This window comes from Esox lucius, chromosome 21 (assembly GCF_011004845.1).
Source record: "Esox lucius isolate fEsoLuc1 chromosome 21, fEsoLuc1.pri, whole genome shotgun sequence".
Lineage (NCBI taxonomy): Eukaryota > Metazoa > Chordata > Actinopteri > Esociformes > Esocidae > Esox > Esox lucius.
This window is the reverse complement of record NC_047589.1, coordinates 20,182,626-20,249,083: the sequence shown is the minus strand read 5'-3', so window position 1 is coordinate 20,249,083 and position 66,458 is coordinate 20,182,626. Positions and strand designations below refer to the sequence as shown.

General features: G+C 39.5%; 1 protein-coding gene across 1 annotated transcript; it reads right to left on the bottom strand.

Moving 5' to 3' along the window:
- Positions 1-5,794: 5,794 nt before the first annotated feature.
- vstm2a (V-set and transmembrane domain containing 2A) lies at positions 5,795-38,263 on the bottom strand. The gene is made up of 5 exons (XM_010885693.4): positions 37,864-38,263; positions 36,450-36,619; positions 12,437-12,487; positions 11,820-12,150; positions 5,795-9,173 (listed from the first exon to the last, which is right to left on the bottom strand). The coding sequence occupies exons 1-5, from the start codon at positions 37,940-37,942 to the stop codon at positions 9,097-9,099; spliced, it is 708 nt and encodes a 235-aa protein (XP_010883995.1). The 5' UTR covers positions 37,943-38,263; the 3' UTR covers positions 5,795-9,096.
- Positions 38,264-66,458: the final 28,195 nt, after the last annotated feature.

The following is a 66,458-nucleotide window of genomic DNA, read 5'->3' as shown; positions in this document are numbered from 1 at the left end:
ATTGTGTGGTTAATCCAGTAAGTTTGTTTTATGTTGGTAGGGTTCACACACACTAGCTGAATTTGAAGAGCTACAGTAGCGAGCAAACTAAAACAGTATTACAGCACAACTTTTGGTGTCCCCCTCAAGAATTGCTCTTGATAAAATTGTGTGTAATTGTCCCCTCCAAAGTTGATTTTGGAGAAATTATAATTTACTACATATTTAATTACTGTTTATCAGGTATTATGAAGTAGACTAGTTGTAATGTGTAGTTACATTATGAGCTAATGGATCTTTTTACTGTAACGACATTTGGGTTGGAGTTTTATGTTCAGGAACTATCCAAATAGGAGCCAGGCGCCCCTGCAATGCAATACCTTTGGATATGCACGTTTTAAAGCATGCCTACTAATGTTAACATTTAATTATCCACAACAACAGTCAAATCTGACAACTCAGAGATATTTTGCGATAAAATAACAGTTATCAGTGTGATAAAATAACAGTTCTTTGGGTAATTGGAAAAATAAAACATGCATTTGGGCAACTGTTTTTGAGGAGAAGAGGTTGGGGATGTAGGACCCCAATAGAAAAATGCTTTTTGTGTCTTGATTAATTGCACACTACTAAATTCCTACATTTATGATGAATGCCAACTGTGGTTTTGATTTGGCAAGAACCGATTGCCCAAATGCCTATTTTGGCAAGGAAATGTTGCACAAAGCGGAGAAATGCAAATATTGTCTCCTCTCTGATGTCTCTGACCAAATCCTTGATTCTGTGAACTGACTTGTAATACATAAATTATTGAAGTCACTTTTAAATGGTAAACATATAGGCACGAATATAAATGAAAAGGATATGCATTCAAATGGAGACACCACATTTCTTTTAATCACAGGTCTATTTACTAAGAAGGTATGTAGTAGTAATGTTCTTCGTTCATAGTAAGTACACATAAAACCTAAATTGTTCCTGCGTTCCTACCATTAACTTATATATATGTTACTTCGTAGTTATGTGGGTAATACCGCATAAGTAACTGGCTGTAATTTGAAGCGGTACCATGTCTTTTTACTCTTTCACTAGTTAAGGGCTGGATACCTATTAGTGCGACTTAACAGCCCTTATCGGTTTTGCCTTAAGTCCTTCACAAGATTCAAAGGTAGAACTGTTTTTATGCTGCTGGAAACACAGATTCCTTGATGATTCTACATGTTCACAACAATCTTGACCTTCAAAATCCATGCATACAGTGGGGATAACAAGTATTTGATTCACTGCCGATTTTGCAGGTTTTTCTACTTACAAAGCATGTAGAGATCTGTAATTTTTATCATAGGTACACTTCAACTGTGAGAGACGGAATCTAAAACAAAAATACAGAAAATCACATTGTATGATTTTTTATATAATGAATTAGAGTTTAAGTATCTAGGAGTCTTGTTCACGAGTGAGGGAAGGATGGAACGGGAGATTGACAGACGGATCGGTGCAGCTTCTGCAGTAATTACCAGTCAATCTACGTTCCTACTCTCACCTATGGTCATGAGCTTTGGGTCATGACCGAAAGGACAAGATCCCGGATACAGGCGGCCGAAATGAGCTTTCTCCGCAGGGTGGCTGGGCGATCCCTTAGAGATAGGGTGAGAAGCTCGGTCACCCGGGAGGAGCTCAGAGTAGAGCCGCTGCTCCTCCACATCGAGAGGGGTCAGCTGAGGTGGCTTGTGCATCTGTTTCGGATGCCTCCGGAACGCCTTCCTGGGAAAGTGTTCCGGTCCCTTCCCACCGGGAGGAGACCCCGGGGGAAAGACCTAGGACACGCTGGAGGGACTATGTCTCCTGGCTGGCCTGGGAACACCTCGGTGTCCCCGCGGAAGAGCTAGAGGAAGTGTCTGGGGAGAGGGAAGTCTGGGCATCCCTGCTTAGACTCCTGCCCCTGCGACCCGGCCCCGTATAAGCTGAAGAAGATGGATGGATGGATGAATTAGCATTTTATTGCATGACATAAGTATTTGATCACCTACCAACCAGTAAGAATTCCGTCTCTCACAGACCTGTTAGTTTTTCTTTAAGAAGCACTCCTGTTCTCCACTCATTACCTGTATTAACTGCACCTGTTGGAACTCGTTACCTGTATAAAAGACACCTTTCCACACAGTCAATCAAACAGACTCCAACCTCTCCACAATGGCCAAGACCAGAGAGCTGTGTAAGGACATCAGGGATAAAATTGTAGACCTGCACAAGGCTGGGATGGGCTACAGGACAATAGGCAAGCAGCTTGTTGAGAAGGCAACAACTGTTGGCGCAATTATTAGCAATTATTAGGCAAGCAGCTTGCAAGAAGTTCAGGATGACAGTCAATCTCCCTCGGTCTGGGGCTCCATTCAAGATCTCACCTCGTGGGGCATCAATGATCATGAGGAAGGTGAGGGATCAGCCCAGAACTACATGGCAGGACCTGGTCAATGACCTGAAGAGAGCTGGGACCACAGTCTCAAAGAAAACCATTAGTAACATTAGATTCCGTCACTCACAGTTGAGGAGTACCTATGATAAAAATTACAGACTTCTACATGTTTTGTAAGTTCGAAAACCTGCAAAATCGGAAGTGTATCAAATACTTGTTCTCCCCACTGTATACAGCAGTACTTAATTACACACATGTTCCCTGAACCTTTGATTTGTACCTGCACAACCCATAGCAGGCTTAGGGCTTATGTGCCTAAAAGTGAAAATATTTTATATGCCCTTTTTCATATACAGTATGACTCAAACAAGATAGATGGACAGACATACCTCTTGTAGATCGAGCCCTTGGCTGTTATATAGTATATCTTTCATCAGATTAATACACTTAAGAATCCAGTGGTTGAATTTATATGTGGTCCCATCTCCAGATTTATTCATATAATGATTTCCCCTGCCATTTATCCCTGTGGAGCTTCTGTATGGCGAGACTGAACCAAGATTAAAATGCTGGAGGCTGGGTTGCAATCATTTCTACATAAATAACTGACTTGGTACTGACCAAATTAACAAACACTAGTCAGACATTATTTTCCATTGTTGTTCATCTAGCACTTCCACCTGTGTGTCCAATGGTTGCCCATGTTCTTCCTAAATGTGTGTCTTTTCCCATTGCAAATCATCTGATTAAACAAACCTGATTATATCCAGTGGTAAATTTCAAATTTGAATTTCAAATTGTTTTTTACATCTCAAGCCTCAAAAGGATGATTGGATTAAATATGACAAGCTCATTTTTCCAGCAGTTAAGTTACAATTAGATCATTTCTTTCCTATGCGGCTACAGTGTACTGAGGAAGAGACTGACTTCAGATCAACACCCACGTTATAGTCCTTCCGTTATATCAAGATCTGCATCTCTGTTTTCCCAGTCCTGCAATTAACAACGCACACACATATTGTCTTCTCTGACTGGATGCTATTCAGGCACCACTGTAAACATTTTGAAAGTAAAACTTTTACACCAAGTGAGTCTTTATTTCCTAAATACTCTAAAAGATGATTTCTTTGTCATTTTAACCTACAGTTTGCCCCGCAGCTTTAGATTTTCTCGATCACAAACATGAATAGATATTACTATTGGATAACAACCTGAAATGAGTTTTAAACGTGTTAACCCGGCTTAGTTATTCAGAGCACAGATAGCTGCTTGCTATACTTACATGTCAAAATGTCAAGCAGTGTCTTTAGTAGAAGATGGAAATCTGTTTGATCACCCCGTCATATCTCAGATAACTATTTACTGAATTACTTTCCTCTGATACAAAGGAGACATAGAGATATAAAATGTATATTTTACCCAAAACACTGACTGAAAACAAGTTCCTCTTTATCATGTTGTTGTTTAGTGTGTTTTGTCTACTATCTCATCTATGTTATTAACTAGCGCTGCAGAAACCACCATGAATTCTCAAGATAATCTCAGTTCAGATATATACTGAATATATGTGTACAGTATATCAATATATTTTATGAGTAACATCGATATAGTTCCCAGAATAATTGGTTCAGTGGCATCGTTAGGCCTGGGCCTATTCTTTTATGAATAGTCCCGGATCGCAAAAAAAAAGAAAAAAAAAGAAAAACTCTGATCTATTCATCTATAATTCCTGGTCACGCATTATGACAATATAGATGTGTAGGCTGCTGGCATGTACGTTACGTTTTTCGTAATGTACATTCAAAACCCTGTTCTTTCTGTCCCGGGGGGGACTAAGTCTCGAATGTATTGTGATCCTAGCAAAGCCTCTGATTGGAACCCTTGGTAAAATGAGAAAGGGCTATGAAAAAAGTCCTCAGCTTGATCTTACACTCAAATATGAGAAAACTCTTCTTTAATTGAAGTTAATTGTTCAAGGAAAAATGTGTCATGACAATTGGCACCCCTAACAATTCTTATGAACCAAATCTAACAGAAATATCTTCCCATGTATATATATATTTCAAATTAATCTGCGTAATTAGATTTCCTTTTTCACAGGGGTATGAATATGAGGTGACACATGTATGACAGTACCTTTTTAGTCATCAATAGATGGAATTCCAGAGAACACAGAAGAAATCAGACAAAATGTTATTGACCTTTTAAGCAATAGCTACAAAAAAACTGTTCAACACTTGAAAAATCTCCACTATTAGTGAAATAATTAGAAACTTTGAAAAAGATTTAATTGAAGTGTATTTTCCTTCCACAGAGAGGATTCTTATAGAGGTTAAACAATCAGAGGATCACAGTTGAAGAATTGTAGATTTCAATTGAATTCTGGGGTCGCCAAGTTTCCAAAACTATAATTACCTCCATAACAACAAGCTATTTGGATGTCTTGCAAATAGAAAGCATCACTCTTATTAAGATATACACGTAAAAACCTGGAGTTTGGCAAACATCCGTGGAACTTTGATTGGAACTGGTTGCTATGGTCATGAAGACCAAGCGTTAAACGATGGATGATCATTCAAAAAAAGAAGAAATCCTCATTGGTTGGAAATGTGATGTTGTGGGGCTTACCAATGTAACTTTAATCATGGTAATTTAATCTTTATGCATAAACTAACCTAGCCCTAACCTGTAATGCCTAAACCTGAAAGTAACCCCAGTTCTAACAATAACCCCCATTGCAGATTTTACCATAAACCTATCTCCTAAGCCAGAAATAGCCTTTTTCCTAGTGGCATAAAAAAACACTTGTGGGTGCCAATTCGTCAGGATTTATTATCTTTGTGGGGATTTCTGGTCTCCAGTGTATTGTTTGACCTAGATCTTTCTCTCTCACACACACACGCACACACACACACACACACACACAAACACACATCACTTTTGCCTATGCAGCCTCCCTTCGAGGAATCTCTCTTTGAAATACTTATCCCATTTCGATGCTTCCTAGTCGTACTTGCAGTGTAAGACGACTACCTAGCTAGTATGTCTGACGTTAGAATAGCTGCAGGCAACTTGTTTAAAACAGCCAACGCCCAGCTAAAGGTTCATTTCAACTATATGGATGACGCACAAACTGCATTGACAATCTGCAACAAAACAGAAAAACCTTGCTCCAGATATATTCAGCATGATTTTGAATGATGTTGGCTATGCAGGCATGGTTTTACATTGATGTTCAGGGTTGTGCTCCATGAGAATAAATGCACAAGGTTATGTGCGCTGAATTGGCAATATTATAAACAACTAAAAATATAATGTTTACGCAATAATTGTCATGCGCCAGCACAATACTAATGCTTTAATTATGAAAGCCCTATCAGAAAACCTTTCCTCCAACAGTAAAAACAAGTGATAACAATGCCACAGATGGTGTTGTGTGGCAACAGACAGAACTAATTGAACAGAAGAACATCCAGTTGGCAGCTCTTCTATCTTATTAGACGCGTTGTAAAACACATGTTGGTTGTGATAATTGTAACCAGTTGACTATTAAGGCCTCAGGGAAAAGTGAAGTCTGTTTTTGGACATTGGTGTTTACTAAAACTAGCCCTGGAGCTAAGACCAAACCAGAGTAAGCCTTGTCCTGCTTCTGAAAATGGTTGATAGAATGGCCATTATGTGCATCCCCATGTCACCACAACGATCTATATCCAATTCACCAGAGCTCACTACATAACTGTCAAAAAGGTCAAGTCACAGTATGTTACTGGCTAAACAGATGGAATCCATCAGAGGAAAGTGTTTGAATTCCATCTGTGAAAATGATTTATTTAAATATTATTCTGATACCATTATAATACAAACTGCAGTAACGTTCCAGTACAGAAGCTTCACACAGTTCCAAATAAAAAGAAAATTACAGTTCATAAAATATTTGACGACTCAATAAACAGACAGGACTGCATCAAGATGAAGCGAAATCAAAGAATACATCTATGTGGAGCTGAAACAATGGATATAGGCATCATAAAAAATACCACATAAAATTGCAGTGTTGGCGTTTTTGAAACAATATCCCTGGAGTGCTGCTCAAAAGTCATAATAGTGTGTCTTGTTTGGCTGAAACTTCATTGCTTGTTAGCCACCACAATTATGAAACATTTACAAACAATTCTGCTGTCGATCTTTTAAATGATATATCCACTTTTGTTTGACCTAAAGCACTCTGAAGTGATTCCATTTCTTCTTGATAAAATCCAGTAAGCTGAGGTACTGCAACCTGAATAGTGTTGCCATTTAGAAGAAATCTTCCTTATTGGACAGTTAATCCAACTGTCAGTAACGCTTGAAGATTTGTGTAATCCCATTTCCTGTTGTTAACACTTAAAAATGAATAAATGACAACATTGTTACAAATACAGAACATCACTTCTCTGCCTTTTATACATTTTGTTTTAAAAAAGGATACATGCTCATAATTTACTTTACAAGTTTTGCATTTTTTTATTTAGTTTTATATATATATATAGGGATTTGACAAACTGATGGCATTCATTTTACTGTGCACACAAATATGCTATTCATATCATCAGGCCCTGACTAGAGAATATATTCTGGCTAAAGCCAAATTTTCCACAAAAAAAAAATGTTTTCCTCAAAATGAACATTTAGGATTCATATCAGTAAAAAAAGTCTCATTGGATTTTTGCTTGATATAAATTTTTCAATGTATGCAGCATTATACGTCGTTGCCAGATTAACTGTTCTCAAACAGCCACTGGCGGAACAGTAAAGATTACTGCAAATACATCACCCACACGTCTTGTACTCTGACGAGACTTGCTGATCGGGATATGTCTGTAGGTGGATGATATCCTGCAGTGTTCTAGACTCTGTCAGCTATCTCCAGCTGCTGTATCAACAGGTTTAAATCCCCTCATTGAACACAGGAGCTCAGTGTACTGCGGACTGGAGACTATGTTCACTGTAGAAAAGCCTATTAAGACCTAGAGCAATATCATGCTTATTTGTGGCCCGTGGAATTTGTCTGTAACGCCAATAGCTTTGTATTTATATAGTTTTTTCCCATCTCAGTAAGTCCAAAGTGCCATTATTTTAAATACAATTTGAAGAAATGGATAGATGTTTTTTTTTGTGAATCCAGGAAAATTTCTTCTGAGACCATGATAATATTTGGAATATATTGGTACAATATGTGAGAGCACTATGCTACAATTTAAGCAATGTGCAAAGAGATCAGTGTTGATGAATGTCAATAATGTATGGCCATAGCCACTGTCCTTTGGTTTCATGATACATTTTACAATGACCCTCTCTAAGGAGACCCTCTTCAGCCAACAGAATGGCAAATGTGAAGCACCAACTGTCACTAATCCATTTAACAACTCCACCCATTCACACAGTAGCTATGGGGGGAAATGTCCAGTGATCACTGTACTTAACAATATCTATACATACAAATGCAGCATCCATAGAGTGAATGGAAATTATTCCAAGTGGTGAACGTCTATAGAACAATGCAGAGACTGCTAGAATGCTTCTATATCGAATCAACAGATTTGTATTACAGTAGACTCCATATATTCTGCTAATGGGTTCTGAATTAAGAGGTCAGATTGTCAAAGCGTTGTGTTAATGAAGAATGAGAAGGGATAAGAGCAAGAGTAATTTAAAACCATTTCCTTAATCACGAGAACTGTAGAATCATCCTTCTCGTTATGTTACAGGAAAGAAACCTATACCGCGGGGGAATCAAAAGGCATGAGAACTCTTCTTGGCTAATATGAGATTCTTTACAAATAGATGCCTCCAAGCATTAGACTTCGTAGCTGTACTTGGATACTCAGTCCTCAGTGATGGAGCACATTTTAATGTTGCTAATTGTAAGTGAAGCATGCCATTTCTTAATTAGTGCAGCCCAATTGAAATGTAATTGTTCGCTGGCAGGGTCTCATAAGAACATTGACATGTTTACGCATCATAACATGTGAAGCTGTTAAATATCAGGAAATGTCAGTGAAAATTTTATATTTAAATACCAAAGAAAATATTATAAAAAAAGTGAGAATTAATGAGAACAGGTTTGTAAAAACAAGAAAACATATGGAATTTAGAAAATAATACATTGCCGAATTGAGTAATCGTACTAGGCCTATACATAAACACCCTTCCACAATGTGAATGGTAAACATAGTAAATGTAATCTATACACAGTTCTGGGTGTTTGAAATTAAACAATTAAATAGCCTCATATTTATATATTACACAAATATAGATTTTTTTTTTTTACTTTATGCAATGACAATAAATGTACTGCAGGAAACCAAAATAAAAGTATTTGTGAAAGATATTCCACGGAGATACTGTCAGTTTCCGTTGTTGTTTTGATTGTTGAAGAAGCGTTGAAGAAACGTCGGCTAGACATTTAATCCCGCCGCTGGCCGTTGGCAAGGTGGAGGGGTCTCTGGAGGGGGGCAATAAGGTGGAGGGGTCTCTGGAGGTGGGTAGTAAGGTGGAGGGGTCTCTGGAAGGGAGGGGGGGTAATAAGAATGCATTGGGGGCAGAGTAGTGGTTGGAAAATAAGGGCCAACTGTGCTGTCCGATTTGTGTTAATAACAGGTACTTTTCTTCTTGCCTTGAGAAGAGGGATTGATACTGGGAGTAAAAGTCAGTTCTTGAAACTATAGCCAGGTATCTCTCAAAAAGCCACAGGCAAGAATCAGGATGGCAAGTCCGTAGCTTGTAGATATCCTTGTACCTGTGAAGGCATACAGTCAAGATATTAACATTGCTTATCTCTCATTCACTTTAATAATGCTGTTGTTGCTGTATGTTTTTTCTCTTATAAATTGAGTGTTAGATTGATATCAGTTGGTGTATAGATCATGTATTTAAAACAAAATATGGGCATAATTGCTATATGTGGAGAAATATATACTAAAGCTATGATGGCACTAGTCGGGAATATTGTAAACACTATGCATGCATGCAATGAACTGATTCTGAAATGAAATGCATATGAAATAGGAAATATGTCAGCCAGGCTAGATGAAGCCTCCAGCTTTCAAATGTGAGTAAATCCATTTAAATATATTCAAACAAACACTCACTACACCAAACACCCACAAACATGTGGATAAAATCTTTACCCTAAAGTAAAGGTATTTGAGCTGAAATGAAAAGGATTTCCATGGACAGCTACCATTGCCTGAACTTGTCAAGCTGCTGTCTGTTCTGGAGGCAGTTTCCAGTTGCATGTTGAGCAGCCCACACAGTCTGACAACGGTGTGATATTGAAAAGCCTGGCAGTCTTATGCACAATTTTATTCATTTGGGACTTTGGGACATTGTCCTTGAATTGAAAAGAAAGAGCATGGTAAAAAGGCATCGAGGCATTTCTGTCCAGAGGATAATGATATAAAATGTATAGTATAGGGAGTGATAGAGACATTCTGAATGGAATGGTAAATGCTTGACTGAATTAATTCTAGCGTTTTCCTGTTAAATCCCCCTGGAACAAACATAAGCGGGATCCACGTTGCAGAAACACAAGAAGAAACCGGATTCTCTAATGAACTTGTTCTTGTACCTGCCAACCTTGAAAAAATAGCTGAGGGTAAAAAATAGTAAGAAAGTAATCCTACACAACAAGGCAGTATTCAGGAAATGGAAAATGAAATATTCCCTAAATCATGGTGACATTTACTGGATTTTTCCGTCAGACCAAGCACAGCAATGTTCTAAGAGGAGAATTGTCTGGGGACACTTTGGTTCAGCCAAGCTCAATATCGAGAGGAGGGAAAAGACGGAGCCCTGCGACCCGCTGTTCTTCCCTGCCAGATTTCATTATGCCTAGGGTGATCAAGTGAACAGGAGCGCCACAGAGGAGCAGCAATCATGCTAGGCCAAAATATCCTCCTCATGGAGAATAATTAATCAGCTCTCAGTCTGGGCGGGTGGGCCAGGCAGACTGCTCGGATGATTCGGAATCTTTCATACCATCCGTGATAGCTCCGCCTTGAAACGTAGTCATGCAATTATGAGATTAAATTTAATAACACATTTTTTTTGTATTTATCAAATCAACCGTCACAACCGAATTCTTGACTAAATTAATAACTTAGTTATTGTGACTGTAAAAGTTTGCAATCGTTTAGCATTGCACATGTAACAGGAAAGGCACACATCATCCACAACCAATTATACTGTGAGTGAGTTGAAAAACATCTACATACAGTGTTGTGAAAATAGGGCAGAGCAAACTCCCCACTGAGGGAGGCCGCATAATCCAGGCCTTATGCCACTACCGTAGGGAGAGAGCTGGCCTCATGCCATTCCTCTGCTCACCTGATGGTGCTAGATGTGGGTTACTGAAAAAAAAATCGGATAACTCAGTCTGACTTGTCTTGAAAATCCCTGTAGCGATAATGTATTATTTAGATGGTAGCATATTGTAGTCCGGTTGGATGTCATTCACCCCTGTTTCACGAAATGTTCATAGTTTTCAGTAAGGTTCACAACTCTGTCATGCTTGATAAGACACAGGTAGTGTTTGTTCTTCAGTGTCGTTGAAATAGTATATAAGCACTTTGGAAAGCCGATATGAAAGTAGTTATTTTCCCAGAACTTGCCACATTTTAAATACGGTTGTAAACGCTTTTTGGTGCATATCACTTCTAGGACATTTGTTGTATTAAAATTCAGTGATCTGACAGCTTTGCAATGCCAACAGTGCTAAAACCAGTGTATGCACACTTTGAGGTAACCTGACCTGACGCCACAGTCTATCCTCCCGCTGGTACGTTACGCAGAAAAACCAGCACTGAATTCCGACCTGGCTGACAACTGGTGTGATACAACTGGAGATGGAAAAATGTATTTGGAACCCACAGGTGCCATTCCATCCACATATTTGATCATTGTGGTTGATCTCCACAAAACCTGCATTTGTAGCAATGCAACCGTAACTGTGCAGTAGGACCACAATGGAGGCCAACAGAAGAGTATTTATCAGGGGCCCACAGCACACAGATCATTCAGCAGCACGCAGTTGTCAGCATCATTTGGGTGTCATTGCCTCACATTAATCACAGAGTGCAGTCTGGGTGTATTATTTCTTCTGCATTTTCTCAATTCATCATAACATTCAGTCTCTACAGTGTCTCCTTGATTAGCCATGCTGGGAGGCTTTAAAGCTGAGTCAAACAGTAAAGCTGACCGACTGATAGCAGATAGACGAGAAACAGATGAATAGGTGGAAAACAGACATACTGACTAGTTGACTACAGACAGGAATAGGATAGAATTAGATGGATGGATTGGCCAATGGTCTACCCCCACTGAAGATCTGTGAAATGGCGAACAGCGAGTTATAGTACCCTTTTCTCCGCAGGCGTTATCTCACCTGAGCTGTGTTTGACTGTCTTGGCTGATGACGTCTGAGAGCTGGAGGTAGAGCGGACCCTCTGGTCGGCACTCATGCTGTCTTGTGCTGCTGTGGAGCCTGTCTTGCGGGGCTTCTTATCTGCTGTCAGGTGGGACAGCGGGGATGTGTTCTTTGCCGGCCTGGTCCGGGGCCGGGTGCTGTTCACCTTCAGGTAGGCCTGGACCTTGTACTCCAGCAGCTCTCCATAGTTGGCGTTGGTGACTCTGCACTCATACAGGCCCTCGTCACTCTTTCCCACCCGGGAGATCTGCAGTTTGTGGGAGATGTCATTTCCCTGCACCTTCACCGTCTGCAAGGAAATAAAGACATGTTCAATGCGGTAGCACCTTGCACTCCACAAACTGCAACCTGGTGCAGTACAGACAGTGAAACACACAAAAGCAACCTTCAAATTAACCTTCAAGTTTTTTTTTTTATTATTCTTATTTAAGGTGTGAAATACTGTGCTTGTACAGTACATCATGTCCAGTATGAAAACGTTTGAAAATGTATGCATTCTGGATGAGACTGGAAGCGCAAAATGTAAAAGTCCATATTAGTTTATTTATGGACACTGTACACATTCAGTAACTTACACTTATCTTAGTTCCTTCATCATCTGGATCAGGCTCTGGTATCATTTCCATCTAAAAAAAAACAGGGGAAAATTCATTTAAAAAGATAACTAAATTTTTTCTGAAACGTGAACAGGACCTCTAAGACTTTTTTCTAAATATAAATATGTTTTTACACCAGTCTAGTCTATGAATTCACTGAAACACCAAAAAAATCAGAAAGCCTCTGGCATTCCTTCAGTATGTTGCACTCAAAAGTCCTCTTTGGAGATAAATGTGCCATCATCCATTGATGGTTATGAATGTTCGATAGGTAAATCAATAAACAGTTTATCCCAGATGGATGGAGCAAACAACAAAGAACAAGATAACCTTGAATGATTTAATGAAATTTAATAAATTTAGATCCCATTATTTTCACCATGCTATTCATTTGGATTCTATTAAACCTTTGGGATAATAATAAATGAACATAAAGCGTTTTGTAAAAGAACTTTGTGACAACAGCTGATGTAAAAAAGGCTTTATAAATCAATAATTTGAAAGATTGATTGATTGTGGAAGTTCAGCTAAATGAAAATATATTCAAATAAAACATTGATTAAAAGGTGTTTTGATTGTCACTTGCACATAAGGTCCAACCAAAATGGAACTTCTGCTTTTACCCTGACCCTTTACAACTGGATATCTGTAGGGGTCTGCTACATTGGGCGCAATGAGTTGTACATACCTTGTTCAAAGGCAGAACAAAATCTGCATATTAAATTTCAATGTGTTTGCTTTGGGATTTAATCTAGCAACTTTTCTATTACAGATTCAAAGCTCCTACTGTAAATTCTAGGCCACCTAAAGACCATCCAGAATTGTGGCCTATTTAGCTAACATTCCATTTACTGTATTGCATGAAAATTATTTGGACAGTAAAACATTTCTAGCTTTTGTTGTTTTGTGTTCCAGTTTTGGATATGAGCAGATAATAATAAATCAATCAAAGATATATTTTTACCGACCACAGAAGATACGTTGCATCACCAGGGAAACATACCAAGTGTCTGGTATTATTTCTGGGTAGCAGAATTTAGGCAATCTAGTCATGCAAATAAACAATTTGGGATCAAATAAGCATAACTACTTTTCTGTAAATAATGTCCATTTTTGTCAAATAACTTTGGTACCCTAAATTGGAAAGACTTTACAAAATGTGCTGTAATTATGAAATGGTTCATTGCATTTGGATGAAAATGCCCTCATATTAATGCTAATACTTTTCATGTTAACTCTATAGGCATTACCTAATTTCAAATATATATAAATATAAAGAGCAAAAAAAGAGCAAAAAAGATCACAAAAAAGCATCACTGTCTAAATACTTTTGGAGTTTACTGCATGCTTGTTTTTTTAACACACATGAACTTGACCTGATGGCAATGGAATATTAGCTGAATGACCTGTTGGTCAGAACAGTCTGATTATTCTCTCTAACAAATTGCTGAAACACATTATTCCTCATATAGGACACAGGACAATACCTGTGAATCCTACTAAAGCTAGTTTTCGCTCTAAAGTTTGATGGAACATAATTACCTCTCTGGTGACTTTACCCACAACAAACCTTGAAGTAAGAGATTTCTTAAAACGTGACAGGGCTTCAGGTTGAACATGCCCACAATCTTTCTCTGGAGGCAGTATTCTGGCCCTGCAGCAAACACTCTGGCTGAAGCCTACATTATGGACTGGGCATTATTTTACAGGGTATAATTTATTAATCCTACATCAAATGCCAAATGGACTTATGCCCAGCAAAGTGAGCTGATGAAAGACCTAAGCATAGATGCTCTCAGTGCAACCACTCAGAGCAACAACTTTCATGAAATGTGAGACAAACTCAATGGAGAATTTTTGTTCGGGAGGCCTTTCAGTCCAGGGTCATGGGTGTGACCTGAGGCTGCCCCAGTGGTGGGAAGTATTTCATAGAGTACAATTCCAGTAGCCTATGCTAATTCTTAGAAGTTGTATACTTACAAAAATATAATATTACATTGAAAGACTAAATTGTAGGTTTGGATAAAAATGAAAATGACAAAAAATAAACCATACAAAAAAAATGTAAGATACTTATGTGACCTGGGGTGAATGATATCCAATTCACATGTGCTTACCTTGTTTCCTTCTTTAAACAGACAGGCTCAATTCAATCACACCCATGCTGCAGTATTTACACAGTAGTTCTTTTTCCACTGATCAAATTAACTCACAGACCTGGACTTGTGTACTGAACCCCCCACCCCCACCCCAAGCAGAAAGATGTCTAGCAGAAAAAGACTGGAAAACACCTTGCCTAGCCTGTCACTTCAGTTCAGTTCTGGATTTGAGGTTTATGGGGTGTTTTATTCCAATTGGCTCTAGTGAATTTACAGTTGCTTTGCGAACCATAAAAAAGGCCAGGCATTTACCTGTGGAATTCCATTAGTCATTTAGCCCTTTACAAATGCAATTAACATAACAGTGACATTTCTCCGATAATTCTCGAAATCCAGACATTTATCATGGACCATAACAGACATTCATAGGCTACTTGCAGATTGTCGTTGTGTGGTTCATCTGTGGACATTTAACTGTCGCAGAAATTTGTTGATTTCATGATGAGAGAGATCTTTACAAATGTACACAAGCATAGGCCTTTCCGCAGCTTGAGCGTAACAGAACAGCTTGTTTCTTCAAATGGGAAATAGACTTGAAGCCTTCAAAATGCCTGTTTTCATCAATAATGATACCCTTTTGTCTACCAATGTGTTCTGTTTAATTTGCAAATGTTCTTTGGAGTGACTGAACATCTTTTGACAGTGAAGCAAAAGTTGGCAGTGACACTAAGAAACAAAAGCTTCATTATTTTCCCATTTGTATTTCATTTTCGACGCCTGGTTGCTTTTTGAGCTCCACACACTCTCAGCAGTTTGGAGTATCTCAATTTCCATATCTTGTCTCCTTTATTACAAAAACCCTCCACCATGACACACTGCCATTCCTCACGAAAACTGAAATTGGCTTCTTGTAAAATATGTCCCGTAATTACTGTGGATAAAGCAAAGGGGCCACCTAGGTCCCTGCAACCAAATGAATGTCTGAAAAGAGGAAATCTATCATTTATTTTAACCCAATTGACAGACACTTGGGCAGCAAACGTTTTGGCAGTTTTAAAAATGTATCTGCCATTTGATCTGGCAAAGAGGCAAACAGATGCATTTGTGTGGAAGGCTGCTCCTTCCACTATGTTCTACGTAAGTTGTTCAAAAGGGTGATAGAATGTGTGGACTTAAGGCTCCAGGTAGATCCCCTCTGGTTCCATGTAAAACCCTTTCCACAGAGCTTTGTACCCCAAAACAAAAATATTTCACCTTTGGGGACAACCAAAGAACACTTTTGCAACCATTTAGTTCAGTGCCTAATTTATAGCACTTCCACAACTCTAAATTAATTTTATACCTTCTCTTTATGTATTGTACTAAAGTCAACTGGGGTGTGTCATAAGAAGCAACATCAAGACTTGCTCTCTCATCCTCCCAAAGCTGGACTAGACATCTCCTGAGGACAAAAGGGTAATTTACCATCAGTGTATGGAGAAATAATCACATACCAAGTGTATGGAGAAATAATCACATACCAAGTGTATGGCTTTCCAATTGCACTGATTCACATTTATTCAGGAGACGTTTCACCGTTTCACAAGGAAGCGCTAATGTTCTACAATGAGACAAACAAAAGAGCAGGAAATACACAGACCAGGAGATAGGAAGGAAAAACATTTCAAAAGTCTTGAAAATCTCTTGCAGTACAGTAAAAATGATTTGGAAGAGGTGTGAAGTGTATGGCACCAGCAAGACCCCGTCTAGATCAGCCTGTCCCTCCACACTGGATGATGACCGAGCTCGTTTAGGAAACTAGTCAGAGAGGGCAACTGCAACATTAACACAGCGACAGGCTTCTAAGGTCATGTTTACATTACGAAAGAGAGAATAAAATGCTCGATAGACGTATCTTACTTTGCTTAATCATTTGCATTGCGTTCGAATTTACACTGACATGTGTGAGACATACCGCGCAGGATTGTGGCTGTCATTCTTGGAAAAATAAGGCTAAGTGCTTGCGCACATTAATGTAACTTCATACAGTTCCAACAGAATTGTCTTCACACTTACTAACACTTATTTACACAGACTGTGATGTGACGTGTCTGGAACTGTCCTGGGCCCAGTTTCCCAAAGCACTAACCCAGTGAGCAATCGCTGGTGCGCCGCTTGCGTTTTGCTGCTGGCGCGCCGCTGGCGGCTATAATGTCGTACAGCCAGCGGGCCACCAGCTTTGGCCGCTTTTCTCCTGATCTCAATTTGCATAAGCTAATTTGCATCTCAGGCGGCTTTCCACCAGCGGCCCGACTGCGTTTCGCTGGCGGCTAGCCGCCGAAAGAGGGCGTGCGCTTTAGTCTACTGTATCTGCTTGTGTTGCAATTTTTTCCAGCAGAGATGCTATTGTACCCCTTTTTATTCTTGTACTGATTATTTGATTTATTTTAACATTGTAAAATCTTAGTGTACAGAATTTTGGTCAACATTGGTAGTTTATAAATAAAACAGACTTTGACTACTGTACTATTGCTTGTGTAAAGGACCTTTGTGTAGACATGTACAGCAAACACATCTCGCCATTGCTTACCATAATATTTTCACAAACTAATGGCTATTTTTCACTACATGGTACCAGCTCAACTCGTCCATAGCCTCGACTTTAATGCATCATGGGGGAAAGTTCTTTAAACACTGCCGTGTCCGTAGATGGCGCTGTAGTAGCGAATTGCACATGTCTAAGGCAAGACCATGAGAGTATAGGTAAGACAGTCGCCATTTGGATTCCACGCTGTTGTACCGTGCAAACTAAAACATTAATTTTAGCGACTTGGTTCTTTCATCAACTCTTGTTCAAAGTGTATAAGCTCTATGCTCTGAATTGGACAATACAACATGTGGATTATCACATTGTTTTACTACAATTTGATGAACTCCCGAAACAAATGAAGATCAAGGATTTTTTGGACATCAGACTGAAAATTGTTGAACGGCGAGTCACCTACATAGCTGTGGTGAGCTCTGTTCTGAGATATTATAAATAACTAGCGTTAAGTGTTGTTAGGTGACTGAGTAAGAACGTAATGACTGTTTTGTGTTAAACAGTTTTTGTTTGCAATATTCTATTAACATTCAAATTCATTAGTCAAGTTACTGGTAGCTGAACGCAAGTTCTAAACCATTGGCAGGAAAACAAGTTATAGAAACTGAGATTGAAAAAAAATCTTTGGCCTGAGATGAAATACCTACAGTAACCATTGTTTCTTCATGTGTCCCCAAGATTGGTTGCTTACTATTTTTCGTTTCTTCGTTTATCCTCAAGTTCGGATTTTTTGTGCTTCTTCATCAACAGTTGAACAGGTATGGTAACATTGTTAGCTAACTTGTCTAAATCGTGTTTCTTATAAAATTCAACAAGTAAGAATTTTATAATATGTGCTTACTCCTTGTAACTTTTATGAACTGTTACGTAACGTTGGCTGAATCGTGTTTCTTGGCAGTAAATTTAGATACACTAGCTCATCCCGTTACTGAGGTGTCTGTGTATCCACATTGTTTGTTCTTAGATAGCCTGTGTGTGTCTTATGCTGCCGGTTTTTTAAACTTATTTTCTAAACATTGCTTTCAGGTGATGATGTTTTCTGTAGTTTTGTTCTCGGAGGAGGATGACTGTGTGGCAGCAGTTCCACACCAGGTATGTGAATTACATGTTGATCTCGTAATGGCTGCAATGTTTACTTGGTTTCACCATATTTACCTGTTCACCAACTTTTATGTTTATATTTAGGATGGAGCAAGCACAGTACTCCAAGGCACCAGAGAGGTACTCCACGCCACCATGTAGAGGATGGCTACATAGGTAAGTGTGGGTTCATTCACTTAACCCAGATGCTTAACTTGTTATTAAAGCATGTTGCTTCCAATTTTTGAAAGTTTTAAGGGCAAGAAGGCAGAGGTAGGGGGAACTTTTAGCTCTGCACATGAAGGTAAGAATAAACATTTTGGTGGACACTGTGATTTGAGTTCTGATTGTAAAATAACCAGATATTTAGGACTGAATAATTAACTCTGTCTTTACTTTCAGAACATTTGGAGAAGATCAAGTGGCTGATTGAAGAGAAGGTCGAGCTGAGGGCACAGCTGGCTCTACAATCAGGTAAAAACAAGACTATAGTTACGCTAGCATCTTGTCTTAATGAAACTGCATTTGTCTGAATGTGAGCCCTTTACTGAAATGCAATACTGTACAGCCTTTCTGAAAGTACATGTATATGGCAGTTTTGTTTATTTCGCTATTAAGCTATTGACATTTCATTGTGCTTTTTAGCTTCTGATAAACGTCTGACTGAAAAGCATGTCAAGCCGAGGGCACAGCTGGCTCTACAACCAGGTAAAAACAAGACTATAGTTGCGCTAGCATGTTGTCTTCATGAAACATTTAATTTGTCTTGAATGTCATGCAATTCTCTAAATCATGTCAGACCATTTAAGTACAATATCTGATTACTGTATTACAGGAGCCATAAGGAAGAATCTTTCCAAACGGGTTGCCTCTGATGAGGCTGTCCAGAACCAGATCCCCAGGTACCAGAAAGGGGCAGCTGACCGTGCAGGTGGGAGATGTCGCGGCGGTACAACGGACCTGCCGTGAATATGAATGACATCTCCAGCACAACCAATATTGCTGCTAGGCTACAGTACTGCAGCTTATTTCTTTTTTTTTCTTCTTTTTTTTTTTACTGCTGCTATGTACAGTGTTATATATATGATTGCATTATCCTCTTAATATATTTATAGCTCTGTGTGAATGTTCTTAATTCTGACTAGTTGTAGTGTTATCCCACCATTCATAAGCTTATTGCACTGATGTATTTGATATTCAATAACTATTGATTGCTGTTAGGTCATACTTATGTATATTACTGCCATTCTAGCCCTTGTTTATTTTGTATTGTATTATGTTTATTTTGTACTTTCACATTCAAATACTGTAATTTTACTATCTGTTACTGGACACGTTTTCTTGCACTATTTGGTTTTGTAACATTTTTATTTCAATTCATTTGCACCTGTTTATTTTGTATGCTTGCTGTATAATGCATGTTTTTTTTGTATGCATCTTGCACAATTTGAAATAAATTGTTTAGAATTTATTCAGTTCGTTGCCATTTGTGATATGACCAAAATTATTATAAAGGATTATTATAAATAAATCCTAATAATGGGGCGTGAGGCATCCCGCTGGGTTTATTGCATAAAAGCGACTAGCTGCCGTCGGGCCACTGGTGAGCAACTGTTCAGGGTATTGTTAGAAGGCATTTTAGCCGTTTACTTCTATATGTTTACTGTACATGTCTACACAGAGGTCTTTACACAAGCAATAGTGCAATAGTCAGTCTATTTTATTTATAAACTACCAATGTTGACCAAAATTCTGTACACTAAGATTTAACAATATGAATATGAATCAAATAAACAGTACAAGAATAAAAGGGGTACAAGAGCATCTCTGCTGGAAGAAAATGGTAACACAAGCAGATACAGCAGATCACTGCGCATGCCCTCTCTTCGGCAGCTAGCCACCAGCGTAACGCAGTCGGGCCGTTGGTGGAAAGCCGCCTGAGATGCAAATTAGCGTATGCAAATTGGGATCAGGAGAAAAGCGGCAAAACCTGGTGGCCCGCTGGCTGTACGACTTCATAGCTGCTGGTTATTTGATGTCACTTGATCGATTTCCGGAGATATGATTTTGATTGGCTGCAGTCCACCCCATTGGTTGGATATAATGTTTCGTCCACCCTAAATGTATCTTTGAGTTTTACATTTTCCTATTGATGCCTAAGTAGTAGTAGAATATATTGCCAGCGATATTATGTAATTAAGCTCTATCGAAATGCAATAGTCTATATTTTTAAAACATATTGATGACCTAATTCCATTCCAAACTCCAAACATGGCAAATTCCATTTCAAACGACCGTAACTTGGCACTTGAACCACACTTGATAAAGAGCGATGATTTTGGAAACAGCCTTAAGTCCGTCGTAACAAAGTCCACCTTAAGGCTACGGGCACCGTGAAACCTTCATAAGTGCCACGTCATCGGGAAAACGGGCCCAGGTCGGTTAATGCATCTGTGCCTTGTTCATCTTGTGTTTCCTGTGGAGCCCAGGAAGAATCCCTGAAGCTGTTGCAGGAACTAATGGAAATGCAAATATGCAAATACATTGTCAGTGTGCATCATGCTAAATGTCACTGAAATAGACAGTAGCTAAAGTTTACTGGCTATAACTCAACGTTTTCATTAAAAAAGAAAAGCACTACACAGCTTTTAGAAAAGTGCATTTTAAACCCGGGATTTAATGGCTATTGATGTAGATTATTATAATTATTATATGATCTACACAACCATCCCAAAGTGGATGTTTAAAAACAGTCACCATAGTTCTGGGGAGCCTCTTTAAATACCAGAAGATGCATTTTAATGGTGAACTGACGACTGAATTAACTTCCAGCGAATATATAGTTATAAATTGATTAAAATTGAAAGTTAAAATATGAAAATAAAATGTAAAACACCTTGAAAGACAACAGTTGATCTTGATTAATTGTTTGAGTTTTTCCTAATATGGGCATTATTAAATTATTAGTTATTCCCATTTGTTCTGTGAACTACAAGTAAACTTTCTCTACAGAATCATTACTCCTTTCAACAAGTCCTTACTGTAGATTCTATCATCAAGTGCCTGATAATAAAGTTAGAGTGTGTCACGTTAGAGAACATAAAACACCATGCAGCCTTGTAAGTGCTCACTAATTACAAACCTCACTGACTCTTGAGTGGGCGCTCAATGCAGTATGGCCCAAATTCTGTTGTTAATGTTAATTATAGGCACTGCAATAATGTTCTTGAGTTCTTCTCCTGTGGAAAGAGCTGAAAAGGTTGGTCGAGTGTCATGTACTGCGCTCTACAGACGGTACCACACTCCATAATTAAAAGGGCAATATCTCTGTTGCCTGCAGTAATGGGAAATGTCTAAATTTTCTTTAGACGGCAGTATCTCCCATTACAATAGAGACACAGACTCAGATTCAGTCAGCTAAACAATAAACAAAGTGTACAGACTAAAATAGCATATTTAGACAAGTGATCAACATGTACCGGCCTGGGTATCAGGTTGCTTGGCAGTCGGAGCATTAGACCAGTAACAAAAATGTCACTGGTTTTGTCCCAAAACCAGCAAGGTGAAATATTTGTTGTTGTGCCTTTGAGCAAAGCACCTCACCCTAATTGCTCCTCTGAATTAGAATGTTTGCTAAATAACAGAATGTGACATCCACAAATGAGTTTGGAACTCTGCAGGTCCTGATTGCATCCAATATGTTTGTGTGCTTTTTGCATGTAAAATATGAAAGTGACTCACAAAACGTAATAACCAGACACTTAAATCACACTACAAATTAAGTGTGAAGTAATAACTGTTCACTCTCAATGAAAGGAAAATGTCTAAAAAGGGGAGAAAAACTAAAGTTTTTGGATAAAGCAACCATTCCACTCAGCCTAGTGCAGGAATTGGAAATTGAGAAATTTGAGACGAAAGTGTTTAAAATGGCTTCAAAGACACTCTTGGCACCCCAGTCTTGTCTGGCTTCACAACACCCACACCAACTTAGCAAGCATATAAGTGTCACAATTTAAGAATCAAGTCGGAGACCATGGTGTTTTCTCAAGTATTTAATCAAAACCTTCCTCTCCAATCAGCAATTCATCACATAGAGGTCCAATCAGTTCCCACACAAGCAGTATGGAGGAAGTTCTCCAATCTTTAAAAATCTCCAACCGATTTTTGATTTTCAGTTATCCTCTCCCTTTTCAGTTATGGGAAAGGGAGTACTGTCCAACCAAAAATGTAAGAGCTAACTGAGACCGACAGGATGTTCAGCAACTCCTGAGAATATGTTCAGGACAAACACTAACATAAAAAATAAAAAACTTTATAGTTAATATAGCATCAACTAATTCTGATGTTTTGACATTTCGAGTTAATGCATGAGGTATGAGCAGTGAAAGTGATGCAATATTGAAAATAAAAATGCAGCTTGACTTGAATAAATGTTTTTCAGTAATATTACAAAAACATAAGTAATTCAGAAGTTTTTTGGGGAGGCTAGCAGTCCAATCCATCTCTGAACAAGAAGGGAGAACGCTGGCATGTTAAAATGAGGAGGCTTAGACTGGTGCAGACTATACGGATAGTAGGGTGTTATAAAAATGGCAAAGTACTGCAGAAATAATCAAAGCATGTTTAATACATAAGAATTATTATGAGTCTTGAGAGACAAAGTGCCAGGCAAATATGATCATAAATCAAGATCCATGCACTGTGCTGGGAATTTGACAAGCGTATTGGATGAGCAAGCACTTCCTAAACTCAATGGGAAATCGGTTTATGGTAAATTAAATATTTCAAAGCCCTTGGGCCACTCTCATATGCACTTTTACTGAATCAATACATTTCTGGTGACTCCCTGTCTCTCTCCTCTCCTTTATTAGTGCTATTCTGAAAAAACTGTGATGGTGATCAAAAGGGACGATAGCACAGTTCCAAGGACACTTCGTGACCATCGTCTACCATCAGTACCGTCTCTATTGAAATGTGTAGGAATAAAACAAGTTTTAGAAAAGGACTGGCCTTTCAGAATTGGCAGACACTGTCTTCTGAATCACAGTCAACAACATTTATGGAATTGAAATAAGCCTTTGGGGAACTCAATACAGTTCAACAAAGAAATACAGCATGACCAACATCTTTTAAAAGAATGTAAACAAGACCTCCAGATTTAAGAAAGAATCATGTTGAATGAAGTCTGCGTCTACCTTTTCATTGTAAATCTCGTCCTTTCATTGGTGTTGATAGAATGTATACGCAAGCAGAGGTGAATTATCCCTTCTACAGTATTTATGCCATTTAAAAATATATATTGTTGTTAATCACTATAATTATGAATCTCTCCTCTAATATGCAAATTTTAATAACATTAAAAGTTATAACATTTGATAAAAATTCAATCAATAAACCATTCCAATACTGTACATCTTGGGTTATATAAAGAGGCTCTTCAGAACTTTGGAGGCTATTATGAACAGTTTTTCAACCTTCTCTTTGAGCTGTATATGTCAATGCATAGGTTGTAAAAGGATAATCTATGAGAATAATTGCTGTTCTACATCAATTCACTGTGAAATCCCTGGTTTGAAAAGTAGTGTTCTAAAAGCTTGAGTCAACATCCATTGAGCCTCAGCTACTAACAATGTCAAGATTCACATGGACAATGTATGTGTTTATTTGCATCCCCATTGGCTCCTGCCATAGCTGCTGCACAGGAAACAGAAGACACACGGAGCACAGATACATTATTAACAGACCCAGACATGTCACTTAATAGTCCTCGTTGAGCCATTAAAGTTGTGTTTGTCATTTAAAGGTAATTTTGCCTTTTGCTTTTGTAATTGAGGATCATGTCTCAGTACAATACAATGTGTGGACGTTTGTTTTAGATTTTGAGGTATTTTTTGAGATTCCACGTTGCATTTCTTGTTGAAAATGTTTGGCCAACTGAATTGCAAATGTATTGTTGCCTACACAAATCTTCAAGTCTGTTGGGATAGGTCTCTACTAGTTTTGCAGACTGAAATTTGCTAATATTTGACCTTTGCATTTTATAAAACTGTTACTTGTGGCAAGTTCATTAGGCAGCATAGATGGAACATTCTTCAAGTCATGGCACATATTTTGGATTGATGTCAGGTCTCTGACTGGACCGAAATATCCCCATATCACGTTGCCACTGCCATGTTCATAGTAGTTGTGGTGTATTTTGGGTGATGTGCCATGTTGTGTTTGTGCTAAATGTTAACGCTTTGAATTCAGCCCACAATTTTCATTTTAGTTTTTTCAGAACACAAAAAACGGATTTAGCCATATGACTTTAAAATATCCTGAAGGTTTTTGGGCATACTTTTCAAGGTGGGTTTTACTGTTGCTCTATCAAAGTTGCAGTTGGCCTCTCTGATTAGTCTCTTACTGTACTTGCTTGGGTCATCCAGTGTGGAGGGATGGCCTGATCTAGGCGAGGTCTTTGTGGTGCCATACATTTCTTCCTAATTGTCTTAACTGTGCTGAAATGTTCAATCCTTCTATGATCTTTTTATTCCCGTCTGTGTCTTTCCACAACTTCCCCATCTTTTGAAAGTTCCTTGGTGCTCATGGTTGTATGTATGCTTGTCAATAGATTACAGAGGGAGCGTACAGAAACTATTGAATTTATCCTGAAATCATGTGAATCAGTACAATACTAAAGAGGTGACGACCAGTTAACCTGGAGGGTGATTTTGAACATAATTCTTTACTAATTTAGGATTACAATAACAAAGAGAAGCAGAATGATCCAAATATAATATTATCTTCTTGTTTTTTTGTCGGACTGTGTAAGCAGAGCCGGCCAAGGAGAGGGAATGTCTCTTACTGACTGCCTGACTGACTGCCTGACTGACTTGTAGCCAAAACTTTGCTGGCTACCAGCTTCAGTAGTTATGTAATAGTAAGCCTAAAATAAACTATTTCTGGTGGATTTTTGAAGTTTCCATCTGTGCATGCTTTTTGGGGTAATATAAAACCCAACCTCGTGCGCAGTAAAAGAGGAGGGATTTCCACTATTCTCTCATCTTTTCACTAGACAAAATAGTCAGTTGTCGTCGCCTATATTGATAGTTATTGTTTCAATGTCATTCACGAATGTTAATGTATGACAAAATGATGCAATGTTCGAGACGCAATTTTATGAGGAGGTAGTGTGTCCCAATTGGTCCCTACAGTAATCTCTTTCTAATTTTAACGTGTTGAATTAATGCATCAGCCCTGTTCTACCTGTTGTTGGTTTGGATGTTAGCTAAGGGAGCTAGATTATAGAACCGTGGAGTTTCAACTAATTGGTTTAACAATGCAAAACACTCTGTGCAAGTATAGCTTAGTGACGTATTGGTTAAAAACAGAGCCTGTCACATAGGAGACTTGTACATTATTTTATTAATTATTATGCACAGAGACTATTATGAGAGACGCGTCAACCGCTTACACAAACATAATCGTCTGAGGAGCCTCTAACTAATGTAGCTCATTCAACCATATATATCACATAGAAAAAGGGGTGTGGTAAGATGCTGCCATCTGTCTCATGTCAATCAAACACCTTTCCCTTTGTTCTATCACACAAGTCAAATCCTATCTTCCACCTTATCCTTCCTGCCATAATGTTTACAGTAGTGTTTACCCAAAGGGGCCAACTGACCTTACTGCCCCCTGTTGTATCTTCTCCTATCTTGTCCTAAAACCAATTGATCTGCATCTGGACAGACAATAGATGCCCCCTATGCAAATACCAGATCCCACACATTCCTATACCTATCTTAAATCAGTGAGAATACATTGTATAAAGAATTTTCCACAACAGAGACCCGGGTTCAAATCCAGCGAGGGCAACACCATTCATTCCTTCTAATTGCGGGCCGGCTGATTAAGCTTGCCTGGTTCCTTTGCTTGTTAATATAGAACTTAATTTCACCATAATAATAAATTCTGGATTATTGTGTGAAAAGTGGGGGAAAAGGCATGAAACAAGGGGGTGTCGACATTCTATAGGCACTGTACTTTTTATATAAACTAGTTGAAGCAGTATATCTCTTGACATAAGAAGAAAGCACCAAAAGCACATGGCTTTGAAAGCTGTTCAGGCTCCCAAGTTAACCTTTAAGTTTAAATCACTGACGGGTGACAAATCCTGTGATAGAATAATAAAAAGCTTTGAAAAACCCCACCTTGAAAGGTATGTATTTATTACTGGCCAATTCTTGAATTGTATAGAGCTCAAACATTAGCTTCCATTGTACAATAATGGTTTGATTAGTAACACGGTAGCATAAGAACCCCCTTAACAGACCGACTGCCTATTTGTTCACCAGGAAATGTACTGACCTGCACAACTGATTCAGTCCAGTAGTGATGCAACATGATATTAACATGGCACTGACATATATGAAACTCCTCAAATGAAATAAGATAAGAAGCTTTTCAAAGCAATATTATCTTACAGTTGCTTTAGGGTTTAAAAGTAATGCCTTTTTTCTCTTCATACCGAGGGATAGTATGTACTACATTATTGAAAAGCTGTGCTCCACTACACTTAATATCATTTCCAGACAATTCCATGGCTGTCCAAATGCAAAATGTTTTCAAGACCAATGCATAAAGACTGGCAGAAACTCCAGGTGCATTGCACTGGGCTGATTTACCAACCAATCATCTCACTATACACCTTTTTGCTAACCCTCCCCGCTCCTTGCAGTCAGTGTGATTTGCAAAAATTTAATTATGACAAATATATTTCTAAGTAGGTCATTCCCATAGAGTTCTATGGTCACTCCAACTTAAGGTGAACTTTAAATGGTTGATATCCAGGCATATATTCACCCTGGGAAATACCCTCAAGGCAAGGTTAAACTAGTATGAATGCAACATACCTCTTTTAAGCAATGGAAACAGAGAGTGAAAAAGAGAGAGAATGTCTCCATACATGCATTGCAATTCAAACAACCTCAAAATACTTTATAAATAGTTCTCCCAAGCCGGTAAAACAAAAAAAACAACAATAATAGTAGGACTACAATGCGATTTTGGTGAAATACATATCGTCTCATGAAATAATTCCAGAGCATTAACACAGGAAAAAACAGACAAACCAATATAAGTGTGCTAATTACTGAAGCATAGTGCCTGGACTGATAACAATAATTTTGTTGAAGCATTACCAAACACCCCCTTAAGGGGATTTAAACAATCATAATATGAATCGATTCAAATTGAAGATATTCCAGCTGGAAAGAAATGCACACATTTCTCTCACAGATGGCTGAAAACAAATTGAACAACAAATTGTATCTGATCCCTATTTCATTTAATCAACTTAACATATAGAATGTGCTTACTGCATTGCAGTAGGGTATATTGACATATAGAATGTGCTTTTTGTATTAAACTAGAACATTACATAACCCTTTGCAATATCGTAGTCAACATGATGGTGTTGGTGCACCATGCTGTCAGTAAGAGCAGTAGCACTGAACACTCCTCGTAGTCAGCAGGGGAACATAGCTGATTGATATCTCTACCCCTGAAATACATACTGTACATGGTCTGTTCCATGACTGACAGCCTGAAATGAATTATTTTGCTCACTGAAAGTGGTTTTCTCCCTTCCTCTACCCAAGAGCAAGGAATCCCACGATTCTGTCTTCAAAGTAGATATTTCGTGCTGACATTAACCCTGAATATAAGATGGCGAACTGTCCACCCAACCTGTGTAAAGGTGCACTATTGTTTTTTTTGTGTATGTACAGCACGTTGAGCCAATAAAAATGCCTCAAACTTGCTGAGAAAAATTCAATGGGTGAATAAAAAGTGCTTTCATTTCTTGGGGGACTTTTTTTTACTGTTGAATATGTCCTCACGCGGTTGGACTAGCAGTGTGTGTCACGAAACAAGGCAGCATAGCCTTGAAATGTTTGATATTAAAAGTGCCAGTGTCCTACAATTGGAAAGGCAAATAATCCGTCAGAAAGTACACCTTAGCTGAGAGTCCTAATTAGGGGCTTAATTCCCCATCTCTTGTTGTTCCTCATCTCTAATGCCACCTTGAAAGGCTGTACTCAATGTGAGTCCCACTGCCGTTTTGAGCAGCCAGTTTCTGACTCACACAGTGCCACTTTATTGTGGTAACCTGTTTGGCAATATGGACGGTTTCAGATGCATAGTAGCACCATGCAATCCCATGTTCCTTACTCAAGGAACTTCAGTGCGCCAACTGGGGCTTGTAACCCACCAGTACAAGCTTATCCAAGGCTGTGTCTGTCTGCACTTGACATTAACATGAGACTACTTCCACTTTCAGAATACACAAATCACATTTTGAAGATGAGCTTCTCTGACTGGACTATATCAGGCTACTGAAATAACATACCTTTGGTCATTTCATCAAGTCTCCAAAAAACTGCTTTTTTCTATTACTCTGTATGAAACATGTTTCTATTGTGTTAAGAACATGCCACCATAGGACTTCATAAACGCTAACAGCTAGCTTATTTGATTTTGGTTAGAGTTATGCTAACCTGACCAATCAGATTCTTCAAACGAATCTTGTTGTCCCTCAGCTTTTTTACACTAGCCAGCTTCAGGTGAATTAGCACTCTAGCTTAAGCTTCATCCATGCTATGACGACGATGAATACTATTCGTACAGCTGCTCATAATTCCAGCAGGCACGTAACTGCATGTCAACCCATGGGTAAATCACTGCCACATTTGCATTTTTACTAAACTCAACATGAAAGAAAAGTTATATGTGAAATAGGCTATTTGAAATGTTGTCTTTCTTTCAGCATTCATAGTTAATGCAGTCTTCGATGTGCTTTGGTGTGCATTTCAATCCACAAGCACACCTCGATGTCACATCTTTGATTGACACATTAATAAGTTATTAAAGTGTTTTACTGTCTATAAACTTTAAACTCCATCCTATTGACTGCGGGCAGCATTACCATTGTGTTAAACTGACTACTGTTTCTTTTTTAGCGGGCGGCATGACCACAATATACGTGTTTTTCAAAAAAAAAAAACATTAAATGAATTAATTGTATAGTCAGTTGTCTTCTTCAAATGAAAAGGATGCTGACGCAATGTTTGCGTTGGGAAGGATGTCTGATTTAATTGGTCCTACACTGACTTGATTCAGGGTAAATGGTGTAAACCTCTCCCAAACGTTTGCTCAGAAGGATTAACTGCCATTTAACGTACCTGGCTAAAAAGTGACCAAGTTTCACAATACTTGTAATCCACAATTTAATTCAAGAGTTTAACAAACTTAACTCAAACTTAGCTTCAGTTGTGGACCTGGGGACTTTCATGAGAGCTCTGCTTGCATTTCTTGTTTGGTACCGATGGGTGCGAACTAGGGGTCATCTATTTAAACAGACATTTCCAGATTAGGAGCCCCCCTAGTATTGTGCTGCCTTTGTAAACACAGCATCAGTCACTATAATCTTGTTTGTAAAGACAAAATAATAACGACAATACCAACGGAATGAATGTTAAATCTATTTGCAAAGCACTTCTCTCACACCCAAGATGTGAATAACACCAAAATATTAAATATAGAACTGAAAACAAACCAAGCTATATGTATATTATTTAGGTGTCCGATCCGAAAGACAAGTGAACAGAACACTAAAGCTTTTTTGAAACGCACTAGCTTGAGCTGCGTCTTAACTGAGTACAGATATCCTGTAGTCCTAAAATCGAAAAATGTGTTCCACAACACACAGTAAAGAGGAGATAGAAGACTTAGAAGAGGGACGATTCCGGTGGGTCAGGAGGGCGGGATGAGTTCAAATAGATTCTTGGGTCCAGAGTTGTGAATCTCCTGAAAGGTGCAAACCAGCATTTTGTAGTAAATGTGTAAATGATGGAAGCCAGTTGAGTTTTAACAACGCTGGAGAGATGTGTTTTGGGCGTAGATCCCATGCAGTACAATTCTGGAAATCTTGTAGTGTGTTTAGGCACTTGGCTGATACACCATCCATCAGGACGTCATAATAACCCAGTAGCCTATTATAAGAGGCGTGGATAACTTGCTCAGATAACTGTTGTGAAGGCATAGTCTGTGACTTGCCAATGTTGCATAGATGATAAAACGAGATCTTCACTGACTGAGTTCACACTTTTTGTTCACAGTGAACACGATGATGATGGCGGTTGTATGCAGCTCGGGCCTTGTTCCATGCCTTAGTTAGAGGGACGGGAGTGACTCATACGTGAAGTTGGGGCCCCTTTGTATCAGGGGTGTCAGGGGTGATTTGTATTACATTTGTGGTTTAAAAAAACTAAAACTCCCGGTCCTACATATAGAGACAGTAAGAGAATCATCTTTTTTTTACCTGAATATTATGCCAGTGATGTCATGAAAACCCCCGATGACTGAGATCTGACCTACACAAACTACGGAACAGCTGATATAAGGATTATTGGCAGCGTATCAATAATAATCAACGTGAGTACATATCACAGTGTGTTCAGTGCCATGACTGTTCTTCCGAACAATGCATTACTCCCTCCACCCCCAACCAACCACTATCCACTATCCTGGGGAAGCCATAAGCAATTAAAGGCAGAATCAATGCCCTGAATCAAAACAATGTGACAGCTCTCCATTATCTCAGAATATAGGAGCACTTTCTGTCCCTCCCATTCTCCCTCCTCTCTCTTTATATTCCTCCCTGTCTCTCTCTCTCTCTCTCTCTTCTGTGCACTATTTTCTTTGAAGCTGATGAGGGTTGCGACAGAAGGGTAAAACAGACAGATACAGAGAGAGAGAGAGAGAGAGAGAGAGAGAGAGAGAAAGAGAGAGAGATGGTACTGTTACAGAGGAAAGGTAAGAGTAGAACGGTCAGTGTTATTCCACACATCAAGGAGATTGACCACATTTAGTCTAATCAGCCACTTTTATGTGCAGACACTCATCTATTTGACACTTGCGCCAGACATCCACGAGATTCATCTGGAAAGCTCCACAACGGGCTCTTAATTTATCCTATTACAGTAGCAGCCCGGGGAGCAGTCAGGCTGATGAAACTAGACCACAGCGGGTCACACCTTGAAGTGGAGATGCCACCACAGTCTCTCAGCAGTGGAGACCTGCTGGGGGCCGTCTTTCATGAATTCCCAATTTTCCTCGTAATCAGACTTATTATGATCTAACAGGCACAACTGATTCTGGATCATCACTCAGAGACACTTCATGAATATGGGCCCGTACCCCTACTTAACTTTTCACCCCAGTTTCTAAGTAAACCTTATTGTCATTCTCATGGATTTCCTAGACAGGCCCATGATGAGCACCTATCGTTAGAATAATGTACTTTGCAAAATTGGGCTAATCCATTATGTTTTTCCACTTGGCATTATGGTTAAAAATAAATGTAGTTTTCGTGCCTGCAACAGTTTCTTCAAGTGGTTCTGAGGAGACAGTGGTATCACAGAGCATGATGTGTCACCTAAATATTTACTGAATGATAATCCTACATACTCCACAAGACATTAACAATTTTATATATGCAAACGGTTGGTGAACATCTATTGCATAAGTGATTAGGTATAATATATGATTGGAAATGTTAAGTTGCAGTATCTGCATACATGTCATGCAATATACTATTTATAAGTTACAAGTCCAGAAGTTGCAAACTGGGTAAGCATTTTTCCCGTGCGGATGAAAGATATCATTATGTCTCTATCAAATTGAAGCAGACTTATGATTGGAATAGCAAAGCATTTTAAGTAACAGAACTAGTCATTTTGAAAAGTTAACATAAAGTTCATATCATATCAGAAGAATCTTCAAATAGAATATTGATCTTCAACCTAATATTGATCTATGCCGTGGACAAAACCACACATCCTTGTTTCAAAACGACTGACACCACCTTTGAAAATATATGAGCTAAATCTTATTGTGTTCTTGTCGCACTGCAGTTCTGGAGCCTATATAACTTTCACACCTCCATCTCTGCCTATTCCCTGTGCTGTAAGCCTTCTCTAGAATCTAAATCCATGTTTAATTTCCTGTCCCTCTGCGATACATATAAGCTCTTTCCTCTGCTATCGCCGCAGACAATCTGGATCTGAGGAAAAATATTGCATGAATGTTGCTCTAGTTTTTTTTTTTTTTTTTTTACAGCCACATAGGAGTCAGAAGCAGATGACCACATAACGCAGGGGTCCTGTGTTTGCCAGACAGAACAAACCTGGAGGTTTAAAGAAAGGGTGTTCATTGTACTCAGTGTATTGTACTGACTCTGGCAGTGTTGTGACACAGTTGTCATATCAGATTCAACTACTCCAACCTTTGCTCAGCATCCACCAGACACGTATGAGTGAACACATAAAAACACAGATCAGTACACCTGAAGCAGTTCTGTTTATACCTTTAGTCCCTAACTGATTTAGAAAAAGATCAGATCTGCCATTCAAGCATCACTATAAAAAGATCTTCCAGTCCAGCCTCACTGCCCAATGTCTTAAAAGAATACTGATTCTGTTTGGATCCTGCAATTGGAATTAGATGATGCTACTGAGACGAAATGACAGGGCTTTTCTTCAGATCATGTTTAGTCAGGTTCCCCATGCTCAGGTCTCCATTCTAACCAAATATGGTCAAAAAGCTAAGAGCCATTGTACCCTGTGCTGTCCTGGAAGCCTGTGTTCATTTGTTTGCTTCTTACCACTTGTCTATGTTAAGCTTCCTTCGCTTGTAACCTTGATGACGTTCTGATAGCACCACAGAGTTCCCGCAGTAGACTTTCTGATGGATACTGAAAGAAGACTGCTGTTCCTTCCACAGTTGTGCCCAGACAGTGCCCTTGATCCATTTATTGCGTGGATGTCCCCTGCAGGAGGTCTAACTCCTATGGGCTAACACATGACAGGTTTAGACAGGAGACATCCTCACACTCTTAGACTGTCACGCTGGTTAGTTACTATGGTCACCCATAGTGACACTGCAGGGCTCTTCCCCAGGGGTCTCTACTGACAACTACATGTGTTATGTTGACAAAAAGCGTGAGAGACAATTATTACAGTACAAGATTGTGGAGCAATGCATTTCAGAGGGGTGGCCTTTTTATTAATGCTGGTCCTTGTTATAATGAATTAAACAAGGTATTGTTCTTGAAGCTTGAAGGAAAATTCAATTTCTGTACTTCTGAGATTCCCCAAGCATCATTTGTGCTCCAGGCAGTATATCTAAGATTGAAAGTGAAAGCTTAAAATGCAAATAAAGAGAGAACCTGTGAAGCAAAACCACCCCGGTGTTATTCAACATCCACATTATTCATCTACAATCATCAATTAGCTGGCACAGGAGAACCTCTTGTTGTTTCAGCTGCTGTCACTGACAATGGGCACAATGCATTGTACATTGTGGCTTTGTTCAAATTTGCACACACCACTTAGAACCCCCTCAGTTCAAATTACACACACCACTTCAGACCACCTCAGATCAAATTAAAACACACACCACTTCAGACCACCTCAGATCAAATTAGAACACACACCACTTCAGAACGTCTTAGTTCAAATAACCAAACACACTATTTTAGAACACCTCAGTTCAAATTACCAAACACACCACATCAGATGCCCTCAGTTCAAATGAAGGAACACACCTCTTCAGACTACGTCAATTGAAATGAAGAAACACACCACTTTTGACCACTGCTGAAATCACCAGACACGCCACTTTAGACCACCTCAACTCTGGTCCATGACATCTACAGTATTGGTGTCCCAACATCCACTGGGACCACATAGCCACTATGGATACCTACCTGTCTAATAGAAATGTATGTTTAAATCAATTTAGTAAAGTATGCCTAGGTTTTGATGCATCATCTAGATGCCATTTTGAAATGATCACCTGCAACAACCTCTTGTGATTGACTTCTTGTTCCAGTGCCAATACACAGCAGAACCTGTAACATGGCATGTGATTCTGTTATTTCCCAGGAGCCTTTGCCTCTTATCGCTTCATATGTATCCCAGATCTCATCCATCTCTTAATCACCTGTCCCTTCAAATTAAGAGTCCCCAATTATAAATTCACTCAAGGCTCAATAATCAAGTACTTCCAAAGGAGATCTAATGCAGTTGGCACATCCTTCTAAAATGCATACCATTACTGTGAAGTAGCAACAACAAAAATAGACAAATTAAGAGAAAACAGGACCTGATCTACTGTACAGTCCTACCTATTCCTACCACCCACATCTAGATCATTCGACCCTGGCAACATTCCATCGACTCCAGCTGTGTGTCTATCTCTTAATTAGACTGGGGTCGATGGGAGGCAGTTATCAGGCCTGTGCATTGTATTGACTCTGAAAGTTATTATCCTGGCCAGACAGGGTACGAGACTCATGGGGCAGTGCTACCGACAGCCAGTGAGGGAGATAGTAACCTGAGGTCAAGAGGCTGTAGTACAGCTATGGATTTTATGCTTCCTGGTGAAACAGGAAATAAGTGCTCTTATTAAAAGAGGCGATGGTCTCAACTCTTTCTCCCAGCACCAGGCTATTCCGAAATGATTCATATGACAATTATTGAAATACAAAGACCTGCTCTACCTTCATCCAAGCCTGACAAGTAGACATCTCCCACTGAGGACACGCACTGTGTGACTTTCACACTTTATCTTTAACAGAGAGAGAGAGAGATGTATCTTATCTCACTAAGAGGCCAACACACACAGCAGCAATCAGTGGGTTTAGGCTTTTTCAATGACTGTTACCATAAGGGAAAAATCCCATTTTCCTTTTCTTATATCTACCCTTAATCCCACACCAAATAGAATTACCGGCGAACAGGATTGTAAAGATTTACTTCATAAATGGATTTAATGGCAAACAGCGGACGTGTGGATTAGCTGGATAGCGATGGATCCAGACTTGAAGAGAGATAAATTCCCTCTTCAACGTGAGGGTAGAAGGGATGGACCACCATCTTAGCGGAGTAAAACCAAGCAGAGAGTAATGACTACCACCAACAGCTGCATATTATAGCTTCATATTTCACAGACAGCCAGAGACATTGTGATGCCATTTTGGGGTAGTCGATGTGCCCGCCCTTAGAATGATTGAATTGTTGTATTTTTGTTCTAAACTCGACACTATTGTCAGAAGACTCCAGATTCGATTCTAAATTCTCCTATACGCTCAGCTCTTTTATTTTCAGCGGCATAATTTTTTTAGGCTTCATCATGACTCCACACCCTGTTTTTTTCATGAAACCTATTTCTCCCTGGACAAAACCACTGCTTTTCATTTCAAACAAATTCCATGAAAAGAACAAGATCATGAAAGTAACAACTCTGTGACGTGTAAGCAGCTCCTTCAACTGACATCTAAGTGTGATAGATTGAATGGATCAAAGTCCTGGTGATGTGAGCAAGATGGTTGACAACAATGTAGCAGGAATAAATGATTTAAGCCATGTGGATATCCATGAACAGGCCTTTCTCTCTGCGTCGTGGTGTCAATGCCAAGAAGACACTGGCACTTATCAAAGGAAACATTCCCTTGTTTAATGTCCACGATGACAACCTGACAAACTCCTTTAAAATGTGCCCACTATCTCAATAGAGCAAAAATATATTTAAAAAACATGGACACAGAAACCAAGTAACTGTTCAGTTTTTGCATGTTGAAGATGCCATAAATAGTGATATATTACAAATGCAAGTCACTTGAGGTCTCTCAAAATGTATCTGTTCAGCAATGAGGTAGTTTGCAAGAATGCATTGGTGGAGCTTATGTTTTAGCATGTAGTCTGAGGGTCAAAAAAATCATTTATTAAGATCAAGTCAAATTAAACTTTGTAAAGATGATTCTCACAATTCTGTATACAATTTTACCCCTGTCTTTTATGGTAATGTTTTTAGGATATTGAAGAATAACATAAGACGTTGATAAAAGATATTATATTGAAATTCCAGTAAGTCCGATGCAGTTATTCGGTCCCAGAAAAAAAAAAAATATCTTCTCTGTAGGCCATCTGGGAAATGTCAAACATTTAGGATAAGCAAATAATTTAGAAATTCGCTGAAGTGTGGGTGCGTAATGGGCTTCTGCTAAACTGCGTCACCACACAGCCACGATTGCAATGTGCAAGGGCAACGCATGGAATATAGTAAGTCCTAAAATTAAACAAATATCCAGCTTTCCCACTCTTTAATTTGAAGCAAATTTACTCCGTACCTCTTCGTCGTCATCTTCTTCCTCACTATTGCTTGGTTCTTCTGGTGCTCTAATGAACCACCATTGAATCTCCAAGTATACAGATGCGGTTCCACTCTGGAAGGCGCACGCCATTTCAATGTTTTGACCTTCTTTTACCGTTAGATTGGAGGGGATATCCGTAAACTTTCCTAAAAGAGAAAAAAACAATTAGTATCATCATTGGGCGGGAATGAACATAGGGCCATTTTATTTGTAATAATTTACCTCAAGAACTATTACGTAGTCGTTAACAAATATAACCAATAAAAGGAAAAACGCAACCATTTGTGTAAGGCATAGCTTATGTGTCTAATTATTTTAACATATGGTAGTAATGTGCATGATATATCCTTGGAAATACCGGGGCTCCCCTATGCGTCTAGAAATGTCACTGCGATGGTTATCACATCTTGATCATAAAGGGGTGCCTTATAAAAGCCTTTCTCAAAGCAATGACATAATAGAAAATAAGTTATTAAACATCTACAGATATATGCCAGCTACATTCTCAAGAAACTATAACCACAGTTAGAGGGCTAATATATCATGTTTACTGCACTACAGTTTCACTGAATTGAATTTAGTCAACAGTTAATCTGACAAATATCGGTTGAGGTTTAATCCCATTTCCCTCTCAAATCTCGACCACAAATGTCGGTATGGTGTATATCTGAGTGCACGTTATCCGGGTTTATGTCATGGATGCACTACTGAGTATTCCAATGATGCTCGTTTTCTGTAGCCTACTTTCCTCCCACCCCCCACCCTTGCAACACTCACTGCGCTTAAAAAAAGGGCTAATTATTTTACAGGGTTACAGGCTTATCTTTAGGGAGACAATGACCATGCCAAGGCGGACCTGAAATGGGTCACATTTCCCGTGATAAGAATCAAAGTTGAAAAGATAACACTTGCACGGATCAAGACTTCCACTGGTATGTCAACACGGTGACTGTCCGTGGTTCTGAAATATAACTACAGCCCGTGCCCGCGCTCCCCTTTCCCAACCCTGTGTCTGTATATCGGTTACTTTAAATGCACATCGAGCTCGGTCTCTAGTCAAAATGATTCTTACCAAATGGATGAACTTGAACCAGACATGCCAAAATTTTGAAACGAATTAATATCGAGGCGGTTTTAACAACAACCAACAGTTGCGTTTTGGTCATTTGTTTAACAATAGGTGTAATCCTATCGTTAGCGTACTTCTTTCAATTAATTTTATGTAGGATACACTGTTACTGTTACATACACAATTAATTTGTATGTAGCATACACTGTTACTTGTCATTTGTAATATCTATTATGCCATGTCGGCAGCATGAAATTATATAAGAATCCCAGAGAGGATTGAGTTAATAGCTTTTTTAAAGGACGATATGTCTCTGCTTACCTTCAAAGGAGCACCCAAATTGGATACATAAACTGGACAAGAAAACAAATCCAATAGAATCATGAGAGGTCCACATCATTCCAAATGGATAGTGTCACATCAGCCGAAAAAAAACGATCTTCCAAAACTGCTCTGCAAATTAAACAGTTGCCAGGCTGATATGCTTGGACACAGAATACCGAAAATGTAACATGCTGCAACTATACCACCGCTCCTGAAGTTCTCTCTGTGCCGTACGACGGGCTTTGCGGAGACAGACTGAAGACTGCGCGCTCTTCACAAGGTGTTGTGAAGTATGTAAAATAATAGTCTCTGTTCCCCGCTCTCCGTAGCCTACGTGGCTGGTGATGAGACGTCAGTGTGTTGCTCCCCTATGGCGTGCCTGGTGTTCTAACGATGAGTAGAGCCAATGTCATCCGTTGGGTTTGTAAGTCTACACACCTCTATGCTATCGCAAATCCCGTTTTCAACATTATTTCATATTCCACGTATTTATCAAATAGTATACTGTAGATTGATAATCATTTATTGAGCATTTCAAAGTAAAAGCCTCCTTACGACTCAGAAAGCTAGCACTAATTTTAGCATTCTTTACCACAGTTTTGCGCAGTTTTGAGCAAAATAGCCCTCTTTATTCCTGCAACCTAAAAAACATCCCAAATCATTGACTTAATGGTCTGTCACTCAAAGCCACAGAATAATGGTATCTGATTTTGAAGTGGTATGGCATAAAACATTTACTTATGGAATGTGGGTGTGCCCACTTGCTTCAGTTGGACGACACAAATCAGACCCACTGTCAGTCAGATGTTATAGCCCAGTTGATGCCACTATTGTAGCCATTAAAAGAGAGCAGGCCGGACTCGAACCAGCAACCCTGCAATACAGGACATCTTAGCAAACAGACTGTTGTATGCGTGTTGTACATTCAAAGAGGCTTCACTATTCCCTATATCCTTGAGTTTCTGGCTTGCCTGTGAACCATTTGCGGACTTACAGTGGGTCTGATGTAAAAAGATCTTCATAAATAAATGTGATTGATCGATTGATTACATACTTGCAAAGAAGGCCTTAGAGATTATCTCGTTGCCACTATCAATGACACAATAGAATTGGACTGGTTTGAGTGGAACTACCTGGCTGTTGGTTAAATTACTGCCTGTTCACCCTGTTGTGTCTTTATTGCTTCAATAAACTCTGCAGTAAATTACATAAAATCCAGTTATATAGGCAACTTCACAGTTGCTGTTGTTGATGATCAGCACTCTTTAGACTAAGCAATAGTCAGCTTTGGGCAGCAAACTGTACTCAAAGGGGCTAGTCCAGCGCTGGTTCCTTGCCAGTATCCTTTTTCTCAACCTGAGCGTTCTGCATAAGCCTGTGAGTGAAGCAGAGTGCATCCGAAAATAATTAAACACTTTTCCAGGGTGATGATGTTAGCAATAATTAATTACATTCTCATCCAGCCACATTCATTAGTGCACGCTCAACAATAATACTTTCTCCCACAGCCCTACTCTCTCCCTTTCTCTTTATCTCACTCCCTCTCTCTCTACCAATCACTTCCTCTCTTTATCTTACTCCCTCTCTATTCTCATCTGTCTTTGTCTCACTCCCACTCTCCACCAATCTCTTCGTCTTCATCTCACTCCCTGTCTCTCCCCATCTGTTTATCTCACTCCATATCTCTCCCCATCGTTCTCTTTGTCTCACTCCCACTCTTTGACAATCTCTCTCTCTCTTCATCTCACTCCCTCTCTCGTCCATTCTCTCTCTCACCATCTCACTCCCTGTCACTGCCCATCTCTTGCTTTGCCTACGTCACGAGATTAATTGCAGCTGGTCATGTGGAACATGTTGGTAGCATGTTGTATGGCTGGCTAGGCCTTGAGCGTCATTACACATTGCTAATACTGGTGGGAGTCAGTGACAAAAGGTTGACCAGGTCACTGTCATTATCAAGGGAAAGCGATAGTGTGCCAGGAGCAGTGTGTCTGCACACAAAGGACACCTCTATCCACCATGAAATATTCATGGGCTTCTCAGACGTGGCAACTAAAATAAGATTTTCATGGAGTCCATTCTATCTTTCATTTTTTGTTTTAGACCAAAGAGACAAGTTTAAGGAAAGATGGGGTCAGTTTCCTTCCTGCAGTAAATCAATGTCTCTGGGTATGTATCGAGAGCAATGACAGGAATAAATACGTCATTCTACTTGGGTAGAAATCCTCATTAGAGGACCCTGTGAAATTTAAGTGAGCCAAGAGTGAAAGAGGTGCCATCTTGCCACTGGCATATTGCGGACAGCAAAGCATCACCATCATGGGGAAGAGAGGAAACATTCCCGAAGAGAGAACTTAAAGGCTACTTGTGCAGAACTTCCTGCTCCTCCACTCAGAAGCTGGGGATGTGACATCCAGTTGGTGGACAACTGTCCAGTTCGATCCACTACAGCTGCAGTTTCCAGATCCGCTACAGTTGCCTTACTGGACTTTCTATTATAATGTATGTTTCTTTTAATTCTAGTACTGTTGGATAGCTACTTAATTAAGGTGTACTTACTACTACTACTGAGTTTTGTGGTTACTCCACTTAGCTATCTTAGCTAAGACCGTCTGTTAAATTACACATTATTGCCAAGAAGAGTATTACTTGAAATGTGATAATAACTGACTGTATTATGCCTGTTGTATGGCGCCACAGGTTCACTAACTTTCCTTCATGTGCTACAGCAGTTAATAATAATGCACAATATAAATCATGAATTGGATAGTGAATTCATGAATTCATAGTGCCATTCTACTAAGTATGGTGGTCACTTTACATAGTGAGGAGGACACTGACATCCTTCACCACCAGTGTCTAACAACCCACTTGGATGTGGCCCACTGCCCAAATTATTTCAGAGCGTTAACCAACAGTACGAGGAAGAGAAGTGAGGAGAGATATACCAATGAGGAATGAGCGGATGATTAGGTGGCCATGGGGTAAATGGTGCAGTTTAGGGAATTTAGCCAGGACACCTGGGTTAACCCCCTTATCTTACGATCAGTGCTGTGGGATTTGTTTGGGATTGCGGAGAGTCACATCTTTTTAACATCCCAGCTGAAAGAGGACACCCTACGCTGGACAATGTCCACGTCACTGCCCTGGGTCATTGGGATTTCAACTTTAGACTAGAAGGAGGAGTGCAGCCTACTGGTGTTCCCGCTGCACTTCCAGCTGAATCTGGTGACTCATCCGACCAACCAGACCAACATGGACCAAACAGAACTGATCCGCTTCACTTCAGAGGAAGGCGAACAGTGGGAGGCAGGGTGCTGCGGAAGACACTGGGGCTAGATGTGCTCCCAGAATCATAATCACATGTTTTCATTATGTGCATTGACCACAAGGAGTATGAGTTGATTCTTGTGACGTGTGTTAGAGAGATGCTGCAGGCCAATGATTCACAGTGAAAATGTTATTAATTCACCATAACTAAAATAATGCTATAAGTTGTTCTAAATGTGTTTGTGAAAAGATGCGGTTGATATTTAAAGGAATACTAACATGGCATTAACACAAATGGAACTACAAATAATAGATGAGAGAACTCTGGGTAATATTGGTGAGGGGAGCAGCTGTATGTTCTGGTGACCATGGACTCGATTGCTGAGCTGGAAATTGAGGGTGAAGAAAGTTGTGAACAACGTCCCTCACTAGTGTGATATAGCACCCCTAGGTTATAACTGGTGGAGCGGGAAGTTCTTCACAACTACCTCTGGCAAAGACATTTGGGAACCACTGTAGAATTCAGTTCAGAAGGCTCCCTTTTATTTACTGAATGTTAACAAGTATTCCAGTCTGTAGTCAGACATTTTCAGACATGAACAAACTTCTCTCTCCTTGTTGTTTTTTAGAGACTGGTGAAATTGCCTTAACACTAGAGTCCTTAGTTAAAATAAATTGGAAATCCCAGCCTCTGTTTACAAAAAAGTTAAGAGATGGGTCTGAAGAAATACTGACAACGAAATTATCATCAGTTATATGGATTCAAAAACTATAAAATTATATTAAAATGTTTGTGACAAATTAATTCCATGATTTGCCAACTTTTATTAAAATGAAGCTTGCATTTAGGGATCTATATGGGAATTACAGGGGAACTAAGCGTATTATGCATTTCAAAGTTATCTTCTTATACTCTAAATCCGTATACTCTAAATAATCTATTTTATAAGACCAGGGATGAAGGAACTTATAATTTCAACTTAAAAAACTTTGACATACTGTTATCAGGTACAGCCAATGTTCCTCTCTGAAGGTTTTAATTAAAGACAGTGTCCAATTGGGCCGGTATGTAAACTGCTTGCAATGAATGGTCTCCTCGTGAATGCAGAAACATTGCCTTGAAAAGCTACAATTCCTTCAACCCATGATTGGATTGATTTCGGGCCTAGGAATATTTATAGGTTTTTGGTCTTTTAAGGAGTGCTTCTGCATGCTTCCTCTTGCTGCTGGGTGTCTTTGAAGCACTCAGTGGCACTGACCGATGCTAAAAAGTCGTTGTAAAAATAATTGTGATTGATTAATTTTATCTGCATTGCACAGTGGGATTTTTATCTATGCTAACAGTAGACCAAACTAGCATTATTTCAGAACCTTTAAATCACAGTGCATACCCATCAATCACATCAAAAGTGTTGAAAAATAATTGGTTGATTTTGAGTCGTCCCTTCAGAGGTCCAGTTGTATATTCTATGACAGAGCGACCCCTGGTATAATTAAAACATGATGTGATGAATAGATGAGCGCTGTAAAGTTAACGGACACATTTATGTGTTGTTCTATTCACTTGTGGCTCAAGTGATGCAGTAATTAATGTCAAAATGTAAATGATCACACAATTGGCTAATTAATGGTAATTACCTGTTTTACAATGGGGATTAGCCCACCACATTGTGGCTGGAGGAAAAAATGATTTGCACGCAGATAAATGCAGTAATGAAATCCCTAGCTGTGTGCTTAATCCTATATTAACATTACTTTTTGGAAAAAAGAATGCCTGATCAGGCATAATTAAATAAAATGTCTCCTCTCGAATCAACAAATCACCACAATTAGTATATATTTAGCAAACTTGGTATTGCTTATTGTGGTTTTCATGATGGTGGCTATATACAGTAAATGCACTAACCTTTTTACTTTTAATGTGAATCAGAATGACCATAACGTTGTGACTGGGGAGTGGCCATATCCCCAGTAGAAATCAAAGTGTTGGGGTCAGGTAAGCTAAAACAAACCTTCAGAACTGTAAGTTTACAGTTACAGTTAAAAAGGCAGTTCACCACATCCAAAACAGTTTTTAAAATAATCTGGCAACAGCATCTGCAAATTGCAAGAACAGATTGCTTTGGATGTTAATAGAATGTGTAAAAAAAACTGAGAATAAGGCAGATGATTGAGAAAAAGAACAGAAAGTATTGCCTTCTTCACCCATTTTATCTTTTGTTTTTGTTATGGAGGTGGTGTGTAGTTGCTGCAGTCATACCACTACAGGACAAAAATGCAGTTAACCTCTGAACAAAAACTTCTGAATATCTATTAAAGTTAACACTACCACGATAATGAAAAATGTATTTACTAATTGAACTACATGTAGCTCTCTCATCCCGACTCTTGTCATTAACCAAATTTACTCTAAGGTCTGAGATACTCTTTTCAGGCCCAGTGGCTTCTATTTTGAGCCCCACTGGCTTCTATTTCAAGGCCCAGTGGCTTCTATTTGGAGCCCCCAGTGTTTTGCAAACAGTGTTCCCGCAACATACAGAAGAACTCTGCAAAACAGTATATACAGTTTTTCAAAATTGCTAACACACTAAAACTGGTTATAAGAACAATATACAGAATATACAGAAAATGTTTGTTAAATTTCAGAAGGAAGACAATTTATTCAACCTGTAAGGACTCAATTCACACGTTTTGTAAAACTCTACACACAACACTCTTTCCAAAGCACAATTGTCACCACGTTGTCATGTAAAAAAAACATTGCCAATTAACAAACCAACTAAAATCACTGCTATTGTAACACCCCTTAACATGCATTTGTTTAGATGTAAACACAATCCAGGATGCTGACATAGGGAGAGGAAGAGAAAGAAGGAAGAGGAGGTGGATGAAGGAGAGGGAGATGAAGAAAACTTATGTCTAATGTGACAGTGTACTTGACCATGTTTTAGAGCAATGTCAGTGAGGGAAGCTGGGCTGAGAGGAGTGCAAACCTGAGCTGCTTCACTGTTGCATCAATTCTCCATACTTTGAAAAATTAAAATGTTCATTACCGTATAGTTATTTGACCACTGTGCTGACTACCCTGATTCCTGTACACTGAATCTGTATTCTTTAGCACAAGCAGGACAGTACAAAGAAATCCCATGAAGTTGAGGCTGAATTCATGTTCTATAAAATGTTTTCTAAATGTACTTGGTAGCCATACACATATTTTTGTTGTAGAAACACCAGTTGAAGATGGAAGACCATGCATGATTTCTGAGGCCCAACAACTAGCCATTGTGAAAACAGTAGTCAAAATCAACCATGTAGGTTTCGAATAATTTAAGACAAGGTAATTTTTTTAAAGGTATAAAGATAGTCAGAGAATATAGCCTAAGATGTAGGTGGAAATCTCTGTCCAGAGACACAATGCTGTGGCAGAATGATAAACTTTCATGATTAAATATTTTCATGATAAACCCCTATACCTATTTAAAAACACTTTTTCCATCTCCTCTGCTTCTGCAAAATGTCAAGTGTAGGTGAATTAAAACATACCCCCACCCCCCAAAAAATAAATAACAGTTATGGCATTTCAGTGTTTTGTGCACGGGAGCATACTCTATAATTTGCTGCACACAATTTTTCATCAGAGCAAAAATGGGGGAATCCTGAAACACATTATGGTTATTGATTACTAATACCTTTTGTGTTTTCAATTCCTTTGACCAGTATGAAATGACTATTACGTAGTGTAATTGTGTTGGATGCTTTAATCTGGATTTTGACAGCAAAGTTTCTTTATGTTCGAGATAATATTACTTCATTTTTTTTTTCTATGAAGTGTCTGCGGTTTGGCCAGTATGGTTTGAGTTTGGAGAAGTACGTTAATAGTCTTCAGAAAATGGAGTTGACATTCAGAAAATGTGTGTTAGCAGTTGTGGAAAACTCAAATTCACTCTCAGAATTAACCTACTCCTGTAACGATTCCAGCCTAACGGGATTGTTCCAGTCCTTGCTAGGTTATGGTTTCCTTGCTTGTTATTGTCATGTCCTTATTTGATGTTTCCTGATCTGTTCAATTAATTAGTTTCATTCCATTCACCTGGGGTTCCACTTACCTGTTCTGTTTAAGCCCATCAGAATATTCATTGTATTTAGGTCAGTCTTTTCCTCCAAGTCCTGGTCGGTTATTGTTTGTCATTAGACTGTGTGCGTTTGTTCCGTTGTTCCAGTTAGTTTGGATTAAAACGTACCTGTTTGAGAATCTCCATGCTGGCTGAGCCTGCTACCTAATTACCCTTGAAACGTTACAATCGTCAATAATATTCTCTGTAGCGGTCTCTAAAGTTTTCGGTTTGACTATTACAATTACTGGATACTGGATAATAATCATATAATATGGTAAAATGGTAATGTCAATATAAAAATGTATACTTATAATAATTGATTATTATTTGAATGAGCTCCACCCCTAAATAAAACTACATTTTTAAATGGACGGTTGAAAAGTATTTTATAAAATACTTAAAGATGTAGACTGAGACTTATAACAAACGCAAATAATAACCTCCTATTTCGAGCTGGATGTGATATGTGTTGTTTATATATTCATTATCTATTACTGAATGTGACGGTTTGACTGAGGCCACCAGACACAGGTTACCAGATAGAGGTTAAGACGACATTGATTCAGTTCCATCATGTCGTTCTGACATCACGCATTTTGATTACAATTATGCCAATGTTGATTATGATGAATATAGCGATAGTGACAGTGCTACTGATCACAAATTAGCAATCTTGACGTCTGCCCTCTCTTGGCTCCCCAAGAAAGCTCTGACAATGTAGTGACACAGAATAACATATCTGATCCAAATATATGTGGCCTTTCCAGCTGACAGATAAGGAAAGTGAGAAAAGAGAGGTATATGAATGCACTTGATGATGATTAAGAAAATGTAGGCCTATACATGAACAAAGTCACAACGTGCTTTTTGCTTCACTGTAGTTGTAGCTTATAAGGCAGTATGTACTCTTCAGATAATTATTTTAAAACAAATTGATTCGCTGTACTGAAAAGGCAGCAATGCAAGTGTCTTTGGAAGTGGCAATTCCATTCAACAATAAAAAAAGGTATGTTCAAAATGTTTCCGGTATTTTCAATAAGGTAAAAAAGTAGATGATGTTGGGGCCTCAACCAGCCTCTGCTTAGGGCCCCCAAATCTCTAAAACCGCCACTGCAACTAGCTACCAGCTCCTACGAACATTAGGCTGCTGTCTTGGGTGAAAACCCCTCTTTGAAATCAAGGAATCATTAGCAAGGGATTTTCATCATATGACTTAAGCTGCGACCGTAACTGCTTATTGCACTGATGCTGTCACTACATCAACAGTGTAGCCCTTGACGTTTTTCTATATAGTATCAATCAAATCTCAGTTTATTGATTACACCCAGAGGGTAACATAAAAGTAAAACCCTCTAGCACTAGGGCATTTGAATGCATATAATAATGTTGAATAAATCATGCCTGTCATGTCAGCATAGAAAATACATTGTTTAAGCAACTTTTATGTCAAAACTCGATTATGGTAAAACTGTATATGCATGCCTCAGCTTCTCCTCAAAACTCTGGACGCAGTCTATCATTCGGCCTTTCGTTTTATCACTTTTCACATATGTTTTTTCACATATGTAAAACTGCTGAATAAGTTTCCCTACACTCATTAATGTCATTCAAAATATCTTATGTTAAATGTTTTAGTTCCTAAAAGACATTATTGTTAAATGTGGTTATTTTTCTTAATGTATGTTTCATTTTCTATTTTGTTTGTATTGTTGTAATACAGGGCTCAGCTGTAAATGAGACCTTGGTGTTAGTTGATTTCTCTGTATAAATAAATAAACAATATTTGTATTTGTCTTATCTTAACAGATAGATTTCCAATTCTGGGCTGCAGATTCGCAGTCTATCTGGACAGGATTGTTATGCCGTTGCTGATAATTACCTTTGGCGACTCACTCGTAAACCACAACCATTTGTCGCAGCTTCAGCATTGCAGATAGAGGCTTTGCCGTGCGTTGAATACTGGCACATCTAAAAGCAAAATGCCTGGCAAGGTAACACCACAACAGGCACTGGGGGGAGGAAAGCATGGATTTCAAAAACTTGGCTCAGGTCTTTTAGGAAATGTGTAGATAAGCATTAGGAACAGACTTTAAAGTCCACATCAAATGGAAGCTCTGCTATGAGAGACTACTGCGTTGCCCAATCAATAATGACTTGGTAACAAGTTGCTAGTAACTTTAAATGCAATATTTCTAGGCAATAATAATTGTGTTGTCAACACATTTGGAATAGCAGCATTTATGTAATTTATCCGTATGCCATGTTAGCCTGAGTGAAACGTTTCATTGACATGAAATTGGTTGTCTATGTTCAGGTAGTTTATATACCTTGGTTATTGATGTGATACCTGGATTTTGTCTGATATTAGCCTGCCAAAATGTTCAATCTTCAGTCACTGAAGCAACTGAAATAACTTTTTTTTATCAAAAATGTAAACCCCACCCAGTTACAAAGAGCGGACTCTAGAATTGGTCATTGCTACCATGTGAATACACTTGTGTGAACCTAAAACTAAATACTGAAAACACTGTTGTTATTTTTCTTCTGGCCAAGGTCTTATGTTTTGATATAATTTAAAGAGGAGAATATTTCAGGCATATTTTAATTGGCCCAAATAATAATTTATTTTACTGCCGTAACATTTGCAGTTCTATTAAGGAAGCACGTTGGTTTATTACCACAAGGTGAACCTTGAACAATTAATGGCTTTAGCCTCTGCAAAGGTACAGCCATCATGCATTTCTCCACTTAATAGAATCATAAAATGTGTCAAAATATCAGGCTGTTCATTATTGGACCATGAAGAGGCGTTTTCTTTCGTCAACCCAAATACGTGGGACGGATCGTGAACTGCCATTTAGAACACAGATGCAAAGGCAATACTTTGAATACTCACTTGACCACGTGCTTCACTTCAGATTGCAACTCAGGGCTGGAGGACATGTTGTTCTCAGCACCACACCATTCATTCCCACAATTCAATGTTCTGATGCTGAGATGCACTGCTAAACAAATGTCAAGGTAAATTGAGAGACAGCAGAGAAGGCAAGACATCTCATGTGCTTGTATTTTTTCTGTTCAAGGTGGGGCAAGCGGTGTGGGTTAAGTAGACCAGATGCAGTGGTTATTGCATTGTTGCATGTGGAAAAGCCATTTGATTCTTGTTTTATGAGAAGTCAAAAGTGTTCTGAGGATTCTGGTTGCTAGGCAGGACTGTTAGGGGCTTAGCAACCAACCTTTACAGACCGTAATCATATTTTGTAAAGTATCACCGTAAACCTACACCAATTTTACACCAATTGAAACTGCAGACAGCAAAGACAGACTTGAGATACAGTTATGCAATTGAAAATCTTTGTTTCACTCAGGAGCGTATGGCCATTGATATATCCGTGATAATTGTTTCAATACAAGTGCAGGCCAAGGGGAAATGTTTCATCCTGGACCACAAAGCAGGCATGTTTAATAATCAATTTTGTGATATCCACTGGCCAGAACATAATCTTCACATCAAGAGGCTACACCAATAGAAGCAATGCAGCATTAAAGCCACTGTGTGAATCCCACTAGCCATAGATTAGATGGTGTGTTACACTTCAGTTGCACGTGTCTTTGCTCCTTCACCAGCTCTGGTCCCCCCTTGTTGTCATACATTATGCACTCTTCCGGAATATATATTTATTTAATATTTGTCTTTCAAGATCAAAATGAATGCCAAAGCCCCATATAAAAATTGCATCAGGACCTCTCCAGATTTCGATGTGAAGTGTTTCAGAAGAGGTGTGTCTCAGTAGACAGTATCATGTAAATGCCGCTTTCCTCATCAAGGGAAGCTCAAATAGGAAGGAAAATGTTGTTATTGAATTCATAATCATAAAACAGTCTCAAACTGTCATCAGAGGAATGAACTTGTCTTCATGTTCGTTGTGATGATAGCAATTGCTACCGTATTGACTATTTACATTTTTGACGTTGAACATAGATTATTAAAAGGAAATGTTATTTTATTTTCCCCAGGATTTACACTGTGTGGTCTGAAATGAATGCAAATAGAGAGTTGCATACAGAATCTTTGCTATATACATAATAAAAAGGTAATAATAAAAGGTATCTTCCTAACAATGTCAAAGTAGGTTTGGTGAAATTGTGTGCCATCACTTGGATGGGATTGTGCCATATTGTGCAGGGGCGCCGTATTGAGGGGACAAGTATGGCCAACAAAAAAAAAGTGTTGGAAACTATAAACCGATCCACCTATCCTATTTTTGTTTGTCGTTTTTGGCTAAATGTAAACATCCATAGAGCCTCTACAGTATATTGCGCAATAAAAAATAATGGTGGGTGTAATCCGTGAGGGGTGGAAATGTAGACTTCCTTTTAGCTTAGGCCTAGTCTGGCGAGGCCACGTCTCCGATCTCATCCAGCCTCCTTGGAGGTACGGAAATGTGCCTATTAAAACATTTAAAAGGCTCTTAGAGGCAAGATTTCTATTGGATGTTAGTTTTTCAAATAAACCTCCACTCACAGGCTTGTTGAAGGCAGGCTTTGTGGTTTCACTATTTCTTCCAACTGGATAGAACACATTTCCTGAAAGTTTTTAGTTATTACTGTACCTAGGTTGGAACATTTCAGAACAGAAGCTAAGATGGAGGAAAACCCTAATTCTGTTTTGGAAGAACTGTGCTCTATTCATAAGAACAAGTCAATGAAGCCATTACAACTTCTCTTCTGCTGTTCTGAAAAAGATATGTTTTGGCGTGCTTTCTTACAGGCAATGGTAAAGGTTAAATGTATCAAGCATAGCCGACAGTCTACGATGCATTGAAATTGAAAACGGACGGGTCAGTGATACTAGTGATAACTCCTTTGATTTCAATAGTCGAGGATCAGGTTTGTGTTCTAAACGCGAAAGGTATCGCTGCACCATACGCATGTCAAAACGTGACGGAGGATGAGACAATTAATTGTGTTAAAATCTTTTGGTAGCCTACATGTAGGGGTTGAGCGTGCGGCACCACCTCTTTTCGTTCAGCTTAGAATTAGCCTTTCCCCCTCACAAAAACGTTAATTACTTCTTAATCATCCACAATTATATTATAGCGACAGGAATATTGCGACAGGAGACACATACCGCTTCAGAAAACCCATCATACAAGTCCTAAAGTCTGGGGCTTGGCATCAAATTAGAGGCGGGCTACGGGTTACTGGCGCTGGCCTGCGTCAATGGAAATAATACAATTTCTGGACTTTAGGGTAAAAAACTAGTGTTTGGCACCAGTGGAAACTATGCATTATAGTTGGTAACAGTCTTGCATCAAATAATAAAATAGTGAATTCCACTGTATGCATCGCACCAATCCCCTGACGCCCCTGGGTTGGGCCTCACGTGATATATTATCATGAGGCCCAAGATCCTTGGTGGTGCCCCGATATATATATACCCAAATCTAAACTTTTTTAAATGAATGCTAGTAAATAGAACTTGGGCATGGATTGCTGTCATACCATGTCAATATTCTGTTGACAGGGTAAAGAAACCAACGTCTTTTTATTATTTGAATGAATTATACCTTTACTTCAATTCATTTTTGAATAGTGCCCTGGGTGAGTTATGGAGGGAGTGAATTATATTTTTTGGTTTTTGGTTGTCCTTGGCTGAAATTAAACGCTTGTTTCCAGAAATATTTCCTATTCAGTAATCTCCACATGGTATGTCCTTGGTCAGATAAGATGTATTTCAATTTTTTCTGTTGTATGGTCGCCAGTCCTTGTATGGTCGCCAGTCCTTGTGTCATTATTTAAAGAAGCGAAAACTTTGTGAAAATATTGGATTCTTTGATTTGAAGCATAAACAGTAAAGTGTTATGACAGCAATGGGGAATCTGGCATGTCATGGTGAAATCCTCATACTTTGTCACTACTTACATTCTTTTTGTAGGGATTCATTTGAGTATTTTAGGTTTTGGTCACCCGCATTTCCGGGTTGCAGTTATTTTATTATCATGTTTGCTTTGACTAAAACATTTAAATATATGTAAATAAAGAGTAAATAAAAGTATGATTATAGTTCAGAATTTTCAGTTCAAGTATATGAAACGCTAGCTACAGTAGATGCAAGGAATCAAGTTTTTAGGAGGCATTGTGCAGCTGTTTCTAAAACAGTTAATGGTTTGGTGGTTAGGGTTAGTGGTGGGTATGTGGTGAGTATAGTGTTTAGATGTTACAGTCTGCCCTATCGTTGATCGTTTTTGGAATAGCTGGTAACCGAGGTGGGAGGGGTCAGCAATTATCTGCCTGCATGCGTTCTTGCACGAAAGGTATGTATGACCTTAATCTGGGCCAGTTCTCTCTGCAAAGACGACATAAGCTAGGGGCCCTGACCACTAAGTAACCCAACCACTAGTTAACCCTGACAGGTAGGGAGCCCCTGACCACTATTGAGCCCTGTCTGCTAGGGTGGGTCCCAAATAAAATGTTGCTTAAGGACCCCAAAAGGCAAGAGCCGGCCCTGACCTTGATGGAGGGTAAGGTGGCAGTCGATTAACCTTTTTTTGGTTGGCACAATGACCATAAAGGGTCTCCAACCTGTCAACCTCTCCATGATACAGTTGAGACCGACCACAAGGCTGTTAACAGCAAATGTAGCAGCTTGACAGGTGCATAGTTAGAGGTACAGTCGTTTTGTGAGTAGAGAAGGGGTGAAAGCACACTTCCTTAGAGTGCTCCAGTGCTGAGGCATAGAAGATTCAAAATAATTTCACATTTCAAAACATTAAAATGAAGTAGAATATCAACAAGCTTTTGGTTTTCACACATTATCTTTAATGTTTCCAAAATGTAGAATTAATTTGTTTTACTGAAATGTTGTATTTGTAATGTGTAATAGAAACAAAGGGTTTAAAACAAAATATGTAAAGGAATATGAACATGAAGGACATGTAACAATATTCTGCTGTGTTTTCTAAAAGATGGGTTGTGCCAGCCTGCTGGGTTCTGGTTTGTAAAGTCACAAATACACTGTACACTCAGATAGCAGGGCGGGCCCTTCCACGGTACCATCGTCTTTGCTGTACACTACCATGGGTTGTGGTGGCAATATGCTGGTGTAGGTTACACCACCGCTTTCCTCTAAAGCCATGACTTTTGAATGTTCCTGTCACTGCTGTCACTAGATTAGAATGCAGGAGGATAAATGATCTCAGCCGGGATTAGAGAAGAGACATTTCTTTTCATGCTTTGGTTTAAAACATAAACTCCTCTGTCTGCAGCATCTGCCTCTTTTCCATCTCTGGGGGATTGACACGTCAGCGCCATTTCTTCCCTCTGCTCCTCAAAAGGCATCCATTGGTGCTGGCAAAGTCTAAAACTGGCAAGTATGGAGACTGTTACGAACCCTGTGGCTCTAGCAGTTTAAGGTGGATGGTACAGAGATCTGTAACATAAAACTCATGCAAATTAGTGTAGTGTAAAGGCACAGTGAGAACAAACAACACAGACAACCAAAGCTACAGGCACACATAAATGTTTATTATAAACACACGGTAAAGAGGTTAGGGAAAAGGGGCTGAGCTGGACCCAAGAAATGAAATATAGTCCAAACACCCCTAATCTGAACTTGCCTGCCTCAAGAACCGCTTAGCTGACTACTAACCAATACAAAAAATACAGTGGGTGGTCCGCTCAGTTTTAACTAGTGTTTTTAGACAAAGTTTTCCTATGGGTTGTGTATGCCCAAGGGCGACTTGCTAAAAAAAAACTTTTCCCAGGGACACAGGGACAAACAAAACACACAGGTTGAACAGGGACTAAACAGCAAACAATTGAATAGACAACACCAAATACCACAGTAATACATAAATGAAACAGGACAAAGTGAGATGTATGTGCTAAACTAAGTGATGTATGAATGAACAAAGTGTCTGTCTATCAAAAATGTTATGTATCTCAAGAGTGCCTATGGCCATGTGGGGTAAAGCAAAAGAGTCTCTCTGGGAGAACCAACTGACTGGGGATGTGTGATGTGATTGGGTACAGGAAAAAAGGAACAGGTGGTGCAATTAGGAGGAGTGTCCACTGATTGGTCCACCTCAGCAGTCAGGCGATGCACTCATGACTGCCAGGTGGGAAACACCAACGAGCACAATCAGGAACACAAGGGACACCTGGGGAAACGGCAGGAGGGGAAAAACAAAAAAACGCACATACAGGACACCTGCAATGCGTAACAGCGACTACAGTGACATTGTTTTTCACGTTGGCACCAAAGACGTTAGGATGAAACAGTCAGAGGTTACAAAGCCAAACATAGTGTCAGCGTGTAAATTAGCTAGAAAGATTTGTCGGCATAGAGTAATTGTCTCTGGCCCCCTCCCAGTTAGGGGTGGTGATGAACTCTACAGACTCATAAACTCAGTTGCTGGCTGAAAAGGGAGTTCAGCCCCAGGAGTTAGAGTTTGTACATAACTGGCTCCCTTTTAGGGACTTGCCTGTGAAAAGGGCCAAGCCTGACCTGTTGAAGTGCGTCAGACTCCATCCTAGCTGGAGTGGTTCTTTCATTCAGGAACATAGACAGGAGCTTTTCTCTTGTAGCCTCACCATGAGCTAGTGTTCAACTCAGGCAGCAGGCTATTAGCCTGCCTGACAGCATAGTGGAGTCTGTGGATGGCATAGTCAGAACAGTTTGCATAGTTTTCTCCATTGAGACTATAACTCGATCTAGGTTCAGCAAAGTAAGACAAGATGAGGTTCACCATAACAATCTTTCTAAAGCCTTCTTCATTTTCGTGTAGGGAATAAAAAATACTGTAATGATAACCCCACATGATACCCCAATACCCCTCAAAATGGGACCCCTTGATTTAAAGGCAATTGCAGTTAATGAACTAAACACTGCCCTAAATGATACCTGTCCTGGCTACACTAGTGATCAAATCCCCCAAATGGAGAGGTGTTGCCAATATTTATGACACCAAGTATCAATTTACACTCAAATAAATGACTAGTTTGCTGTCTTTTGGGGTTTTACTCATAAAAGTTAGGCAGGCAACTCAATCATTTTTCATAGCTGCTATTCACAGAGCCCCTGGGCCATATTACAGTGCTCCTCAATGAGTTCCCAGAATTCTTATCAAACCATGTAGTCATGGCAGATAATATAAAAATGTTGGGGAATTTTGATATTCACATGGAAATGTCCAATTATCCGCCAAAAAAGGCCTTTGGGTTCTGTCCAACAATTCTTGGCCCCTACACATTCCCACAATCACACCTTGTGCCGTGGAATAGATATAGTGGAAGTAAAGTTTTTCCTTATTATTCCGGAATATTGGACAACTATCTTATTATGTTTACCGTCAAAACAGCTAAACCACTAGCACCCCATACAAGGACTTTTAAAGGTTGTAATATTAATAATTGGACATCCCAAATACTTTATGCTCTTCCAGACTCCCTCCACCAACCTGAGTATGACAGAGTAAAACAAAGTTTGTTAACAATCTAAGCTAATTAAGGATCTAAAACCTGCATAATACCTTAGATATGGTCACACAACTAAAATCAAAAGAAATGTGGTCGATCAGCTTATTTTTCCAACCTGATTCCCACATACTAAAATAATCCAAACTTATTTTGATACAGTTGTAATTAACAAGTTAAATGGATCTTCACTTCAGCAGTGATGAATATATGAACTTCTTCAATGAGATGAACGATCACCATTGTTAGAAAACAAATAACAGACAAATAACATCTAATAAAAGCTTTTTATTTTTGAATTTTTTTACCGTAGTCTTCAAAAACGAATTTGTCCTGAGAATGCACAGAACGGCCCTGAACAAAGTGGGGCGAGTTACTTCCTGCCTGGTTAGCCCTTGGTTGGCCATCTTCAGATGGGGCCACAATATCTCTGGACCACACGTCTCATCCCCATGTTTTATGCTGTTATATTATTGTGCTGGGTGCTAGGGTTATTAATCTGTTCTTTGTTACACACCAATTGTTTACATTGCATTAGTTTATGTGATGAGGGATAAGGATTAGTCTGACAAATATGCTCAGGTATCCTTTTGAATCCAAGGAATGCTCTCTCTAACTTTCCTGGTGTCCTATTATTTATTTTTTATGAGAACCATGGCCTCAGATTTAGAGGTTCTAATCCTCATCCCAACCGTTTCGCGCTCAGCTGCGAACCATTCCAGTGAGTGGTGAAGGTCACAGACCGTTGATGCCATCAGGACCACATCATCAGCAAAAAGCAGGGAAGAGATCCCCAGGACGCCGAACTGTCACCCCTCCCCACCCCGACTACGCCTCGATATCATGTCCATAAAAGTTACAAACAGGATTGCTGAAAAAGCGCAGCCCTGGCGGAGGCCAACCCCCACCTGGAACGAGTCCGACTTACTACCGAGAACCTGAACAAAGCTCTCACTTTGGACGTACAGGGATTGGATAGCCCTCAGAAGGGACCTCCTCACCCCATACTCCCGCAGCACCTCCCACAGTATCTCCCGGCGGACCCGGTCACACGCCTTCTCCAGATCCACAAAACACATGTAGACAGGATGGGCATATTCCCAGGCCCCCTCCAGGATCCTTGCAAGAGATTTCAGAAAAGCTGGAGGTTTGAGTTGAAGATCTTTCGGACGGGGGCCTCCTCCAGACGTTCCCAGTTCACCCGCACTACCCGTTTGGGTTTTCCCGGTCCGTCCAGACTCTTCCCCCACCCCCTGACCCAACTCACCACCAGATGGTGATCGGTTGACAGCTCCGCCCCTCTCTTTACCCGAGTGTCCCAAACATGCGGTCTCAGATCCGATGACACAATCACAAAATCAATCATCGACCTTCGGCCTAGAGTGCTCTGGTACCACGTACACTTATGAGCATCCTTATGTCCGAACATTGTGTTCGTTATAGATAATCCATGACTAGCACAGAACTCTAACAACAAACGACCACTCGAGTTCAGATCAGGGAGGCCATTCCTCCCTATCACGCCTCTCCAGGTGTCTCCATCATTGCCCACGTGTGCGTTGAAGTCCCCCAGCAGAATTATGGAGTCCCCTACTTGAGCCCCATACAGGACTCCATTCAGGGTCTCCAAGAAGGCCAAATACTCTGAACTGCTGTTTGGGGCATATGCACAAACAACAGTATCCCAAACCCCGCCCGGCGCCTCACACCCTGGGCAACTCCAGAAAAGAATAAAGTCCATCCCCTATCCAGGAGTACGGTTCCAGAACCGAGACTGTGAGTGGATGTAAGCCCCACCAGATCTAACTGATAGCGCTCCACCTCCCTCACAAGTTCCGGCTCTTCCCCCCACAGAGAGGTGACGTTCCACGTCCCCAGAGCCAGCCCCTGCCGCCCGGGTCTGGTCCGTCGAGGCCCCTGGCCTTCACTGCCACCCATATGGCAGTGCACCCGACCCCAGCGGTTCCTCCCATAAGTGGCGGGCCCATAGGATGGAGAGGGGGGTGCCACGTTGCTTTTTCGGGCTATGCTCGACCGGGCTCCGTGGCAAACCCCGCCACCAGGCACTCGTCGGCGAGCCCTCCCTCTGGGCCTGGCTCCAGACTGGGGCCCCGGGCTTCCTCCGAGCTGGGTAACTCCTCCTCTTCCTTGTTTATACATGGAGTATTTTTTAACCATTCTTAGTCTGGCTCCTCCCCTGAGACCACTTTGCCATGGGAAACCCTACCAGGAGCACTAAGGCCCGGACAACACAGCCCTCAGGTTCATAGGAACACACAAACCGATAAGGTGATGGCTCCCGGAGAGGAAGACACAGCCCACATGCATGTATTGGCCTGCTTGTTATCTGAACACCCCTCAGAGTCTGGACTAGAGACCCCAAGTTTTTAATCTACTTGGGAGTTTTTCCTAGCCACTGTTCATCATCTCTGTTGTTGCATGCTCTTTCAGGATGGGTATTTGTAAAAGCACTCTGTGAAAGCAGCTGATGTTAAAAAGGCTCTGTAAAATAAATGTTATTGATTGATCCATCCCAACCCAAATCAAATCCTGGAGATGAGATTGTAAAACTCTAAAACCCAACAGAGGCCGAGGTATGCAGATCCAAACCAAAGACCCCCTCACTTTGTCAAATGTATGTGACTTTCTTTCTTTGTTATGAGGAGGATTGTCTAATTTATAGCGAAATACACAGAATCACAAGATGATATGTTCAGGGTAATTGGAGCAATTGGAAGGACCATTTGACAGTAGTTATTTTTACTCAGTCAAAAAGATTTTCCTTGACAGAAGCACCGTGGCTCTCTCTGATATAATAAACAGGATAGATTGGAGCTATTCCGAGCTATCATGTCTAGCGATACATTTTATTGGCCCCTTCTAAATGGTAACTTGACTTTAGAGAGCCACTTGTCGTGAATGCACTCTATATGAACTTCTGCTTTTACTGGATCTAAAAACCCAGGATTTCTCAAATTCTAGCAGGCTCATAACAAGAGTGAGTGACTGAACTAAAACTACTACAGACAGAGTGAGGTACTGTAGAACTCGGTAAGTTAAGAGAAAACAGTTTGTACCAATGTTAGTATAGTGGATATTATGAAATGCTTGCTGATTTATAGAGGAGTGAAATGTCCTAGTATGCTGGCATCTCCTTCACATCCATAATTGTTTTAGATTAAGCTTTTCAATACCATGTTTCTTAACTGATTGATTTATTAATGTGGGAAGAATATGGTATGTTGGATTTTACAACAACATGGAAGAGTTTGCAAGACTACTACGCCAACTTTTTCAATGTGTGATTCCTTTTGGCAAATTAGGCATTCACTTAGGCCTAATTTCATGTACTGTCATGTACTTTAAAAAGTTAAAGAGAATTAATTTGAATGCATTTTAAGGATTAAGTCTGAATTAAAATACTCTACAGTTTGAGGTAGATTCTGAATGTCAGCAAATGTATGTTTTTTCATCCGTAACAGTAATTAAGTTTGTCACCGTCAATGCAAATATGGCATTGAGGCTGTTAGGGGAACATGGAAATTAAATCAGACGTATTTAGAAGTCTAGGCGTTCAATTCTGTGTTTCTGTACAATGCTCATAGGGATGCCTTAGAGTAAATACCATCCCTGTCAATGTCCTCTTCCATTTGCAAAAACATCTTATATTTTGACCTTTGTCTTATTAGATTCCTTTCTCATGTGGCCATGGTGTTATTGCCATCGCACTTTTCATTTCTTATACAAAAGGGAATATTTCTACTGCCTTGTCAGTTCTCAGAATCCATTGCCAACTCTCAGAATCCATTGCCAACTCTCAGCATTGACCTTGTACTCAAACAAGACAATGATTGTACACCATCCTCAAGAGATGCTCAAATGTCTAACTCAGTTTAAAAAAAATAGAAGTATAAATAACATTCCTCTATCAATTCCCTTGTTTTCTTCTAGAGAGTTCTATAATATATAGGACAGTATTTCTATAATATGAATTTCAAATTATTAATTATTTCAACTACTTTTGTGTATACTTTATTATTTCATTGACCTAAAAAACAGTCCAGTATTGTCTTGATAGAAATGTGGTATTATAATATTGCAATAATAATAATGCATAACACATTGTATATAACCTCATATAATCTAACTTATTGGTGTAAATAATTGATCTTTTGCTTATTTAATTTTACTTAGTGTTTTTGATTGTATTCATGTGTAACTATAATTGCTGTCTTGCAGTTATTATGCCTTTGGTCAGGTCGTGACTGCGAATTAGATTTGGTTCTTGATCGTCTTTCCTGGTAAACAAAAGGTGAAACAAAAAAATATGTTATTGATTTTATGTTAACATTTTAATAATTTGGCATCCAAAGCGTGCAGTTTCCTAATGCAAATAAAAAGGGCCAAATCAAAGTCATAGCAAGCAAAAAACACAACATTTACAATTAGTTTGAATGTTGTTGAGGTAACTTTGCTAATATACAATTTCTTTGTATTTCAATTTCATACTTTCTGTTTGGTATTTTTTCATGTATTGTATTTTCAGGATTGTTGCTCATTTATAAGTACTAGCTCTGTTAATTAATACCCTTGTCCTCAACCATAAACTGACTGAAATGAGAAGAGGTAAAAGCCACCCAGTGCAATAACATAGGGTATTAACAGTCCTCAACTATGTATTACAGAGGATCCCAGTGCTTTACTTGAAGTCAGGGCTTTTAATCAAAGGCCAGTGATTATTGATCTCTCCCTGAAGAAACAGACACTCCCATTCTCTTCCAGCTAGCATTATGCTTGTCTTGTGACTCATGCTTTTATCAGGACTGTTGTAGAGTTTCAAAATCATGACAGTGATGTCAAAGTCTAAACAGTACACTGTAGATTGACAGCTGATGAACACTGTCACATTCCTCCATATTTTATTCTTTTTTACATGCGTTGCTACCTGGCATGCTGGTTGACAGCTGCTTGTGATCTATGGAGGTTTTCTTCCTCTATTACTTTGCCTTTGCCTCGGCTGGCACACATTATTCCCAGAAAGCTTTTTCCCATAAAAACTCAGATTGATGTGAGTGTATGTGTGCGCTTGTGTCGGTGCATATATATATATGTGTGTGTGTGTGTGTGTGTGTACAATATGTTTGTCTACGGGTGCGTGTATATGTTTGTATCTGTGTGTAAGTGTACATGTGTGTTTGTGTGTGTGTGTGTGTGTGTGTACACAAGAGAGCGAGATGCATATTCAGTTAGTGTGATACATATTCTAGTAAGTACTGAAGAAGAAAAGACAGAGACAGAATCAGGACACTCAGTGACTGGGGCCCTAGAGAGTATGACTTGTTGAACCAGGTGGGTAGAGTAAAGGAGGCTTGGGTGTTGGAGAGTGATTGCAGGCCTAAAGGCAAAGATGCTGCCATTATTAATTCTGGCTCCACATGAGTCCACGTTGGTGTTTTAGTTGTTCAATGAGTGCATGATAAATGTGGTGGCTAGGTGCTACAAGGGCAGCACCTCACAAGAAAATACTTTTAGTGTATGCACATCAAATATCAAATATACATAACTAGTTCGTTTAGGACACAACAGCATGGTAGGTTTGGATAGGTCTTTTCACATTGCATTTATCTTAGCCCTGGGCAATATTCGCCACAGGCTAAGACCGGCCGTGTTAGCTTAGCCTGTGTTCACACAAGATTTTGATAACCCTGGGCTAAGGTTTAACCCTAGGCTAAGGTTTCACACTTGTATTCCTAAGCCCTGGACTAACCGACAAACACGACACAAGACAATTTTACATTCCACCTATGACAAGATACAAATGTGTCGTTCTTTCTGGCATGTGAATAATATTATACATTACAATTACTGACAAGCAATTAATATTACTCTTCCAAGATTCAATTAACAACTTTTTGACATTGGTTGGCATTTGCTTTTACATCTTTGTTAAAACTATACAAAGAAAGAGAAAAACAGCAATGAGTAAATATGAACATAAGGCCGAAAATGTTACTAGTCAACCTTCATTATTTAGATAAATTTGCTAGATTTATATCAAAATCAAGTTGCAGTAACTACTTCGCTGAGATGAAACTGATATACTGAAACAAGTTTGCAGAGTGAATGGACCGAAACAGAAATGCAGTGTGACTATTAGTGATGGCGAGTGTATGTAACTTATGTGAACGTGCTGCTTTTGCATCTGGACAATAAACGTTCTATGATTTTGTTCTTGACCCTGCTTCACACTGTCTAATTTTGTCACCGTGTTTCTAGGGATAGCCCTGAACAGTCGGCGCTAACCCTAGTCTAAGAGTGGTGCTAGCCCACTTCAAAATATGCAAGTTTGAACACTTCCTTTGCCATGGGCTAAAATCTCCCTTAGCCCAGTGCTTGGGAGTCTTTTAGCTTTAGGCTAAGGTGCAGTGTGAACACACGTGATGAGAACAAATGTAAGTGTAGCTTTCATAATGTATTGTCCTTCTGGGCTTCATCCCTCAGACACGCGTGGCCACATATCTAATTTGACATTACAAATGCTAAATTCCATTTGTTTATGTTTCCACACCATTTAGTGCACTTTCTATAAAATTAGACTGGCTTATGTCCAAAATCAATTGCTGGTTTCTAAATGTTAAGGACTAATGAAGGAAGATAGCCAAGCTGCAAGTTAATTGTTTGGGAATGTCCTTGAAAATTGAGTACCAGCCGTGCCAAGCTTTTCTCGTTCTTTTTACACTGCTGAGATTTATAAGCTCTACCCGCTTCTTAAAGAATGATGACATGCAGAGTTTGTAATGAAATAGCTTTGCTATGAAGGCAAATGCCATGTGCAGTCATGCTAAACCAAGGCAAACAAAGTGAAGAAATTTCACTACAATATTCACAGTTTGTTGCTGTGCTCACAGGGTTTCTTGCTAAGACAGAAATACCAATGTGCCAACAGTCACAAAGTGTTTGAACATACACCAACATACTCACAGACACATTACTTTCCTTGTACATGGACAAGAGCATAACAAAATGTAAAAGCTTTTTTAATGCATGTCTGGTTGACTATCGCTTTTAGTCTGAAAATCATCACTGCACTCTGAAAAATGATACAGAAAATAAATCTTGGACAAATCCTTATCCAAAAGAAGTTTCCAGCAGCTTACTTATTGATGGCTGTGTACATTTGATTCACTGGCCATACAGAGTAAGCCCTTTGGTGGAGGACGATTTCTGGCAGAGGAGCGGCCACACATAAGTTATTGTCAACAAATTGACATGCCAGTAAACATACGTATTGAATGAACTCTGCTGGGCGCTGCCACGCGTGAGCCCGAGTTCCAAGCATTCTGAGCTACCCTTTCTACCCCCCGCCCCCCACCAACCGAACCCAGCTGAGAGTGCAAGAAAAAATAACAAGGCCCTGACATTTCAAAAATGTAAACAGATCAGCATTGAGGATGGAGAAATGGGGAGAGATTTACAGGAATCCTAACCAGAATCCCATCTGCCATAACTGGACAGCTAGGTGTTTCATCAAAATAAAGGCCCGTATAATCTCACACAGTTAGACAGTTGGCCATCAGCCCTGAATCATAGCCTCTGGCCTTGTTTCTTGACTGCATTTTGTTGCCAGAGTACCACTAAGACTTTAACAAGGCTGGCTCTTTCCTCTGCTTCTTTCTCTTCCAATTGATCTCAAATCTCCTACTTCCACTTTACCAACTCTGAAATTCAATTTCTTTGTGTCTTCCCTAAATAATCTTAACCCAACATCTCTTTCTTTGTTTTGATTTGCCACTGCAGCAAATCAAAATGTACAGATGAGGGTTAGAACCCTTGTAATGACACTGACAATGCATACCGTGAGTCAGTGACTTTACTATGACCAGTGCCTCATTTGTTAAATGGGAGGTCCCGGAACATATTGGGGTGAAGGTCTGGTGTGCCTAAAGATACCAGAATGTGAAGCCTTGATGGCCCCATGGGCTGTGGCGTTGGAGAGGAGCATATCTTTTCACCTGCTCCGGCAGGTTGACACAGAGAAGGAAATCGTTGCGAATGAAGCAGATAGGTAGGGAGAACACCAGACAATACAAAGCAGTGACTTCACTACGACAGAGCTACTGCTTACTGTGATTTAGTGACTTTACTGCCATGATATTTAGTAGCCACCTTGTTTCGATTTGTCTGAGTCTTATTCTGCAGATCAATTCTCCATGTGTTGTATTGCTCAGTATGAAAGGGCCTCCTATTTTTAGGTGCCTTCAATTAAGTCAGAGTTCCCTCTCAGTTGTATTGAAAGGGTGTAAAGCATGGTAAATCAAAAGTATCTGCTGGAATTGTGAGCACTTTGAAGGGGCTTATTAAATGAAAGTGTGTTTCTCAAATATACAGTGTCAGAAACAACGTGAATAAAAAAAAAATCCTAGGAGCACTCTAATCATCCATTCCCTTGGAAAAACCCATAGTCGCTGAAAACGCATTGACAATGATCCATTGAGCAGCTTTTGAAAAACAAAATAATAAATCTTTAATTTGTATTGACAAAGGTAATTCTGGGCCGCAGTCATTTTTATGTACAACAGTCTGTTTATAATGTGGTTACATCTCCCAAGCTGCGCAGCTTTGAGATTGGCAGTGTTGTCAAATGCTGGGTCTGTATTTTCACCTCTTGACTGAAAATCTCACACCCCTCTGTGACAAGCACAGCGGACAAGAGCAATGTCCATTGACAGGTTGAACTTTAAACAAGTCTATTGGGACTGTCCTCAGTCCGCTGCCAGCTACATCCTGCCCAACTCTGCCTCTGTATGTGCCATGGCCTCTCAAGGAAAGAAAAATAATGGGTGTGGCGTTGATGGATCAGAGGCGATACGGTGAGTCTGTATACGTGGGAATCCATGGCGTGTCACTTTCTCTCAGCTCAGTGGCGGTCAGTCTGGAAGCTGAATTGCCTTATAAAGTGGATTGTGTTTCACTGAAGACCAGCCCGTGAGAACTGTCAGGCGCTATCAGCTGAAAAATTTGGCCAAATGCATGATGGTTGTGGCTATTGATTGTCATTGGTACAGTGATAAAGATAGGCACCGACCTGTGGGAACCTTCGGAGGCTAACAAATGGTGATGTTAGGGATAGTAGCTTAATCGTAACGGATGTCCTTGAGATGTTGGGAAAAGACAGGCGTAGGCTGTGTCTGCAATGCTAAAATCAACTGTTAAGTAAAGCCTAGAAGAACGCCACTCCTCTTCTGATAACATACTCTGAGCACGACAACATAGGGGGTAAAAGAAAACATTTCCAAAAGTACTTGAGGTATGATATAATGAGATAATTGCTGATCCAACTGGATCCTAGGCTTATAGATTTCAGGCAAAATCCTTTGAAAATGTGTATTCTCCCAAATTTCTCCTGAATCATGTATTGAAGTGAATAGAGATTTATGTGGGTGTAATAAAAGTGAGGGTTCTTCCATCATTGAATTTTTCAAGTTTCCTTCATAAACATAATGCTGTATGAACCATAGGATAAACCAATGGAAAGACCATGCTACACATTCCAATTTGGGAAATGCAACATGCAATGTTTTAGTATTCTTCGACATTCTCGAATAGTAGGATACAAGACTGTAAACACCCCTAGACTATTTTTTCAACCGAGTTTGGGTTTTGAATCTATTCATGTTGTATCACCCTATTAATACCAAGCTACATGTAGCACACAATTGCAATACACTGAAGCTTCATGGGAGTGACGTCTAACCAAATCAAACTAAACAAGTGCTTTAGTAGAAAAGTACTAGTTTGCTCCTGTGTCTATTTCTGCTCTCTTCACATGGACAATAGGAGCTTGCCAAACAGCACAGACAGAAGTTGGTCCAGGCTAGGAAAGTGTTGGCTGAATTAAACAAACTCCATTCAGGTCACAAACAGAGCTGGGACCAAGCTAGATAAGAGCTGGCTTGATAAAAAAAAAAAACACCATCCAGGTCACATCAGGACAAAGAGTAGAAGGATGTTCTGCAGTCTCAATGCACCTACTGTACCTACTCACTTGCACTAATAAATCAGACAGTCTGTCTTTAAATCCCCCGGAAAAATTTGAGCAAGCATATTAAAATTGGAGTAAAGGCGAATTGCTTCTGTTCGTAATTGTATGGGCAAAAGGGGCCATCAACTCTCCATGTAAGAAGTAGTGAATTGCGGAGTAAAAGGCTTTACATTGGCTAACATTGTCTCAGGTGCCTCACAGTTAATTTACTTGGTTTCATTTGAACTCAGCCTCAGCTGCGCACACAGAATCTAAGGAGGACTTCAGAGACCATATCAGCTTCTGGTTAATAGATAATGGGTTACATAACATCGCCAGAGACTGGGTGATGTAGATGGTCTATTTAAAGGATGAGACAAACAAAGGAATCGTGCAGAGAGGGTGGTTCAAAACAGACGTATTATATGTTAGACTTTCAACGCCGCTTGCAGCTGGTAATAAATGAGTTGCTAAGCCTTAGTAACAACCATTACAGCTGTACCTCTTATCTAAAACAGAGACTTACAAAAATGCTATGTACATGAACTTTCGTTATCTACCGGGAAACTTTGTATGCTTGGTCCTAGTGCAGAGACATAAACTTGAACTATAACAAGTGGACTCTCTGTTGTCAATATATGTGGAAGAAAGGAAACATTTTATTTGTATATATTTATTTGATCATCACATCAAGGTATAGGGGAACAAAATGTATGTTTTTATTTTTGCATGGTTTTCCAAATACCTTTATAACTAGACTAATAAGACCCTAATTCTCTGGCCCTGTGGGACAGACGTTTGATCCTGATGACCCAATTTGGCTCTCAGGAAGTCGAGCAAGTGAGTTGTGTGAAGTTACCAACAGGAAGTTGGGGCTGCAGCCTCAGGTTTGCCCTGCGAATGCCTTTTACTGGAAACAGTAAGTCCATAAAAGGGTTATTTCTTTCTTGGTAACTTCAACATCCTCCACTATCTGTCAAGCTGATTCCTGAATGTGTCTGTTAATGGTTACCTATTCAGTCATACACCTGAAGATGGCCACACTTTCTCCAAGCGTGAAAGTTTGAACCGCTACAGCTGCTTACATAACGAAGCATCGGAGGGCAACCTATACATAATACATGGTGCTCTGACAACGTTATGAGAGGATCCCTAAATTGCAGATATCACTATGAATTATCAATGAGGAGGTTTGAGTGACCATGAGGAACGAGCTGCTCCTCGGTGAGGCAGGGTGCGTATCATTAAACACCCGGCAACACGCTGAAAGAAGGATGATGATTTCAGCACTCTGTGACAGAGGTTTTTCTAAGAAACAGTGAAATATTTATAGAGGCAGAAGTCACAGTCCTCCCGTTATTTACAGCCTTGGGAGGCTTGCACTGTGTGTTGTATATATTGTACTGGGGAATTGTTGAGCCCCCGCAAATAAAGGCCCCCAATTTGATGTTTCAAACACTTTTTTACTCCAAGCCACAGAGTAAATAGACAATTACAAATGCAAACAAAATTGGGTCTTTTTTTCTCAACAAGAAAGCTAAGAAGAAATCAAAATAGTGACATCAAATAGCAAGAAAACAAAGAACTATGCCCTAGGATGTCACATATGGAAGCAATGTCAGAGAATACGTTATGCAGCTTAGCCTTGGAGAAGTGTAGTCAATGTAAGATCTTAAAATGTATCAGACAATGTCTTCAGTGAGCATTGT

Coding starts and splice junctions, on each gene's coding strand:
- vstm2a (XM_010885693.4), bottom strand. CDS start 37,942: ATGATGTGGACCTCTCATGATTCTATTGGATTTGTTTTCTTGTCCAGT. Junction 36,620..37,863: donor ATTTGGGTGCTCCTTTGAAG/GTAAGCAGAGAC, acceptor TTTCTCTTTTAG/GAAAGTTTACGGATATCCCC. Junction 9,174..11,819: donor GACAGTCAAACACAGCTCAG/GTGAGATAACGC, acceptor ATGCCTTCACAG/GTACAAGGATATCTACAAGC.